This window comes from Corvus cornix, chromosome 2 (genome assembly GCF_000738735.6).
Source record: "Corvus cornix cornix isolate S_Up_H32 chromosome 2, ASM73873v5, whole genome shotgun sequence".
Taxonomy (NCBI): Eukaryota; Metazoa; Chordata; class Aves; order Passeriformes; family Corvidae; genus Corvus; species Corvus cornix.
This window is the reverse complement of record NC_046333.1, coordinates 68,928,731-68,981,605: the sequence shown is the minus strand read 5'-3', so window position 1 is coordinate 68,981,605 and position 52,875 is coordinate 68,928,731. Positions and strand designations below refer to the sequence as shown.

The 52,875-nt window shown below is 42.8% G+C and overlaps 1 protein-coding gene across 2 annotated transcripts; it reads right to left on the bottom strand.

Annotated features, from left to right (window-relative positions):
• Positions 1-6,767: 6,767 nt before the first annotated feature.
• Positions 6,768-50,263, bottom strand: DUSP22 (dual specificity phosphatase 22). 2 transcript variants are annotated; one of them, XM_039549074.1, is made up of 7 exons: positions 49,966-50,263; positions 43,980-44,013; positions 36,242-36,324; positions 20,541-20,590; positions 15,149-15,223; positions 13,452-13,623; positions 6,768-10,585 (listed from the first exon to the last, which is right to left on the bottom strand). In XM_039549074.1, the coding sequence occupies exons 1-7, from the start codon at positions 49,984-49,986 to the stop codon at positions 10,400-10,402; spliced, it is 621 nt and encodes a 206-aa protein (XP_039405008.1). In that variant the 5' UTR covers positions 49,987-50,263; the 3' UTR covers positions 6,768-10,399. The 2 variants fall into 2 exon arrangements, with proteins under 2 accessions (XP_039405008.1, XP_010409570.3); XM_010411268.4 differs by lacking the exon at positions 49,966-50,263 and adding an exon at positions 49,236-49,633.
• Between the last annotated feature and the right edge of the window lie 2,612 nt (positions 50,264-52,875).

The following is a 52,875-nucleotide window of genomic DNA, read 5'->3' as shown; positions in this document are numbered from 1 at the left end:
TTTTCTCTTAGCTTCACTGAGCTAGAGCACTACAAACCCCCTTAAGATCAGCTTATCTGGTATGACTGTTCACCTCCAGGGGTTTAACAAGTGTGCACCACGGCTGCCCAACACACCAACAGTGACAGAAACTGAGAGTCACTGATGCAAAGCTCTAGAAGACCGTAGGAAAAAGAGAAATTTGATGACAACCCAAAGTCATACAATGACTACAAGCTTTCCTCTTCTATTAAATGTTATGTGTTACTCTTAAAGATGATCGCAGCAGATACCTGCATAATTCAAACTACTCTCATGTTTATTGTTCCCACTATCAGATGCCAGGATACACCACCTTTTTTGGAAGATATTTTGAAACAATAACTTTGGGCTACACTCCATCAGTAACCTTGTTTAAATAAATAAATAAATAAGGCAATCTTCATAAACTCTTCCCACATCTTGTTATTACTGACAGGTGGAAGGCAAGATATGTCATAACAGAGGTCTTCCTATTTGTGACTGCTATGACTCCGCTCCAGGAATGACTGCGGACCTGCAGGGCCTGGCAAAAGTCATCCCTGAAATGTGAAGCTGCTGTTCCATAAAGCTGCAACAAACAACATGTGACAGACCAAGAATATTGATCACCCTCCTTTGAAAGATGGCCAAAAAGCAAAACTGCCAAAAGCACAATTGACTTCTGAAAATGTGCATTAAAGGCTTATCTTAGGGTTGCACTCAATGTTTAAAGCTTCCCCTTCAGGTGGTCATGCTAATCCTCTCCCAAACTGAACCAGCTCAGTGTCACCAATGCACAGTCCGCTCCCAGTTGCCTGGGGCACAGCTCATGCAGTTTGCCAGCAAACCACAGCGTGGGCCTGTCCCACCCATCAGCCCTCTGGGAAGCCAGGGCATGCCTTGTCGCAGCACAGAGCCAGCTGGGATGCACAGCTGGCAACTCTCATTGCTGCGCAGGTTTCACTCTAGGTGATGGAGACACGGCCCTATTTATTACCTTCTCCCAGGAGAACATGGCCATTTCACACAACTCCATTGTCGAGTTTCCTTCAGGCATCATCTCGGCGTCCTCTATTGAAATGGGGTTTCTAGTGTGTCACTCCATCCCTTCTCAGAGAAAGTACTCAGCTGCAGCCTAGCACTACTTACAGAAGGCTCCTTCTTGCTTTAATTGCAACCTCTTGTTTAAAATACCCACTGCCCATCTGCCCTCCCTCTCCCCCAACAAGCACACAGGCGGAAATTCTCTTGCACAGAGGTTCACAGTACTTCATGAAATACTAAATTAGAATATGGCTGGTTTAAAACAGCTACTAATGCCTTTCTTCTACAGCCCACAAAGCATTCTTGTAACCAAAGCCACAAAAAAGGAGGTATTTTTAAATGAGCTTTGCAGATTGATTCACCGATTACTGTCTCTTCCTCCCCTTTATTGTTTCCCATCAGAGCTGGCAAATCACTCTCAGAGCACTCACCAAACCATGCTCTCCCTACTTTTAGCTCTGCTATTTCCACAGCTGGGTCCCCACATGAGTTATTTTCAGCTAGGTAAATCATCTATTAGTTTCTAACCACCCTAATATACATGCTTCAGATTAAAAATGGATTAAACTGTTCGGCTTTTTTGAACAAGTAATCAGCACAGAGTCCAGCAACCGCCTCCATTCAGTCTTGAAGGGAGGGAGGAAAGCCTGGAGGGACTAAAAGAATCCTAATTACCCAGCTTAGTGCTGGAGGCAACCATGGAGAGGACAAGGAGGTTTTGGCCATTGGTAGAAAGACAGAGGCTTCTCCAACACACAGTTTGCATCTACTGTGGCTGGAAATTGAAGGTTTTCTTTTTTAACTGAGATGCCCACAGCAGGCACTGCAAATTCCCCAACCCTTCATGAAGTTCAAGGGGTTTCAAGGCACTGACGCTCCCTGATCACTCAATCTGAGTCCCCACACACTGACCTTCCCTCAGAAATGACCTGAGAGGTGGCACTGATGGCATTTCACACAAGAGCAATGAATTCAGAGAAAAACAGCTAAATCAAGGGGGAGTCCCTTCCTCTGCTGCCTGGAGTTTCCAAGCTGTCTTTGGAAATGAATCAAATTCACGTCTTCCATGAAGCAGTCCAAAAGTAGCAGCAGCAGCTTGGCCAAGGAGACACTAATTTTGTTCTTCCTCCAGCTCTCATCTGCCAGAACAGCTTTTATTAGATGTATTCACCATATGCACTTTCTTTCCAGAACAAGAAAATCAGGACAACACTTTTTTTCTATCACCATAGCCATATATCCAAAGTACTGTGGAGAATCCCTTTTTTTTTAGCCTGCAGACTTTTTCCTGGAGTACATGGAACATACCAGCACATGCATCAGCAGCTCAAACCATGTTACTGTTAGCTATTCCAATGCTTTAATTTTTTGCCATATGCTATTCCTCCTCTGCCTGCTGCCCGCCGCTGCCCCCATCATTCTTCAAATCACAAGCACATTACATATCCCAACCATTTAATTTTTACCTGAGATTTTATGTTCAACTGATACACCAGAGGGATGAATTTCATCAAGGGCAGTCACAACCAGAATTGCTCTGGGCCTCTTTCTCTTCACTCAATTTTTTTTCCATATAGAAATTATGACATCTGCACTTTATAATTCATGTTGAATACAGCAAACGGTTCCTGAGGCAGTAAGATCTTGAATTTACTCCCATCTTCATCCGACCACCACCTGTGGAGTGCTTCATATGCAGGTGGGATGAAGGTGTTGACACCCCCACAGCCTCTTGCCCTGCCTCAGGATCTCTGTGTTACGAACATATTTTAACACCCCTGAGATGGAGGGCAGATACCTCATCTGACAACACACAACCAACACTGAGGCAGTGCTTTTCACTGGGGGCATCTCAAAGCTGTACCAGGGAAAGTCGTAACTGCTTCCCCATTTTACTGGGGAAATGAAGCAAACGAGACTGAAACAACTTGCATAGTCACACAGCAGATTGTAGGAGATTTGGTAACAATCCCAAATGCTTCTCAGTCCAGCATTTCATGGATTGGACAAAGGTGACTGACTCAGTATGCCTTCTTGGTAAGTCAAAACCACAAGTCCTTTGTTTCAAAAAGGACAATGGAAATTCCTAGCCCGTCTTACTGCAACACTGGTGCTCTTGCAACCCTTTCTATGCCATTTATGCAAGTCATGCATTATCAGGAAGGTATAATTCTAATGGAGAGAAAGCCAGCTAGAAATATGTGAGATCTCCCAAGGGAAACATTGATGTAAGGTGACTAACCCAGGGGAATGAAGGTCAACTCTAAAAGAAAAGAAAATATTGTAAAGTATTTAAGATTCTTTCAGTGACAGCAGAGTCTAGAGTGCATTTCCAATGAATTACTGTATTACATTAATATCCACTGGTGGTTATACCTTTTCCCATTCACCCTCCAAACTTATTACTGATGGTTAACTTCATACAGCCTTACCCAGCTGAGAAATGAGAGAGGTACACTTGCATGGCCTCCAACATGTGCAAAAATATTAATTTCTTGTTTGTTTTTCTCCTTTCTTTCCTTCTTTTGAGACATTGAGGGATTTAATAAGCTGTTTTGCTGGGAAAGTCACATGCTGCAGACTTAACTTGCAAAGGCTTCCAAAATGCAATCCTTGGAAAAATACACAGTGAGCATGCATGTACACAGCCGTAACTCTGACACCTTCAACATATACTTCCTCTCAACACAGGACAGTTTTTCCCTGCTTGGAAACTTTCAACAAAGTTGCATCTTGCCTTAAAACAGAAGGGAGAGAATCAAATAAAATGTTTGCCATCAGTAACCTGCACAGGATGCTGGTCCACCAATGAACATTGCTTTTTGGCATACAAATCAGAAATAAAATATCCCTTTTCAATTTTTTAAATGCTAGGCTCAACACTGTCATGGATCAGTGTTACTTATCCAAAGCACCCAGTACTGTACAAGAGCCAGAAGGCCACAGAAGATGACAACATCCAACAGAAGGCACATCAGGCTTGGGAAAAAAACACCCAACCATAACAGGACAGATACACAGACAGCCAAAGTGTACTTGTTAATACAATTAATTAAATCAGCAACCTTATAACATGAGCATTTTTTAATATAAATACATACTTACAGGAAACAAATATGTTTGCAAGCCACACACTGGCACTCACCCTGACTCAAGGGACAAAACTAGTTATTTAAAAAAAAACAAACCAACCAACCAACCAAAAAAACCAAACAAACCCACACACAGAAAAGAAAGGTTAAAAAATGGGAGGAGGGGAAGAAATGCAATAAATTGTATCAAAAATCCCATTTGCTGTATTATCTGCTGACAAATTAAATAAAAACTCACTTGCTTTCAGAGAAAGAAGGGAAGGAGGAGAATCAGAACTCACTTTCAAAGGGTCCATTTGTAAATGCCTCCTCCCAGGTCTAACACTGCTTTGCCAATGCCTGTATGAATAATGACCAATTGAGCAAACAACCGAAAAACACACTTCAAGTAGCTTTGACATCTTGGTTCCGATCTCTCTACTCATAATTCAGTAAATAATGGAGGGTACAAACCTGCACATTCGTAATTGTCTCAACTAAAATGGAAACTGGGCTCAGGTCTGGCTGAAAATCCCACTTTTTGAGGCTGCTTGCAAGTGAGTTTTAGTCCCAGTTTACTGCAGATGCGTCTGGCTCACACGAGCAGAACCAAGTCTCCTCCAAGGACTGAGCTATGCAGCTACTCAATGGCAAAAGGACACCTCTTGCTCACACTTCATTAATGCCCACTCCTAATATTTACACTACATGGAAACTACAGGAAGTCACCTTGCTACTCACAAGCTACTCAGTTTTGGTAAACTGGAGTTGGCATAATTCACTAGAGCAAAGCACACATTCAAACATATAAAGAAGAATTTGTTCCTTGGCTGAGGGCAGAATAATAATATTGGACAGAGTAGCTAAATGTAGCAATGAAATAGTTAAGCACAGGAGCTGGGCCGCATGGAAAACAAAACCCACATTTAAAGCTCTGCTGGGAACAAAGTGTGAAATTAGCTGTTTCTGTCACATGCCTTGTGTCTCCAGGGGTATCTACAGAAACACTGCACAGTGCAACATCATCTTCCTCATGCTGTCTAATATTTTCTACAGACCATCATCATTTTCCCTCTGCCAATGCAATCTTCTTGAGGAGGTGGAAGGACTCTCATTATTTGCTGGCAAAGCCAAAACTCCTTACCAGGTTATGAGCACATCTAAGGACATGCAGGTTTGCCCTCTAGTTCCTTCAGCTGACTGCACGATGGGACAGGACTCCAGGAATCAGATCGAAACTGCCACTTTCCAGAACTCACAACAGTTACATGTAACACCAGAGGGAACGAGATACACAGTCAGGAACAGCAATAGGGCACCACGGCTCCAGCACGATTTTTGCATGCAATTTGGATAAAAATTACCCTTGAAAAGTACTAAGTGGTCAAAAGGAAGACAAAGCAGTCGAGCATTTTTCATTTGGAAACTGCTGCTTTCCTTTAGGCATAGGAGAAGCCTCCTCTAAAACTTATGAGGTTTTCCTAGATCAGGAGGGATTATACTTTAAGCATGTTTTCTCTCTCATCAGTGCTGTAGCACATATACCTAAGACATTGCTATGGATAACAGATGGGAGAGAGAAGGTAATCACACTACTAATTCAAGTGTCACATAGCAGGTTGTACTGAATTCAAAGTCTCTTCACAAAGAGGACTGAAACACACATTAATAAAATCTGAGCCATCCCATTTACACTGAAGATGAATAATGTATTGTGTATTATGAAATGTATTATGAACAAGGTGCATCTATCACTTCCAGAGCTATCTACAGACACAACTGCTTTATTCTAGTGGAGGATATTACTGATTAGTTAAATGCTCAAGATTCCTTAGGAATCACCATCCACACATTCCCAGTAATATATAAAATAACAAGTACTAGGAGAGGAAGGAGAGGGAAAAAAGAAGACTCAAAACTCACTGTGCCTGAGCATGTAATTCTGCCTTCATGATAAGGGAGTCCCACTGCAAAAACAGTTCAGCTTTCAGCAATGACTGAAGTCACCATAAGATCTGGCTATAATCTGACTGATTACACTTTCAGGTTGGTGGGCTTTTTGGTGTGGGTTTGGTGCTTTTTTTCCAATTGCCCAAATGTCAGAAATACCCTCTTAGCAGAGGTAGTGTCAAACCAGAAATTCAGAGTGTTATCTGTGGGAATTTGAATGGGGCAGTTCCTCCCTTACACTAAGTTTTTTAATGTTTTCCCCTGAGAATTATCTGCCACTTACATCAGCTTCCTCTGACAGACCACTACTGAGAGCCTTGAGCACTGGCAGCCTGAAAACCAAGTAAGTTTTACAGCTGATTAAGCCCTAAATCAGTGTGCTATGGAAAAGAAGGTATTTCAATATAATAAAAACATTGGATTCACCACACACCCTGTTGCAATGATGGGCCAGCAACAATAAATAAGACAGCAACATGCAAGATCCTCTTGGGAGACTATCAAGATATGCTTGTGCTGAAGGTTCTTGAACTGACCTGGAAGAACTCAGTGAAGAGAGGGGAAGTTTCAAGAAGTCTGTGTGCAGTAATCTAAATACCAAAATGACTTAGTCTTGTACTCTTACTGTACCTGCAGGGATACAAACAGCGAGTAGAAGCCTTCTGGACACTATTACTGATTTTCAAGAAATACAAAAGCAGATCAGGTGTTAACATTTAATTTTATTTATAAAAAAATTGTAGAACGTATTAAATACAAACATTTGGAAAAAGCAATCAAGGCTTCGCTAAGATGCCCAGGAAGAGGAAGACAGAGAATCAAGAAGCTTACCAGATTTAGAGTGTTTAAACTTGTGGAAGTAATTGATATAATTTTTCACTGACATCTTTATAGGTGGTGGCCATTATAGCAAACAAAGTTATTATTCTTTTTAAAAAACAGATATGATTTGCCGTATCTTCCCACTCAACCACAAAATGTAAGGAAGCAACTTTTTCCAGGTTAAAAAACAGAGTAATAAATACTATTAATACATTTACCCATTACCTATATTCTATAACACTAGACATTTGCTTATAATCACACATGGATATCAAGTGTAGCCCAAAAAAAAATCGATTATACATTTCAAATCTGGATATCCAATAAGGTGTTATAAACTTTATACATTTTCCAGTGAACATCAAAATGAGGACGGTGTTTTGAAGTACAGAAACAAAACAACTGAATGTATCATCTACACTACAAAGGCCAACTACTAAGAGATGAATTGGGTCTAGTCATGTTCCAGATAGCTGGAAAGTCCTACAAATTGCCACTGAAAGGCTGGTTGGAAGACAAATCATGTCACATTCTCAGTCTGCATTAGCTCCTCTTGCTCTCTAAAAGGCAAAAGGTGAGAACTGTAGCTGTCTCTCCTGCACCCATGGTAATTAGGGAGTCAACCACCATTCTGCCCTCTACATGGACAAACCCGATTCAAGTTTTCTTAGACAGCTGTTGCTCTTATACTGCTCTTACCTGCAGTATACAGGACACACAGACCACTACACAAGGAGGAGAGACTACAGAAGATACCTCTTCTGCCTTTCAAAAAGAGAGAAGCACTTCCACTCACTGACAATATGGCACTCCCTCCGTCTTCCCAGCTTACCCTGTATCTGCTTCCGAGCTGCAGCATAACGCACACTGTTGTGGCTATATGGCCCTAAAGCCAAATTCAGGTCAAAAAAATCCTGCTTGTGGGACTGACTCTTTGGAGATAACCAAACTATTTTAAAAAAGCAGTGCAGATTAATCTTGGACACATGAACGTTAACAGGTATCTCCCATTCTGCCTTGCACGTGTCAGAACAGTAAAAAGAACTGCCAACTTACCAGCACTCACAGGGTTACTACTGCAAGGACAAGAGTGCCAGGAGTGTTACAGGATACACAGTGTCGGCAGCCAGCTACAGGACAGTCTGGCTGGATACCTGCAAGACCATAGGCAGAATACTCCTGACAAAGCTGCCCTCTGGGGATGGGCTGACGCTGCCCTACGTATCCTGTTGTGAGTAGAGGGTTGAACAAATGGACCCGCATCCTGAACGTGTGTCAGACCCTGTTACCGAGGAAAACATTTTCCAATTATCACATCTACCCTCAAAGCACAGAAGGGACTGCCAATGTGGACACTGCTGGGCTGGAATTGTTAAGCAGACAATTATTTGCAGATCAACATCTTCAGGAACAGCTAAATACCTCTCTTACCAGGCAATCACAGAGCAGCTGCTGGATATACCAAATAGGCAGTGATTCATTTAGCTGCAAGCTAGAAAACAAGGTCAATTCCAGCACTTCTCCCAAATCACAACATCCCTTACTGCAACAAAGATATGATTATCCCGCTCTCATCGTGCTCAGTACACTTAAAGCACTTAGTGCAATGAGAACTCTGATGCAGGCTTGACCTCAGATGAAATGACAGGTCAGTTCCACCCCATTCCCTTTTTTTCCTTTTAAGCAATTATTGATATGCATGACCCATATTTCACGAGCCATAGCATATTTTCTTTTAAATACTTAACAACAGATATTTAACAGCCAGAGTTTACTTGACCCAAAAGCCTTGCTCCCATCCAGAGAATTCACTGCCACCTGCAAGCAGGAAATCACATGTAGAGGAATCTTGTGAAGGAATATGGGAGGCCAGAGTACCGAAGAAATTGAAAGAGACACAATAGTCTATTTAGTATGCTGATTGCTTCTCACTCAGTGCTCAGCTTTTAGCATGATATACACCACATTTGAACAAATGAAAGGTTTGGTTTTAGTTTTCTATCTTGGCTGTTTGGGTGATATTTTTTAGTTTCTAGAATCTTCAAGAAAAGTGGGCCTTCCAAGTCAAAGACAAAAAATCATGATCTTGGCATCAGTGCCACCCCACATTACACCATCAGCAATCAATACAGTGCCCAGCACCCCTACTGACATGTTTGAAGTTACACTCTTACGAGCCACTTGAGTCCAGCAATGGCTCCATTCCAGAAACACACAACGTTACCAAGAGCAGAGTGTGGCCCCTAGTTTCAACCTAGTTTAAAATATATTGTACAAATGCATTCCTACAAATCTGATCACAGCAAAATATATAGTGGTGTTTACACAGCAGGAAAGTTGAATTCCAGCAACTCAGTCTTTAAACCAGTGAGAAATATGGGCAATTTTAAAAGAAGACAATAAACTTTTCAAATACAGACATCTGTGAAATATACATGCACACGCACACTCTCGCACACACTCGCACCCACTTACTTCACTCAGATTAAGATTACACAAGGCAATTTTCAAGGTTGCATTTACAACCACAATGACAAGAACAGCATTTTTGAGGTAGCTGAAGTCAAAGAGCAAACCACAGCACAAGCAAAGAAACAGGTGCTCGCACTCACACCGAGCCCACTCTTTGGAGACGCGTTATCATGTGCGCAGGGGCGTGTGCTGAAGAGGCACGTGTTCCATGGGGAATGAAGTTCAGCGGCACTGGAGACCTGATAAACTGTTCTCCAGAAAAGCTTACGTTGGGAGACCAGATGCACAGTCAAGGGACCACGGCTTAAATCACTGCACATCAGCTGAGCTGTGGTAACAGCCTGGCTGCTCTTGGTCTGTGGCAGCTCTGCCGGCAGCTCTGCCGACAGCTCTGTCTCACGGGCACTGAAGCAAAGACAGCTGTGGCGGTTGAAGGTGTTATTACTCAGAGCTGTCTGTCCCACTTCTCTCCTAAATGCTACTGCTGGGGGAAAGGTACTTGTGCCCCTGTCTCACCTGCTCCAGCTTTCAGCCTAGAGTTCAAGTTCACACCCACCTCCACACTATTACTTGCCAAAGGACTGTGAACAGGAGCAGCAGAGACACAGACTTGAGTTTCCTTCTTCAGGTGCAGTAACACCTTTGCCACACTAATAGTGCAGAGATGCCAAACTGCCACAGCTTGAATCACCAGACTTCATCTCTCCAAGCCCTTTGCTAGCCTACAACAAGAGGAGTTGAGCTAACCTCACAGCAAATGCCAGGCAATGTGGGCAGAAGGGGATATAGCTGTGGCTGACAGACAAACTGCCTCAGCCACAGTAACTGGATCCTGTCTCTGGGCATAAACAGAGCTTGATCCTGCCCAAATTACAAAACTGTGTGAAACACATTCATACACACACACACATCATGTCATCAAGAAGCTTTCTATAAATCAACAGTTTGCATGGTTAACTGCTGAAAGTCTTGAAGATGGGATGGAAAACATGGCAAGATGTTTTGCAAAAGTAGAAAGAAAAAAAGTCGACCTCTTGCGATTAGGTCTCTGTTGTGTAGTTGCTGTATGAGAGAGATGGCACAGATGAGAAGTTGTTATTCCACTGCCTTCCTCCAGTAGTCTGATGCAACTCTGCCTGCTCTTTGTATTTGCTCAGAAGATTTTTGGCTTCTTGCAGATCCTGAGAAGAGTTTTCCCCATATTCTTCTTTCAGCCACTGCCTAAACTGCAGAAATTGAAAATACATGTACAAAATGATGAAACTGTAACATGAAATTGATGGAGAAGTAATTCTTCTTCCCATCCTACAAAATTTCAACAGCCTTTAGGATCATACACAGTTTAAGAAAAGCACTCCAAATATTGCATGTCCTTCAATATCAGCACAGAATGCACAGCACAGGAACACATATTTGAGATCACTGAGACCCCTAACATCTCCTGAAATGACACTTCTGTGGAACAGCTTGACTGACTGGAGTAATACAGAGTAAGGAACACCTGCTGGGAAAGGACATCCTGGACTTAAAATCTCCCTGTTCCTGCTGCATACACAAACAGCAAGAGGAATTAGCATGGAAGCCAGTATGACCAGCCAACTTGCCCAAGTCACAACAGGCTGCAAGAAGATTGAAGATCAGAAAGTGAACCACTCTTTCAGGTTTTTTATCTTGAGCCCACAAACACCAGTAGTAAAAAATGTAGTGTGGATACCCTAATAGGTGTCTTCTAGGAAGAAGTAGTCCCGGAGTTTAATACAAGCTATAGAATAGGACCCCATATGTTACTGATGTGAATGACTGAATAAAAGTACATGGTAACAGATGTACCAGGCCCAGCTGATGGTCAGCCCAGTTCTGTATCCTGCTTTAAGAGTAACCAGATGTAAATGACGAGGAAAGAATCAAGCAATGGCAGGGCAATAATGGTGAGACCTTTTCCCTGGCCATTTCTTCAGCTTGCAGCAATTTTCAGCTCAGGTGCTTTCAGAGGCTGAGGCAATATCTTTGTGTTTGATAACACAAAGTAATTCTTTTGTCATGAGATCACATTTTAAACCCACAACTTCTGACCACAAAATATCTGTATGCCAACAAGCTCCATAAGTACATATTGTATAAACCCCCCACTCCTTTTCCTTGATTTAGACCTGCCAACAGCTATCACTGTCTCACAGGAAAGAGTGGCAATTCCACATGTTCACTTTTCCTATCCACTCAAATCCATCACTTCTTTGCCAGTTGGAGAATTTGAGTCCAGCTGAGGACAATTCCAGCTGAGGAACTGTCCGATTCCTCAATTTTGTAGAGCTTATCTGCAGAAGCAGCTAGTAAACACAGACTGTTGTGTTCCAGTGGGGATAATATTAATTGTCCAAACCTTAACCTTCATAGCTTTGTTCTGTTTGGGGCTCATGAACAGCTTGATCCACAAGGATCATTAACTAGGACACTGGGAGGAGGCAGGACCTCAACATGATACTTCCTCCCATTCCTTAAAGAGGTCCTGAGACAAATCTGAAGCCTCAGACTACCATGTGGAAGTTTGGAACAGGTGCAAATTATGTTGTGACCTTAGTGACTAAACCTCATCCTACAAGACCAAGATCTAAAGGACAACATTCCAGAGAGCCCACAGGATACCACCACCCTTTAGTGGCACAGCAAAACACCCAATGCTGCTGAAATCTGAAAAAGTTCACGCCCTTGGCAGATGGCACCATTCCACTGAAATCAGGTGTGTAAACAGACACCTGCTAAGGATGTGGTTGCTCTTAAGAGACAGTAAAAAACTACAGCCCAGCCAGTGAATACAGGTGGATACTTCTTTTTGCAACCTACTACCTCCCCCTCAGTGAATAAAGACAGAATGCGCAGTCCATGGTGGATGAAAAAAGAGAGACGTTACTGTCTTTATCAGGCTATTTGCATATAGCCTTAATTGTCATTGCTGTTAGACCAAATCAATTAGAGTAGAAATGACTGTAAGGGAGGAAGGAGACAAGTCTGGAAAGTCCCTCTCTGACGTTTGTCTCTTAAAAATCAGTTATTTTACCATTTACACCAGTTCCAAACGATCCAGGAAACATTCAGTTAAATATTAAAAAAACGCAATTATTTACAGTTGCTAACTGCATCATGCAAAACAAATGGTAATTTCTAAACTCTGAGCTTTTTGCAGCAGAATGACAGGGATGGAATAAAAAAACCCAACATCCTTTGCCTCATGTATTTTGCTTTCTGATTTTGGTTTGCCTCTGTTGTTGTTATTTTTAATAAGCACAATAGGCACACAAGCCCACACAACAACAACACGCTGAGCAATGGAAAATGGAGGGGACAGCCACAGCAGGTTGGTAACATAAGTGGAAGTCACCAATCACCCACAAGGAGCAGGTCTTTTGTGTGGGATGGGGTTTTTTTGGAGTAAGAAATTAATTTTTGTTTTATGAAACCCCCTTGGCAGTCCTACTCTTCCACTGATTCTCCTAGTCCTACAAAACCTTCAAAGGCCAGCAAGAAAAAAAAGGGGTAGATTTGAGGCTGCCCTACACATCAGAAAATTTATTACGTCTTAGCCACAGAAGATGGTGGGGGGGCAGGAATCACAACACACAAGTCATAATGAGGACTCAGTTTAACTCCTGGACAGGAAAGATCTGTGATGATAATTTCTTTCCTGCTTACTATTCCAAATGAATGTGTTGGGGGGAAACCCACTACTTTTACGCAACTGGTAGTTATAGGTTGGCCTTTTTGCTATGCTCTGAGCAACTCACCCTTTACCTTTTACCCCTCTAAAGGTGTCAGTCTTGAACTGTGTCTTAGCTTGCATGAAGCAACCACTAGACTGACAGCACATTTGGACAGGAGCTCTTTAGATGCTGTGCTTCATCCCTTCTCCCGTCCAGCATTCCCTGATACCTTCAGATCTATCTGTAGCTCTTTAGTGGAGCAGGCTGGGCTAAGAAGCCATTTCCTCAAAGCAAAAATGGGGAGTCAGATAAACCACATGGACCACAAAATAATGAGAACTAGCCCATGAACTGACTTGGAGTTGTGTTTCACAGCTCTTTTTTGTAGTTCATTTACCTGATCAACATCATGTTTTTCAAATTCCTGTAGCTGTCTCTGGAAGCCCATGTTTGGATTGGCACAGGATCTCGCTGCACGGACAACAGACAGTGCATCTTCCCAGCCAAAGTCTGTGATGGTCATGATGTAGGCAACCACCAATGTGACACTTCTGGAGACACCTGCAAGGCTGCACGGAAAAGGAGGTGCAGTACACTGAAGAAGTGCTGTACTTCACCTGTCACAGTTAAAAGCATCACTTCTCAACATCACAGCACACTGCCATGTTGTTTGCCATGAGGAAGAAATATTACAATATTTGAGTTATATGGTTTTGGTGCTGCTTTTTCAAATGCAGCAGAAAAAAATTACATGATCAAGAAAGCGGCTTCTGAGTGGTAATTCATATGAGACTGGAAAGGAAGAAATAAGCATGAAGTCTTCACAAAAGGAGGGGACAGTGCACACACTCTAAGTTAGATCTGGGTTTTAAAAAGGCAGAAATAAGTCACCCACATTCTTTCTTCTGCTTATATAGATCAGAGCAATGAAATAAGACTGTTCCCTCTCCACCATGAATAAAGGCTGCGATTTCATGGGACCAAAATGAACTTTAACTGAACCATTAAAAGGTACATATGTCTGGTTGCTTGAGTTCCTCTTTCTGCTATCCACTGCACTGTGCAGCTTCAACTCTCAGGACTCCAGTTTCTCCAGATGAAAAGCTGGGATAGAATAAGAATCATTCATTATGCCTCATTGGACAACACTGGACAAACTCAGAACTATTACTATTGCAAGTATAAAGGATGTGTTAGATTTATATTTACCACAGCAAAAAGAAAGTCTTCAGACTCTTTCACCATTTTGTGTTTCTGAAATACTTCAAAAATTTAAATATAAGTTTTTAAAACTCTATCAGAATTCAGACTACCTATTCCTGTTTTCCATACACCAAGACTGACCAAATGGCTCACGCACAGCCCTGTCATGAGTCAATACCAAAGTGAGGATTTATGCTCAGGGCCTGTGTACAAGTCCAGTGTTCAAATCACAAGATGACTGTCATTCCAGATATAGACTCAGATATGTCCCTTGGACATACAGCACAAAGACCACAACCAATAGCAGAGAGCAAGAAAAAAACCCAGGGTGAGATTTCCTTTTCTATTCTCTACAGTCCCAGGAGCATCTCTCCAATCAGGGACTTGCTATTATTAACAAATGCAACATTTGAATGCTTCAGCAGCTTAAAGAAGAGGGGAAAAAAATCAATTTCTGTTCAGATAATTTTTTTTAACAACTCCGAAGTCACCAAAACAGCTGTTAGAGAAACTAATCAAATTATTAGGATTATGGAACTCACATTTAGAAATACAGTGATTAAAATGATGGGAAATAAATAATACATCTCCAGCCAACACATCCCTCGTCAAATCAATCCCGAAGAAATGTTTGATAAGAGAAGGTGAAGAAGAATTTCTTGGGCTTCTTTCATCTCCAGGAAGCTGCCCACCCCAGAGACTCAGAAGTCCTAGCATAAGGCTTCAATAGCATTTGCAAATCTTCTAGGACTTTTTGAATAAAGGGGGCAATTCAGTCCAAGAAGATTTTGCTACAGAGTGGAGATGAACGCTAATTTATTAAAATTATGAACATCGAAATTAAGGTAGAGAAACCCTTAGAAACTTTTTTTTAGCAAGCAGTATACATACCAGTGAACTAAGCAGCCTTCACCTGTGAGCCGGCACTCATGGATAAATTTGATGCTCTCTCTGAAATGCCTTGCTCTGAAAACAAAAGCAGAAGGGGGATAAAGAAAGTGCTGTATTTAGTAAAATCACTACCTAGAAAGAAAGAAATATATCCGAAAGCTCACTTCACGCTGTTTCTAGAATTTAGAACTGAATACAGGTTTTACAAAGTAAAAGTTATTGTCTGCCAATGAAACACAAAACTCACTGGCATAAGTTATTCACCACTCTATCTGAATAAGAAACTGGTACTTTGGGCACTACAGTGTGATAAACATTAACAAGCACTTTATACTGATGACTGTCAAGTCTGTATTTCAGTTTGTGTTTTATTCTTCTTTAAAGCAGTGACTTGACCTCACATGTCCTCGTGTGTGCTCAGATTTCAGATGGAACTCAGTACAACTACACGAGCAGTTCTCCAGACAAATCGTCTCTCAGAAAGAGACACCACCTGCTACCCAAACTTATGCTTAACTTTGACTCTACCTCCTCCTTCAAGCCACGTGCTAGGGGATATCTAAACATTAGGACTTTCTTCTTGGCAATGTGAAATATCTCCCTTTTGTCCCTGCTATGAAAAATTTCTCAATTCAAGCCCTGGCTTCTTCAGTTCCTTCCAGTCTTCTGCCTTCAGACAGTAGTACCCCTTCTGCCCGTATTCAGGGTGTCAGCCTACAGCCCGTCTGTTTTAAAGCAGCAGAGGAGAAAACGTAGAGAAGACTCAGTTTGCAAACTTTAGGGTTTATAATCTCATTATCCTTTAGCCATGCCCCTTTCATTTTAAGTGGGGCATAGTGAAGGATAGCAACTGGGCAGCTGTCATCATCTGAGTGAATATGCAGCACTGCCTCTTTGCATCCCAGTTCCAAGTTCTTCACCCTGCCTTTCCGACTGTGAAGCCTTTGGCGCTGCCTGCAGTTTATCAGAGTGTCAAGCAGCACCTCTTAGCTCAACAGAGCTGGAGTTCGCTGTGGCCTTTGAGTGCTCTTGCAATTCAAGCTCACAAGCAGTAGCAATGTGGGCAATATGGGCAGAGGAAAGAGGTTCTTAGGGGGCAGTCATTACCAGGCCTGTTGGCAAGGGTGAACCTGAAAGCACATTGCGCTCAACACCCATGAAACACAACGTCCTGTATTCAAGATGTTTCCCCTCTCTGGGTGAATATTATACCACAAGGGTAAAAGAAAAAAACCTCAGCCCAGCACCAGCAGCCACACAAAAATCAGGAATACCCACATAAAAGGAAGGAAGCTTCCCTTCTGGCCTAACAGTGCAGCTGCTGATACTGTAAACACTCACGATCTGGAGGACAACACTGATGCAACAGTGTCACTGCCTGCAGAACTTGCAAAGGCAATGATATCTAACTGGAATAAACAAAAAGAACATCCCAAAGCCCAGGACTCCCTCTCCAAGGCAGTTCCTGCATCACTAGATACAACATGGAAAACACAGCTAGAGAAGACCCGAGCAACTTATTTGGAAAATCTCAAGGCACAATGCAATCCCAAGCTTTAGGACAGCAGGTCAGTTCAGCTCAGGGTTTTACGTTTCTCAAGGAACTGATGAAGTATGTGGCATAAGTGAAGACAAAGCCTTACAAACGCATTTGTACTCAGACTGTCATGCCAAAACACTGTCACTGGCTGAGTTCTAACAAATCATTGTGCTCCAGTCTGCCAGGGGAGTACAAGAGGTTTCACATAAACAAACTTAAGAGGACAAATGAGATGTCTGGCTATGTGTGCAAGAGGCTTTGCTATTGCACAACGAAGAAGAGCTTAGCTGAGATTGAAAAAATTCACTCAGATGCAGCTTGGTCTGTATTGACAACATCCTGACGTTCTCATCTTTTCTCATTCTCTCTAGAAAATCTGGCCAGGAGGGCAGCTTCATGCACCAGTGAATTCGTTTCAATGGCCTCACACAAGTTTTGGTTAGACACTTCAATGCTCTGGTTTGAAAAATATCTGTGACTGAGCATACTACCTTTGCAAGGTACTATACATCATGAACTCCATTCACCAAGTTTTCTTCACCCTTCCTTACTGCTGATGCTCAGTCTGCTGAAGCACTTTCGAGTGTGTTTACAGGCATTCATGAAAATGAGACGAGAAATAGTCACATCTAGAATTAGTGCTGCTCTGTAGAACCCTGGCCCCTCCTCACCTTGAGTAAGGGAATAGGAGATATGTACTCCTCCACAACCCTATGGCATCAGAGTCTCTTCTGGAGCCAGCAGACACAGTTGCCTAAACTCATTTTCAAAGTTACGGTAAAATCATGTTTAGATGAAAACTAAGACTGAGGACCAGTCAGCTGTGCGGCAAGTGCCAGACACAAGGAAGAATGGCAAGTCTTACATTAACCACAAAACAGTTGATTATCATCTCTAACAGGAAAGCACTTGACAAATGTGTTGATTTGCAGCCCATTTGTTGGATTTCAGGACAATTTATTACATGATATCTGGATTTTACATCTCCCAGCTGAAAGCTGGGTCCTGAACTGCATCATCTTCACAGTGGGAAAACACCACAGGAAGAACCACCAGTACAACGCCCCAACCCGGACGTTGTAAAAGTTATCTAAACTTACGCATTAGCCCGCTGCATAATTCAAAACTAGACCAAGAGCAGAGTTATGATACCAGAGCTATATTTTCGTTCACTGCTAGTTGGACTACTACAAATATTTATAAAGGTTAAAAAGACAGCATCCAAATCAGATAGGATGAGTATCTCGATGTTTCTTTCCTTTGGTGATGTAAAAGAAAAAAAATCTACCAAAATTTTCTCCTCTTAATAGGTCACCTGGCTTCTGTATTATCACCACTAACCACCTGACTGTTGGAGATTAATTCCTTAGAAACACACAGCCAAGGACAATTAACTGGAACAGGTCAGAAAGGGAAGATTCTATTTCTATAGAACTAACTTTTTAGTGACAAGTTCTATAGGAGATGACATTTTTGGAGCAGTTACTGACCCAAGGTAAAATTCTCACAGACCAGGGAAAACATTGATTTAACATCTAGGAAGCACCTTGAGTCTGAAAAGCAATTGCTTTCTTCCTATGCTTGCTAGGGGCAGAATAGGGGAGTAAAATAAAGTTTTAGAGACACTTTAGTGAACATCCACATGCTAACAGGGGAATCCCTGCTGTATTTCCCTGGCAACTCAACCCTCTGAGGAAGAGAACTCCACTAAACAAGTTTTCTAGGAGTAAATGTGCATTATACAAGAAACCAGAGGCTTCCTTCAGAAAAACTGAGCTGAAGTGCATTAAGAGCTCAGTCGCAAAATTCAGTGGCTAAAGACTTCCACTTGGTCCTTGCTGCTGGGAAACAGACAAGAGAGCAGTGTGCACCTGGTCAGTTGTGCCTGTCAACCATTGCCAAGAGAACACAAGGACCTGCAACACAGGATGCTGCTTGGTTGGTTGTTTTTTCCTCCCTGACACCAGCAGAATCCCCCTTTCAGAAGAAGAGGGTAGACACACAGAAGTGTTGCGGAGGAACCAATTCCCTTTCCTGCGCCCCAGCTATCCCTCCCTCCACAGTGGGCACAGGCAGTATGGTTAACCACTCCTAGATAAAACTGCAGTCCTCACAGGCTGAACAAAGACAACTTCCTCTTGCTTTCAGAAGACTGCATGTGCAGAGCAAGCAATGGTGCTATTTGCGAGCATCATGATTTGATTTTACTTGAAGGCCTGGTCTGTATAAAGCAAAAGAAGCAAAATCAGTTACTCATCAAGTTTTATTTTAAGTGATAGAATGTATCAGTATTAGAAGTAATGACGTTTCCTTGCAACCACCTGATACCAAAGCGAGTATTTTAGATGCCTGCAGCGTAACAGAAACAATACTCATGCAAATATTTTATCTTCTTACTGAAGCCTTAAGAGCCTTGGTACTGCGCCAGGCAGCTCAAGCACAAGAGCTGGTTTTTCAATAGAACTCCTTGATATTTAACAGTGAGGGAATTGTACATTGATTAATGTTCATCATAAATGCCATCCTTTCTCTTCCCATTCCCAACTGATCTACATCTCTATTAACAAAGGAAGCAGATTTAGAAGACGTTGTCAGAAACGCTACAGACCTCAAATTGCCAATGAACAATTAATGACATGTGAATGTTTTCCTCTAATCTCATATCTGCTTTCCTTCCCAAAAGGATATTTATTTAAATTTATTTATTTTTATTCATTTTAAATATTAAGACCATGGAGTTGTCCATGACAAAGGCAGTTAGCTATCTGCCTTCTCATTACAGACTTGAAATTTAGGGGATGAGGGTGTTTTTTATTACAAGTGGGGTGTGGTGCTTTTTTTTTTCCCCTTCCCCTAAAATCATGACAGAAATGCAGAACGAAAAGGCAAATCATCACACATCAAGTGCCACACTGGAATCTTTCTAGAGTATGAGAAACACATGCTCTAAAAATATCCCCTGAAAGCATGAGCCAGAATACTGCTGTGATAGAAGAGAAAAGCAGTGCTGCATTTCCTTCCATACCTACCAGGCCTCTTTCCACTACTTGTTTCTCTACAAAACTTGGTAGCAGGATGTGGCTGAAACCCCCCTCACCTCTCCCCAACATAAACAGTGAGCTCTAGAAGAAAGAGCTGGTCACCATCCACGTTCTTTTGTTTTGATTTCTCTTTGGAAACAAGACTTACTGTGCTCAGTTAAAACCAGGGGTCAGTCAATTAGCATTACATGAATTTTAGCAGAGATGATGAAGAGCAAGGCTTGGACACCCTAGTTGTAGTACCTATATCCTCAAGGTAAGAGTCACTGCAGGACAGAAAAGTCCCCGCCATGCCAGCTTATACTAAGAGCAGCAGGGACTTCTGAGGCAGGTTCAAGAAGACCAGAGCAGATAGTTGCAGGGGTAGACTGCACACAGAGATTTTGTTTTGAAGGCCCACTGTGAAGAATTTATTTCAACCCTTGAGGCACCAGGATTCAAACCTCTTTCCAATATTTTATTTTATTAATGGCTGGAGATGGCACTAAAAAAAAAGAGGAGCCAAACACAAAGATTTACAGAAACAGTGGCTAGAATAAACTGGGACTGAATTAGGACCAGACTCACTAAGGAGTTTCTGAAGTTTAAGGCCACAAATGAAGAGTGTATGCATACTGAGCCTCCTGTGAACACTTACACACAAAAAGCAGACTGAAGTAAAGTGTTACTGTATTTTCTTAACAGGTTAAACCTCACATTTGAGTAGTACTCATAAGAGATCAGAATCAGAGCTTTCAGCAAATTTTAAAATAGGCATCATGGTACCATGGGATTTCTGGGGTTTTGTGATTTATTTTTAAAGAATACTTACAAGTTCTGCGAGGGTGAGTCAGCAGCAGGAATGCACAGATACTTCATTCCCTGTGTAAAGAAGCAAAAAGGCACAAGAAGAACAGATTCAAGTTAAACACATTTATCTAGCACCGCACAAGTCCTGCTCTAAACTGGTGGAATATTAATAATTTTGAGGAAGCAACACCATCATTCAGACAAGCAGAGATCATCTCTACACAGTCAGATTTTAAAACACTTGCTCTCACATCTTCTTTGTTGCTAAGACACCAGCACATAGCTTAGTCGTGCTTCTCCCAAGGCTCAATAGTGAGCTTTTAAAAAAAGGAGCATATTTACTAAAAAGATCTAAACTTCTTTCCGAAAACATAATGGATATTCTATTTTCTCTAGAAATATTCTATAATCTGTTTCTCTAGAAATATCCAATATTTCCAGGAAAATGAAGTTGCAGCTTCTCCTGCCCTTCCCTTTCTTTGAACAGATGTGACGACCTGAAATTGTGATATGCAGTTTATTTTGATCTCATACAATCGTTTTTCTTTACCCAGTTGATAAAACAAACAAAATGTATTTCAAAGAACTGTATTTGTGGTACGGATTTTGGGTTTTTGTTTTTGGAAACCTTCAAGAAGGGCAACCATAAAAATCGTACTTTTCTTCCACAAAGTTAGCCTCTCTTTCTTAGTCAGCTATCATAATAAGTTACAAGATTGATTAGGGAAATTAGATAACCACTTCTGATGCATTAAAAATGTTACTGGATATATTTAAAACAACATATTTATAATCATACGCTACTGCTTTGCATTGTCAACGCACATTTCAACTGTCATTTTATTTTCAAAGACTGCTCTGCTCCTATGACTGTTAAGAAACAGAACACTTCTGAAAGCACATTTAGCTGACTTCTCAAATAGGACTTCCAAGAATACAACTTGCAGCTCAGACACACAGAAACTAAATAATTCACTGGAACTTTTCTGAATTATCTCAGATGCCAAGTTATGAATTCTTCAGATGCACTTGTAAAGATAAGAATTCAAGCAAAAGGGTCACTATGAAATGCACCTTATTTTATCTTTTTGACAATGCACACCCCTGAAATAATCCTGCATGTTCAATACCACACATGGAAAGTCACACATTTACGTACAAGAGATCCTTTGCCAATAAGGTGGAACACAATCTGCACCTACCAGGCATTTTATTTGCCAGCTTGGGGAAGGAGAGGAGTTTTCACTGCTCAAGTGCGAGGCTACCTGAGGCAGCATCATCTATAACCCCTTTGCTGGCTCAGAAGCCCCTCTTTATCTCCCCTACACACACTTTGTTTCTTCACTTGCCATCTCACACCAAAGAGCAAGCCCTTTTATAAGAGATCCTGACCCCAGCACCATGACACACCTCTGCAAGGTGTACAAACTTCACCACTATGTCAGAAAGATTGTGGGAAACAAGGAGGGCTCCACAGCCAAACGCTGATCCAAAACAGCTTGTGCAGACACAGTCATTTAGAAAGACAGTGTAGCAGTAATACTGATATTGCTGAGCCAAGGATAATTAATTATATTGCCAGATTAATTATGATAATAAGCACTTGTATGACACATCTGAGAGGTTTATCTTGGACACTAGTATCATTTCAAGTGAGTCACTCCAGTAAAATGAGGGCCTGTGACCCGAAAGTAAATTTACATGCTATTCTTTCCCCATCACCTCTAGCAACTCCATACCATTGAAAAATTGAAAATTGAGGGCAGGAGATGGGTTAGCTCTGGAGTGCCGTACATGCCAGAAGGTTCGCTCCTCCAGCACGCACTGACGCAAGTTGTTCCACAGATTTCAGAAGCTATGGCACATGCTGAGTGCTTTTCACAGGCTGAGTGCAGAGGGGCTTTCAGATCGTGTTCACTCTAAAAGCAGAAGTAGCACCAGCACAAATTTAAGACCTGCAATGTTCTTTTTTTTGTCATGGCTGGTTAGTTCCAACTACTGCAAGCAAGCATGAAACCGGCCTATGAGAGACCACACATGGTCCTGAATGGCTCATCCAAAGCCTGATCCTGGACACCTTCAGCACAGAACTTCCAGTGAAGCCCACAGCACACTTTTCACTACTGCACTTGTAAATCAGCCTGTTAGCTTAATATATTAATAAATCTTCTCAGAAAGGAGATGGTCAAAGTTACTGGAATTTGGTATTTTGACTGATGCATATCACCTGTGTTTTTGGAAGGCTGTGGTGATGGACTCCTCCCTGTGAGGAAATAATCACACACTCAACTCAGAAATAGTTAGAGGTGGGATTTCAAAAGTACTGTGCAGTGACCTAACCCATCTCCCACAAAAATCAACAGTGAAACTCTCAGCAACTTCGAACCAAACACAGTTTGGCCAGAGTTGGTAACTCCTGAGGATCCCACCCTACCATCTAGTTTTGCTTCTCTTGGTTGAAACAATAATTATAATAATAGGATCAAATATAATTCATCGTAATTGGATACCTGAAATACAACACCACCACCACAAAATTGTATGAGGCAGGTATTCACACAGGAGACTCAGGAAGATACTTAATTGCTGAACCCCGCTGTTTGTGACTCTTTTTGAAAAAAAAACTACCCAGGATCACAATATTTGTATATCTGTGCCCCAAGACACTACTGTCTTTCCTGTGCACATACCCTGCAGGTACCATCGAAGAACTGTCCCAAAGGGACCTTTCAAAGCAGAACAGTTTATGCCAAGCAAACAAATAGCTACCTACAACATTTAATATAGGGTACTAGCATGCAAGAAAGACAGAAACATTACTATTTTCTTATCTAGCAGTTTGTTCGCCATTCTCAAACTGCAAAGCATAAAATGTTAGGTGGCAACAATCATTGGGACAGTGACTAAAACAGAGTAAGCTAAATCAAAAGACTATTATAGCCAGCCTCTTGTGAAAATTTCAACAGGCTCCAAATTGGTCCCTAGTCAGCACTTTCATTAAATAAACCTGAATCCAGTTGCAGATGCAATATCCCAGATTGAACCAAAATTGCATATTAATAAAGATGGAAAGACAAATGTAAATTTTATGTCAACCATATGGAACTCTTTATTTAATTCTTTTTAAATTAACGATACTTTGTTCCCTAAGAATGACAATTCTGTAAAATTATTCAGTGAAGGAAGGACAGAACAACTCAAAACAGGTACTGTACCACTTCACCTACACACACTAAATTACGTGCTACAGAGCAGCTACTCATTTCAAAACATGGTATTTATTCAAAACAAAGGGAAAAGCTTGCAAAGCATAAAAACTGATGGAAAGAGAAACACTATTTAAAATCCTATATGAAGTAATACATCCCCTTTATTTATTGAATATTCTTCCATATATATTGTTATTCAAACATTTCTTCAGCTGACAGCTATGTCAGTCATGCTTTATCTCTCCAAACACGTTTTTCCTCAGAGTACCCAATTAAAAAATAATTGATCCAGCCTTTTTATTTACACATTATGTATATTATTAGGCAATAAAACATCCCAAACATATGGCATGTGTATAGACCCGAGATCCTAGGGCAATGACATGCTGAACACAGCATTTTTCTGCTCATCTCAATTCACTACTACTTTCCACTTGTTACTTTGAAATCACTGCTCACTTTCCTTTCTCCATCAATCACCTTTACCACCAAACACCCCTACCTTCCACCATACACACCCACCCACCCCCCAAACTTTTTGCTTTTTAATTACATGCTGACCCTAACTGATGCCCACATCAAATAAAAGTGGTGCTTCCATTTCTTTTGGTGTATTTAACCTGTTAACATTGACCCAAAAAAATAAGTAAAATAAAATATAATTTACTTTTTTGTTCTCTGTTTCAGCAGAGTAACCACCAAAACTAGATTTCTGTCTCTCTTAAGCCCTGAAACTGAGTGCTGCAGTTAAACCGATACAGTGAGAGCTAACAAAACTAGAGCAAGTATTCAGATTTCAAGATTGTCAAAGTTGAAACAAGGGAGAGTTAAGTAAAATTTCTAAAATTCACTGTTATTTGTGAAACAACAACAACAACAACAACACTTGTGCAATTTAATCACAGATTCTGGAATTAATAAGTCAGTTCTGCTGCAGTGAATGTCAAGGCATTAAACCAGATTTGGGTGCATATATATATATATATCTATATATATGTAGAAGCTTTACACTACAGTCAATAAAGTATTCATGGAATTGCTGTCAATATTCAAATTTCTAACTATTTTAGAGGTTGAGCTACTAAGGTTGGAACAGTTATGTCACATTTGGAAAAGTCAGTACAGAATAAGACTTTCCCAATATCACTAGCTTGTAAAAAAGATAATCAAGTCTTTGTTACTAAATCCATTCAGTGCTCAGGAACATAACAGTCCAGTATAAGGAAATCTCTGTTTCTATTCTACTTCAATAGAATCTTATTTTAAAAACTCCGACTTCATTTTAACTAAACTTGTAAAAACTGGCATTTGGGGGTTTTTGGTAGAACTTGTAGAATTTTGCAGTAGCAAAATGACATATCTCTAAGTGCCAAATGTCAGCTAATGGGTCAATGACTGAAAACAGGACCTTTGCAGAGCACACACAAATTCAATTGTACAATACCAAGAATTATTTTGGCTCCGAGCAGGATAAGGTGCAAAAAGTACTGTGAGACAAATGCAGTGCCTACATGGGTGGCTGCTCCTCCGCAAAGATCAAAGATACTCTGAAGTCATTGAGAATGATAATCAGTTTGATTACACCCTAAATGATATTAACATATGTTTTATATGTGAAAGGAAACCATCCAGTGACTTTTACATAAAGTGAGCACTCACAAAACAGCATGCATGAGAATAAGAAGGACTAAAAATGCTACCCATTACTTCATGTTTAGCGGGTTTTCCAAGTAATGTTTTTACAGATATTTTTCAGAACATTGTCTCCGCCACTGCTGTACGTACATTTCCGAGGTTCTAGTTAGCACTGGAAGCCTGAATCTAGAGTATCAGATGTTAAAAGGTGAGGAGAGGGGGAAAGAACCTCAAATTACAAAATTTCTGCTCTCCAAGGGCAGGGAGTGGCGGGAAGGGTCCATAAAAAAAATTTTAAAAGAGCAGTATTGTATTTCTGGCATTAAACTTCTCTATTTAAATTTATGTAAAGATACCATCAACGATTTCCAAGAAATTTTTTTTTAACATAGAACCCTAAACTTATATTTCTGAACCAAGATGCAAATAGAAAAACCTCCAGCACCTGGCAACTTCTTTCAGGTTAGTCAAAAACCATGTGTTAATTTGAGTCGTCACATCAACAGATGAGGACAGGAGGACTTATTTTTGTTTAGGGGCATTTCAGCAAAAAAGCTAAAGTGGGAAACAGCCGGCACAAAGCTTCCTCAAGCCAAACCAACGAGAGTTTATAAAGGGTTTTGTCCAGTAATGCATCGAACTGAACCTGCTAAACTGAAAACCGTTCAACCGTTTGTTTGTCCTTTCAGTTACTTTCTGTAGCAATCACCATTAGTGCTGATTTTATTAATGACTCATAGAAAATGCATTTGTGTTTCAGCCAAGGACAACCACTAATTTACCTTAGCAAACAACACAGGGTTTGGCTTTGAAAAGTATTATAAATGAAATTGCAATTACATTAACAATATGAACAGCAGCAAGTGGGATGCTCCTGCAATAGAATTCTTACATTTGATTTGTGCTATCAGGAATAATACAACGTCAGAGTTTTTTACAACGCTGGCTCGTAGTTTTCTTAGGAACTAGTCTCAGTGACACTTCTGAAAAGCTCCTTAAGGCTGGAATGTGCCAGTCACAAATATAAAGTGTCCTGTTAAAACCCTCCTTCCCCATCTCAATTAAAGAAGCAAATGTTGAAAAGTTAAGGATTTTATTTTAATTGCATAGACCTGCAGTTATTATTTCTAATTCTAACCCTGAATTCTAACTCTAACCTGTCTCGTATGAAGGAATGCAGAGTGGGAGAAAACACTAATGAGTTTGTATTAAATTGTGGTTTATCTCCTTTAGGACACACCAAGAATATTTACAGGACTTCAGCTGAGAGGAAGCACTTTGTTAGTCTGCCTTGACTACATGACTTATTCAAGCTCCCAGGCACGTCAGGGCATATCTGAGCACTACCAATCAACACTTGATCCCTGAACCCTTAAGGGAGTCTCTGAGTACTAAAATAAAACTATATATCCCAACCACCTCTTTCTTTAAGGGAATGCTGGAACATGACAACTACACCTCTGGAATACACTCACGCTACTTTTTACAAGAGCACATAGTGACAGGACAAAGAGCAATGGCTTCAATCTGAAAGAGGGCAACTTTAGATTCGATATTAGAAATAAATTCTTTACTGTGAGCATGATGAGACACTGCAACAGGATACCCAGAGAAGTTGTGGATTCGCCATCCCTGGAAATGTTTACAGCCAGGTTGGATGGTCTAGTAGAAAGTGTTCCTGCCCATCCATGGCAGGGGAGTCAGAACTAGATGATTTTTAAGGTTCCTTTCAACCTAAAACATTCTATGATTCCGTGATTAGAAGCATGGGTTAACACACTCCACATCATCTCCTCTGCAGAGGCAGGTCAGAGCACTTGTCCTGTTCTGGTTAACACCGTAACCAAGCAATTAGAAACACCAGACATCTACCGGTCTAAACATCTCTCATGCGAACAGCTCACCACTGAAAGCTCCAAACAGTCCTCATCCTCTCTTCCCTGCCACCTGTCACGACAGGAACGTGCTTCCCTTGACACAGCTCGCATGTGATGGGCAAGTCAAACTGTGAACTAATTTAGTGCATTACCACAGCAGTCCTGCAAGGGGTACCCCGTCATGAAGGCCTGGCCTGACACACTTTAAAAGCTGCTTTGTCAAAGTCTGTTGGTGGCTTCTTAGTGGGCTACCAGGGTAATATTTGAAAAATTAGTCAGAGCTCCCAACTTCACAAGCAGAATCAATGCCAGACACGGCATTACTTCAAACTAGAATCGTCTGGTGCTGCTACACCTGAAAGAAAAATGGTAGCTGTTTTGCTCAGCATTTTCTTCTGAAACGTCTCATGCGGGGAAACTCTTACCATGAAAAGACAGTGAAACATCACTGAGGAAATTTAAGGTTTTTTGTTACAAGTGCTCGTACACTTTCTCTTGAAGTTAGCACAATGGCTGAAAACCAACAGCTTCTAACACTGGCGATACACAAGTTTACTGCTATGGATAGAAATGCAACAGTCCAACATGACTAAATTATTAATTTGTAGAGCTGGTCTTTGTACAACAGCCACAACCTTGCTATGTGATATTAGAAACTCTGATTTTGAAGGCTATCTTGCCTTCTCCCTCTTTAACAGTTCCTGTAAGCGTTTGGGTTGGGTATCAATGACAACAGAGCCTGTGCAGAGAACATGTTGCCCAGCCATGCCCAGCAGGGACTTCACTTGTCGTGTCACCAAGATGCAATTTTCATATATGAAAGGCCTCCTACAGTTCAAGACTTCTGCATGCTATCCAGTATTGCAATACAGTTTCAACAGATTAGCTGTTTTCACTTCTGAGCAGCATCCATCCAGAATAAACATATGTTGTTGTTTCATGTTTTGTTTAAAAAAAAAAATTACAGCTGATTGGTTTCCCAGTATTTCCCTTTTTAGTTATTTCATGTTAAGCTGTGATATGCTTTTGAGTCCAGAGAAACGGTTTCTGGACTACTATCTGTGTGAGGATAGTCCTCAGATAGTGAGGGATGAACAGATCAAGGGCAGCCCTGCTGAGAAGGACTTGGGGGTGCTGGTGGATGAGAAGCTCAGCATGGCCCAGTGACATTTGCTTGCAGCCCAGAAAGTCAACAGCATCCTGGGCTGCATCCAAAGCAGCGTGGGCAGCAGGGAGAAGAAGAGGATTCTGGCCCTCTGCTCTGCTCTGGTGAGACCCCACCTGCAGTGCTGCATCCAGCTCTGGGGCCCCAGCACAGGAAGGATGTGGACCTGCTGGAGTGAGTCCAGAGGAGGGCTAAGATGTTTAATGGGATGGAGCACCTCTCCTAGAATAAAAGGCTAAGAGAATTGGGACGTTCAGCCTGGTGAAGAGAAGGCTTTGGGGTATCCTAATGGTGGCCTTCCAGTCCATGAAGGGAGCCTACAAGAAAAATGGAAAGGGACTTTTTACAAGAGCATGTAGTGATAGGACAAGGGAAAATTACTTCAAACTGAAAGAGAGCAGGTTTAGATTAGATATTAGGAAGAACTTCTTTACTGTGAGGGTGAGACGCTGGAACAGGTTGCCCAGAGAAGCTGCGTATGCCCCATCCCTGGAAGTGTTCATGGCCAGGCTGGATGGGGCCCTGAGCAACCTGCTGTAGTGGAAGGTGTCCCTATCCACAGCAGGGGGTTGGAATGATATGGTCTCTAAAGTCCCTTTTAACCCAAGCCATTCTTGGAATCTATGACTGCAGAACAAAGTACTAAAGCAGCTTTCAGCACTTCCAAAGTTATCAGCTGGGGAAATTGGGGGCACAACACAGGATTTTTTTCTTTTATTTTTAGCACAGGGTAATTCCTGTATTACACACACAAAAAATATTAAGTCAATCCAGAAAGTGCAGCCATGGGAGAAAGAAGTTTCCCCAAACTTGTGATAGAAGAAAGAATTAGAAAACTTAAAGGAGGTAAGATTGTAAACCTCATCACATTAAGTGCTAACAGCAGATATTGTAGGTTTCTATAATCAAAACCTAAATAGCTGCAAAAATACTATCCACAAACTGTGCTAACCAGATTACTTGCATTGTGCCAGAGCTGCCAGTTCATTTCTTCTAAAATAGCTGAATTTGCTTTCCTTTTCTAAAAAAAGTACACGTGTATAGTCTAAAGATCATGGGTAAACACGGAAGATTATCAAGCTCAGCTAAACACCACATTAAGATTTACATTCAGCCAGGCTTGAAAAATATGAAGCAAGATTCCAGATCTTATTGCAAGCTGGTATGAATCCATTATCTATACCAGGTCTTCAGGCTATGACCATTTGATCTTATAAACATTTCAGTTTTTGATAGATGTTCAGTCATCTAGCTCTTCACTTTCTTCCAAAGGTCTGGATTTACCAGCCAGTTGTACACTTTGTTTTTAATTCATAATCTTGATTCAGCACTTCCTCTTGTGATTTCCCCAGCTGCAAGCTTCTCATCCTTAATACCTTATAAAACAGGTAAATCACAGCATTCAGCAGTGATAAATCTGGTGCAGAGAAGTTATACATCTTCCCCATAGCACCCGTATTTTTCTACAACTTCTATTCCTCCCACTCACACTTACTGGTTCTGTTCCAGTTACAGCACCTCTTCATTGCCTGTATTCTACTAATCCATTTGACTGTTTACTCTGGGAGTACGAAAGATTGTTCTAAAAGATCATCATACAGCTTTTTAACTCTGTTGCTCCCTTTTAGTTCAGCTTCTTAGATACTGAGTCTTTGAAACCCTATTTCTACTTGGGTAAAAAAAATTAGAATTTGAAAGGAAAAAAAAAAATCTAAAATTCCTTATAAGACAACCTGGCTGAGAAGTTCTTTATTTCCAAAGACACAGTACATTTATGTTGTACTGGCTGCATAAGCAAACAGACTGGACAAAAAAGATCATAGAATCATAAAATGTGCCAAGTTGGAAAGGACCCATCAGGATCATCCAGGCCAACTCCCAGACCTGCACAGGACATCCCAAGGGTCACACAATGTACCTGAGAGCATTGTCCAAATGGTTCTTGAACTCTGTCAGGCTTGGTGCTGTGACCACTTCCCTGGAGATCCTGTTCCAGTGCCCCAACCACTCTCCAGGTGAAAAATTTTTTCATGGTAACCAACCTAAACCTCCCTTGAGTCAGTTCCATGCTGTTTCCTCAAGTCCTGTCACTGGTCATGAGAGTGAAGAGATCAGTACTTGCACCTCCACTTCCCCTTGTGAGGATGTTGAAGATCACAATGAGGTCTCCCCTCAGTCTCCTCTTCAGGCTGAACAGACCAAGCGACCTCAGTCGCTCCTCATACGGCTTTGCCTTCAGTCCCCTCACCACCCTCATGGCCCTCCTTTGGACACTCTCCAATAGCTCAATGTCTTTTTTATACTGTGGTGCTCAAAACTGCAGACAGTAGTTCAGTCAGCAATCAGCTTTTCTCTGTCCCCCCAACCCTCCACCCACCTACCATATCAACACTTATTTAGGTAGTCAAATTCAAGAAAAGAGAGGGGAAAACCACTGCTGTGGAGACAGCATGTACCAGATTAAGATGATATTGTTAATGGCATCAGAATACAAAGAAAAATGATAACTGTCCTCTTAGGGTGCTCTGGTTAACTCTACCGAATGAGGGGGGAAAAAATCAACATCTTGAAAATAAAAACCAAACAAATATTCTGTAGCCACAGAAAACAAAGAAAGAAAACTGATGTATACAGACACAGAACACATGCAAAAAGCTACTCTTAATGCAGTTTCTCATTAACAGAGTGAACAACAGAAAGCTGCTGTGGCAGGGACAGTACAGGCATACCCACATAAACTCTTGCTGATTTAAGATCTACATTACTGTGATCGTTATGATGTCTACCACATGAGTGTGGCATACAAAGCTTCCTGTGACACAGCAGGAGTCAGTCTGACAATGATAATGCTTTAAATAAATTAATGCCAAAGGACTCCACAACTACAGGTGACTGGTAATTGGATTCATACATTTCCTAGATCAAACCTCTGGTGCAGGTCAAGAGCAGCAGTGAAATTACTGGTAACTGACAAATGTGTGGTGGACTGAGAAAGAAGCTGCTGGTTTCGGTCCATTTCCTGACTGATGGACAGGTGTCTGCAATGCTCACAACAGTCACCACAACTGGCACCTCCAAGTGTCTCAGACAGACTGAGGACAGTGAAACACACCGGCTCTAAAATGCAAAGCTCAAAGACCGCTATAACCCAGCCTTACCTGAATGAACTTCCACACAAAAATGAAGCAGATGAGAAAACCCATCTTTACCTCTGGAACTATATTCCAGCAATTACTAAGCCTCACAGCCAAAGTCTTGCTTACTTCCAGTCTGAATCTGTTACACATCATTTGCCAGCCACAATGACGTGCAGTCCTGATGTGGACTTTCCACATGGGGACCCACAGAATGCCTATCCATCCCTGCCCCTCTTTGGGGATGACACCTCTGGGACAGGGTCTGAGCACCTGTTTGACAAGAAGAACTCCCTCCCCCAGGACTCATGCTGTTCTCTCTCCTGCATTGCAAACAACAACCCCTGCCCAAGGCAGCATAGGAAGCATTCTTCTTTTTACCAGTATTTAAGTCTGTGATTGTGGGGAGGAATGATGAGAAGACTAAGGATGCTTGTGAGTTCAACTGCTTAGACACGACTGTCCACCACAGCCTACACTTTCCAGAATGGGATGCAGCTGTTTTCAAGCTGCTGCACAATTCACATCAACAATCTATCTGGTTTGGGTCCACATTCATCTCCATATAACCACACCCAGAACAGGGTTAAACACCTGGAAAATCCAGAGACCCCAATGGACCTGCAACTAGATTCTTCTGGCAAGATTAATAAGATTTACCTTTACATACTTTGAGAAACCAGAACAAAAACTGTTGCCATCTGCAAATGTGCCGAGGGTGTACTCGATCCCTCTGTGTCATTGATGAAGATATTAAACAGCACTGCTTCCGATACAGAGCCCTGAGGGGCACCACTCATGACTGGTTTCCATCTGGACATTGAGCCATTGACCCTCTGGATGTGACCATAAAACCAATTCCTCATCCACCAGACAGTCCAGCCATGACATTCATCTCTCCATTTTAGAGGAGGATGTTGGGGGGGTACCATGTCAAAGGCCTTACGGGAGTCCAGATAGATGACAACCTGTCGGATGGATCCTACAGGTCACTGCCAGACACACTATTATCTAAAGCACACTTGGAGATACATTTTCTCATCTACCTTTCAGTGTCTCATATCCTAAATAGAGATTTTAAAACCTAAACTAATTGAGAAACAGAATAGAAAAAGCAGGTGGCAAGAAACCTAATTATTCTCCTCTGTTTATGGCTTTTGTGTGGACTTATAAAACATCTGTGAGTGCCCCATGGGCAGCCATCCAAAGTGCTCTGGAGGAGCCAACTTGATTCACCAAGGCTACTGCCCCTGTGCATCTGTGGAAGCACACATGGTGCTGCTGGACACTGCTCTTACTCATTACATCTGAAATAACAAACCTGGTTCCATACGGCATGCACACCTTTCTCTTGCACATGCTACCTGCTACCCAGAGGGTTTTCTGTGAGATAGATATTTGTATCACAGGAGCTATAAACATGCATCTTTAAACTATAAAATTCTCACCACAGTGGTTAAGATCCTGTTTAACAACGCTCTTAAGGCAACAGCCTTAGAATGCTCTCTAAATATATTTCAAAAATGGTTTTATTAGAGGAAAAATTTCCTTGAAACAGTTTATACAAAAAGAACTAAAGGGCAACATGGCAAGATAGTTCAGGCCAGATTTTGGCAAATTTCTTCCAGTGTAAATCACTTGAAGTGTTACAAACAATTCTGTGTCTTGCACTTATGCAAGCTGGCCATGTCTAAAGGCATAAGAAGTCTCAGAATCCAACTGATTTTATACCTGCTTTTTCCTGTTATTCCAGCTTGAAAGTACTCATGACTTCCTAAGGCCAAACTTTGATAATGAGCCACCCATAAATCAGACATCCACAAGAGTTTGTAAATGATGATAGAGATAATGTCTAAAACCAAATTTCTATAAGAAAACTTTTTTGTAAGTATAGGCACATGTAACCTAAACCGATATAATACTTCATTGTGAAACTCTTCAATCATTTTCTAATAGCTTACCAACTTATGAGGAACTGAAGCAACCTATACTCAAAACCTGCAGTATGTAAGTCACACAGCAAAGCACACTTTTAAAAAGGTACTGTGACCATTTCAAACAACCACGTAAAAACAGTCTGTAACATCACAGAGAGGGGCAATGCCTTGAGCTATTACAGTACAAAATAGTTTTACAATCCGTAGCAAGTTAGTGTTCACTGCATAGACTGATATTTGTTTCTATTTTTTCAGTATTGCATTCTTGACTATGAATGACCAAGTCAGATTGGGCAGTTTCATTCTCTAACCCACCAGCACTGGGTACACAATCGGTACTTCTGATGCACCACTTTAAGGGCTGTATTCAGAAGTATTACTGCATCAAAACAGTCATTACTGAAACTTCAAAATCGGACAAGCAAGATGTGGGTAATTTGTGACCTCTGAGAGCTAAAGTACACATCCATGTTCTTTGTTCCATGGACAGCCAGAAAAGGCCAAACTCTCTTTGATAACATGCTACTAAAAGACTACCGGCTTTTCAATGTCTAAAAAAACTTACCTTCCTTAGTGTGCACAGAAAGCTTTGTCTAATTAATTATTTGTAGCATTTCCTACAGGTTCCTACATCTCCTACAGGACTAGGGAATACTGGAGATAAAATACTGCTAGCAAAAGACAAAGGCAACTACTGCAGAAGCAAAGGCAGCTTTTTACAGGTAATCAGCATACACATGAAACAGGGAATCTCAGGGAAAAACATTCCCTTATCACTGCAATTGCATGTTTAGCAGTCTGAATAACATTAGATGAATTTCTGAACACAAAAGTTATCCCTTTCCACGAGTGAAATCTGGGCAGAAAGGTGATGAGGGATACACACAGGGAAAGCATTCCTATTTGATTTCAGTGGACATGAGAACAATCCCCAAGCACAATGTAGACGTACAAGCTGTAGACAAACCCACCTACAACATGGCATAGACATAAATAACAAAGGAAGTAACAAAACCTAACAGAAGTTTTCTAGGCTCTCGTTCCGAAACAGAAGCATTCAGTTGCAAACAATCACCACAGTAAGACCATGACTGATAAAGTAATCAAAATTAGCTCAGCTCCAAACAAATGGAATTTGAAATCCTTACACTACTTTAGGAACTGGGGGGAAGTTTTAAAGGAACTATACTGCATGCACAGAAAATTGAAGGCACAGTTGGAAGCAGGGGTGATTAAAGCAAGTCCATCCTCAACCAGCCACTGCTTGTTCCCGTGCCACTGTAACTTTTGAGACACTGCTGTGAACCAGACTGGGAACAGATCTGGGTAAACATAATCCTTCATGTCTTTCGTGGTAGTAACTAGAGGAAGAAATGGTGACCTGGTTATATTTAAACCACAAAAGCTCCCAGTTCTATTTACCATGCAGCCTCACAAACAGATGCACCGCCACAAGCAAGGAGGTGGTGTGTGGGCTGCCAAAACTACCCCACCACCACCACCAGATGCACTGGCCTGAGGCTGCAGCTGATCTGTACCATAATCAGTCTTCCTAATTTTCTAATCATGATAAAACAAGACAAAATTCCATTCATTTTAAAGACCAGCACCCTAGAAGCAACATGACATCTCCTTTACTCAGCACAAATGTTTATCTCTTCAACTAAGAGCACTCTTGAAATTCAGTCTGTTTCAGACTTAGCAAGCATCAGGCACAACACAAGTCAAAGGGACAGCATAACAAAGTCAACAGCTAAAGCTCTGCTTCAGTACATTTATAAATTTAAGGTCAACCTGGAGTTCACCATTACCTTGATACTGGGGTTGATTGTGACTACTGGGGACACCTCTTGTTTGGCTTACCTATTGACTTGCCTGGGAGAAGTGGAAATTCTGTAGTTTAAAGACTGAAATCACTGGAGACACTTTGCATGAAGAAAAAGAAAAACAGAGATTCCCAGCAGCATATGAGGGCTAACATCAACAACTGCCTTACCCCCAGTTTTGCCATATTTCATGAGAAGAGGAATGCAGGGAAGGAACAAACAAATTTTACAGGACAATAGTTCCTGACATAAATCAAATAGCAGGATTTTAAGATGTAGCAAAGCCCAGACAGACTCCCCTCCAAGGTAAGCTGGTGTAAAGAAGAAAGCATAGCATTCCAACAAAGGAGACCTGTATCCTGTTCCCAGCTCTTTCCCTGCTCAAGATAACAGCAAATACAAGTCTTCAGATTAGTTTCCCTTCAGTAAAATGGGGAATAATACTTTATATTGAAGTGTTGGAGACTACAGATGCCCTGCTATATTAGATGTATTATATGAGGATCACCGGTTCCTCCCACATTCCAAGCCTAAATAAGGCTATTTCACATGGAAAAGGACTTATGGGCAAACCTATCTGCCATAAAGACTCAAGGAAGGGGCCCAAGTACAAAGAAGGGCTAGTACTGGGGAAGGAATGTTGTTTTTGTGATGCTTAAACTCCACACAGAAGGAAACTTACCTTTACTATTAAATTAATAACATAATCCCATTATTGTGTTACACAGATTGACACTGTAGTTCTCTTCCTTTGTCAGTTAGATTTCTTGTTGTTATAACAGCAGCACCAACAAAACCTGTGGCTGGATCCCAAAACTACAGCTTTCAAGAAAATCAGTCTCAGAATGCCCATCACACAGAACAAGAAATTAACCCCAAGATGACTGTAACAGTCAACTGCAAAGTAAGGATTTACTGTGGAGTCCTCCACAACTCTTACCTCAAGCATAGGGCGGGCACTGTCATGGATGGAAAGAATGTGCGTAATGTTATTCTTACTCAATTGCTCTACATCTCGGGCATCTGTGATAGAGGGAAAAAAGGAAGACAATTTTTTTTAATTTCTTGAAATAGCATTTCCATTGTTCACATTGAAAAGTCGCTTATCATTGACACATTTCTTTTTGAAGCTCATAAAGTCAGGCAAAACCCCAGATGCAGCTGTTCTAGAACACCGTCATCAGAGCGGGTAACGGGAAGACACACTTCTAACTCCAAAACAAATTATATACTATATAAAGACCAAGCTTAAGTGACTCAGGAATGTGTTCTCAAGTCAGAAGTTTCATGTATTTGCATCTGAAATAGAAGTCTGTGCATGCCTGTGTGCAGGTGATGGCCAAATGAACATGCACTCAGAGCTGTACAAGAAATATCTGACCTCTCTACCCACAAATCCCCCTTCAGGGGATACATTTTCACTTGGGAAACAGATTTGTGATTTCCAGGTCTGAGAAGGGAAGCCAACCATATAACTTGAATGAGCTCTCAACAGACAAGCCAAGACAACAACAAGATTCTTACATTCTGTGAACCAGTAGAGGAAAAGGTGCATTTAGCCAATACGTATAAAAATTTTAAGTCTAAAGAGAGACAGGTTATAAAGATATCAAATGTAGGAAAAAGCAAAATGCTACAGCAAGGAAGCGCAGTTGTGAAAAGGTAGTTCCTAGACCTGTAACCAAGGGGTTTCAGACATTCAAAACTGGAAAGATAACTGGGGCGACTGAAAATCTCATGCTAGATATGGCAAAACCATAGGCTTGATTCTATGAGGAAAAAAAGGTAAAATAGATCATCTGTCTTCAGTGAGCAACTTTCCCCATACTAAAATATCAGCGTGTCAGAAAATGACCTGAAAGAACCACCAATACAGGTAAAAGTTAGTTTGTGTCCATTTACTTTTGACCTTTTTGCTTGAGAATGGCACAGCACACCATGGTAGAGAATGGTACAGCAGTGGTTTTGTGATGTGAACACCTGCCTTTGAAATCTGCCCATACAATCTGTTCACATTAGCCTGGTTGCACACAGAAAAAAGAGCACTGACCACAAAGGTTTCAAACCGGCTCTCTCTAGGTACAAAAATAACAATAGCATCACCTGTACGTTCTTTATGTACGTGCACGAGTTCAATTAGCATCTCTTGTGTCGTCTTATCCACCTACTATAAAGTTTCAATGCCTTTTCTGCATCACAAAGAGAAGCTGGACATTTAATTATACTGCCCCATAGACAAGATACAAGTGAGCACAGTAACAAGGAATAAAATTTGAACCTAATCCAATTATGAAAGCTTCTCTACAGCTAATAAAATGAAGAAAAGAGTCAAATCTGCAAGGATTTTACTCACTACTGCTCAAGCCTGCATGATCAACACAGATGCCTAATCCTTCAGGAGAGAACTAACACAAATTCTGCCTGAAACAGAATTAAAGCCTAGCTTCACAGAACAAATAAAATTTCCTAAAAATCTCAGAGCAAACATTTCAAAGAAGAAATGCTAATGCTTGCCAGGCGAAGTCTTCTAATCCACCTGACCCTCAGATTTTTTTCACAGTTTGTAGGACAGTCTCAATTCCTTAGGGAATACCTAAGCAGACAAGGATTTGGAAGCCCAGAAACCAGTCTAAGTGTCCCTAAAAATCACTGGTTTCTATCTTACAAAGATTAAGGGCAGACTTCAGAGCCTGCTGGCTGGAACTCATGGTGTCAATGTACAGCTAGCACAATGAGACCTCAATCTCTAATTATCAGTATGACCTACATGGGAAGAAATGCCTTGCCACACAAGGCGAACTGCTTTAAAAGAAGATATGATCCAAATTAAATGCTGACTGCTTTGAACCAGTATGAAAGGCCTAATGGACACAGTACAACTCAAAAAGACTGAAGTACCTTAGTTCTTCTTAGCCTACTGAGACTTAGGCTAAAGGAATTTCAGCAAATCAAAACTATAATTTCAGATATTCCTAGAAACAAGCTGGAAATGGCCATCCCAGACCTATGTCACAGGGTAACCAGCAAGTCCTTAATATATTTGAGAAATAACCATTCAAATCAATAAAGCAGAGGAGAAAAAGCTTCCCAGCTACTATCTGGATGTAAACTTCTAACAGTTTACAAACGGGAAATTCCCCTGGTTCCCCAGCACCTGCCTTAAGTCTCTACAGATACTACAGATAAAGCTATTTAAACACCAGTACAAATAAGATATCCTGTCATTCACAGTCTCATACCATAAATAACAAAAAAAAAAATTAGAGGTTATGTAAAGAACCACCAAAAACCAAAAGAACCACCATCACCACAGCAATTCTAACTTCTTTGCCGAAGCACAGGGCTGTATAAGCACATGCAGGCTCACGTTTTGAAATCACAGCATGAAACACCTCATTTTCAAATGTTAAGATTAAACCTACCTATCAGAGCCCCTCCTGTGCATCCGCTAAAGAGTGTCTCAAATGTGGTATTATTCTTCACAACAGGTTACCTAACATTCTGTTTCATACAGAAAAATGCTTCTCAGTTGATGCAGATGCAGACTTTTGAGTAAAGCCTTTGGGAAACTCCTCACACAAAATGACACAACTCACACGGGGGAAGTCTTCCTCTCTCCCTCCTACATTTAGCCTATTTTCCCTCAGTTTCATACTATGACTCCAAGCTTAACCTCTACTCATGCAGAGAGCTGCAAACACTTAACTGCAAAAGCAATGCCAAAGTCACCAAAACCAGGGACCGGGGCCTGTCAGAATTTGTTTCCCTGAAGCACTGGGAAGCCTTACTTCGTGGTTGGGGAGCAAATCACCTAGTGCAGCGTGCTTTCATCCCCCATCAGCAAAAGGGAGACAACACAGCTCCAACCACTCCAGTTAAGACACATCAGTGACTGAACGACTCCAATTCTACAGTGGTCAAGTCTCAAATGTACCTACAACCATTCTCTCTTACTTCAGTATTTTAGTGCCTCCATAGAAATGCAAGGTGAGGGATAACGACTTCCTCTCAGACAAGGCAAGTCAGCCCAGTATGTACAATAGTACTACGTCTCAATTTGCAGATGTATAGAGACCACAATTTCATCATCACCAGATCTTTATTTTTTTATTATATAAAGCAAAATTTTGTCTACAGTTTATTTTCTACTTTGGAGAGAGCTAGACAGAGAGACAGCCACCTAAAGAAGAACCTCCTCTGCAGTGGTTCAGAGCACTAAGAGCTACTACTGAGAATGCCTTCCCATCAGGAGAGTTTTGTTCCTAAATCCAGTTATGTGCAATTACAGAGACACACATACAAACTGCGCACATGAACAAAAACTCCACATCTCCCATCTCCACTTCATATACATATTTTGTCCCATCTTCTAAAAAGGACCTTTTTGGGGAACAAGAAAAAGGGGGAAAAGAGGTCAGTACTCTGTTTAATGGAGTACCAATAAATTGTCTTCCTTCAAAAGGTGAACCTGGAAAAGGGAATGGTATCTCCATCCTCTCCTGTTTTCAGTACCTGATATAAAGCCTTAGGAAATGGAACTTAAAAAAAATACTAAGCAGATGAGAACAGGAATTAGCTGACTCTAGAAACACAGCAGAACTACTTGGCGGGCATTGCCTTTTTATACACTTAGTAATGGGAAGGGCAGAAACTTTCCCAAGACTATCCAGATCATCCACAGCAACACTGGACTCTTTGGGGGAAATTAAACCTCATATTGTGGCTTTGCCCTTCAGATTAAAAAGCCCCCAAATATTCCATGGGAAAAACCTTGAATGATTACACACAAGGAAGAACACAAACTCTTGAACATTCAAGGTACTAACATGTTTGAGTCTAGTTTTTGCTACTGCCACACCTCTTGGTTTGGAAGCAAACTGAGCACCCATTAAGAATCTCTTATCAGAAGAAACAGATTTTTTTTTTTTCAGATGTGCGAGAAACAGGCTGTCCTGTCAATCCCTTAAGGAACAAAGCAACCATTTTTGTTGTGAGCACAGGTGACTTTCAAGGGACATCAAGTTTCCAAAGCAGAAGACAAGTGGACACGCAGTCCCACAATAAATACTTCGTCTTTTGAGAGGACGGCATTTCATCTGCAAGGTAAAAATGAAACAAACCAAATTTTCTCCAAAACCAAAGGCAGGAAGAAGAGTTAACTTCCTCTTTCTTTTCCCTCACTTTTCTCTCTTAGCCCCCTACTCTCCCAATTGCAAAGAAGTAACTCCTCCTTCACTTTCACAGAATTCCAAGAGCTCTGTTTCCTTCTGGGCTTTCAGATCAGACCCAGTCTTGGTATTTTATATGGACATCCATGGTTCTTCTTGAATTTTTCTGCCCTCTAGCTGTGCAATCTCAAATACACCCTCTCAGGAGCATACCACAATTTTCATGTGCTATTGGTGAGCTGAATTATGCTTATAGAGCCTGTAAGATAAAAAGCACTAGAACACATGCCAAGATCTGTGCTTATTCAGGAAAGTTTTTCAGAGACATACTCAAGCCCTGTGGACTTAGGGGGATTTCAGGAGATACTTCAGTGCTTTCCATAATCAGCACTACATATAACTTTCTACCCTAAAGACCCTTAAGGTGGTTACTAAAGCCCCTCTCAGTCTATGTGCTTAGAGGTTTGCGCAGCACCAAATGAAACAGAAGCAGCAAGCTCAGCTCCCATTTCTGCCACAGGTTCATTTCAGAAGCTGTTCCTGGGCCTCAGTTTATCTCCCAGTCAAATGCAGAATTTGCACTGCTCTGCCATAGACTGTTTTTAAGTTTATTAGGCCTAAAAGTAGAAATATAGCTGAATGGTGAATAATAATTCCCCAATCAGAACAACTGCTGAATGCCTTCTCCAGACAATGGCCCTCCAGAATTAGTGTTTAACATCTCAAACATCCCACTTTCACTCAGCAGAAAGGCACCCATCTGGAAGAATTGTGCCTTTTCCCAGTCTGCCAGTGTTCCCAGAGGTCTCCCATGCAGTAATGAGACAGAAGCGTGAATAGGATGGTACTTTGATATAGCTCTGGAAACTGTGCATGCCCAGAGGCTCCCTGAGGAGCCACTGGGGAAAGGCTATCCTCCAGAGGGCAGATCAGAGCGATTTACAGCCATTCCCCTGACTCAGCTTCAGGAGAAGCTCGCTCCTCTCCACCCCTGCTCAGGGGCTCTGACAGTGCCACGAATTCAGCCCTGTGTCCAGGCACGATGCACAACACCTGGGATTCAGTGTTTCCTCCTCTTACAGACAAGATGCAACTTTATTCAACTCAAGCTATTGGTCTTAAACTGAAGAAAAATGCATTACAGGAAATAATTGTGTAAACCCCTCTCTTTACAAGTAGCTAGTCATTTCAGCTGCCCAAATCAGGATACTCTGACCAATCCCAACTGCACATGCTGCCATGTATTTCTCAGTCAGTGATCCCCTTCGTGGCAGCCTCAACGCTCATTAGTCACTTTTTTAAAAAGTGCCACAAACCAGAACACGCCCCAAGAACACGGGGATCAAACTCCTCCAGAAAAATACATTGGTAATTAACCAACAACCTGTTCCTAAATGGGGTGACTTCACTGCACAGAGAGCTTGTTGCAACTGCTCCTAAGCAGTGAGGCAAGGGGGTGTTGAGGGACAAGGGATGCAGAAAAGGCTAAGAATTTTAAAAATATGCTCTTGTATTAGTGAAGTACTGCAACACCTATCTTTTCTCTTCCTCTCCAGGTATGGTAGCTTATCTGAGATTATAACAGGTACTCATGATGGTAGAACACAGTCATTAAACGCAATATGAGCAAAGGTCATAGCAGTAAATAAACGGACATTTTGTTTGTGGTTTTAATTAATTTTAAAAACAGACTCCAGAACACAAACACTGGGGTTAAAGTCAACTCGTCTTTACTCTCTTTTATGGAGGTAGGCAGAAGCATTACACCCTCTGCTTTTTTTTCAGCGAGGTTCCCAGAAACACTGCCCACTCACAGCACCTCCACCTCCACGCCTCTGCTCTCCGTGCAGGCGTGACCTGCCTTGCCATTCCCGAGCCACTCCCAAGGCACGCGGAAAGCACTCAGGGCAGCACAAGTGAGAGGGCCACAGGCCTGCATGGGCAGAGATGCTGACTCACTCCACAACTTTGGCCAACTCCCTTCCACTGAAAACAGAACTGCACCAGCAAACAGATGCTCCGGCTGAGTTTCGCTCCCCTGGGCGGACTGGCAAGGGCTTACCAGCGGGATGGCCACGGTGAGAGGGACAGACTGGGAGCCATGTTACCAGCACCCATTCTGCCCACCTTGCCAGACTACCTGAAACCAAAAGGACCCCACTATCCAACATCCTCCCAATTCCACCCCTCGCCTCAATTATTTTGGGAACAGAAAAGAAAAAGAGGAAGCAACATGGCAGTGACCAAGTCAGTTAATTTTGTCATCAGACCATGCAGTGGTCCACCCAAAGGGCTTTCAAAACTACCCTCTTGGCCTTATTTTCCTTTTTTCCTACTTTTTTCATTTTTCTCCTTCCATTATCAGCATGAAATCATCTCCATCCTCTCATTTTCCTTACTATGGCATGATTAACTCCCTGACACAGTAGCCATTGTGCTTGTGTTTGTGATGTGGCAAAAGGCAGCTTCTAACTTCACATGTACCTCCGGGCTGCATTCCAAAGTGATCAGCTCCACATCCCAAGGGCCAGCAAGCACTGGATCCACAGTACGGGTCATCAGATCCAGAGGCAGGTAAATCAGGCAAAAAACACTGAACTTGTGGGTTTTGGGATGGGGAGGCAAGGAAGGAAGGGTGGGCATGAGGCAGAGAGAAGGTACAGCACCATCTAAATCCAATGTAGATGTTGCCAGTCTTAACAGACTGGATGTGGTATCAGACAGCCCAGGAAGGACAGGATATCTCAGGAGCCTCTGTGAGCCCTGCTTTGCTGTTTAACCCAAGCATAGGAAACATAGGGTCTACATCCATCAAAACAACTGTACATGCACAACTGGTTTACTTCTGAGTAGGGAGAGTCAGCCAGAACTGCAGCTAACAGAGTGCTTTGAGAACAGGCCATTTATTTGGATGTCTACGCAAAGTTTCCTGTGTTTTCTAAATGTGTCTGTTTTTCTGTACGCAAAAAATAAACCCCATGCATAAAGGAAAAAAATCCATAGAAACTTACATCTGCAGCAGAGACGGTGTGAGTATCAGTGGTCAGGCTGCAACCAGCAGACCTATCAGTCTCACAAGCACTGATAACAGAACTCTTCAGAAGTTGTTATAAATAACCAAAATAATGAAAGCAATGAGCGGGAAGCATAGTAAGCCTTTACTTATAAGGAGGGCTTGCAATAAGCCTTATGAAGAATCTGCCTGGCTCACAGGGTTGCCTGCCAAGCACGGGAATTGTTTAAGGCAGGCCAACGTTTAAGAATTCCAGCTGAAGCATGCTCCAAGGAGATGGTATTCATTTCACTTTTCTCAAAGTACTTGCAGCGCAGCACAGCACGCAGACGAGAGAGAAAACAAGTTCTTCTTTAAGTGCTACCAGGTGAATCCAAACATGAAGCAAGATGGGGTTAAAAAGCTACAGAGATGCCAGAGAATTCTGAGTGCCTGCAAAACCACACCTTAAGATCCCGGCTAAGCAATCCTAGAGATAATGATAAAACTAATCTTACCTTTAAAGTTGCCAATGAACAAGCCAGGCAGAATCTGTGAGAAAGAAATATAGTATCAAATATAGATATCTTGTGGTAAGACAATTTGACAAAGTTCAATTTGCATACAGGATGGAACATACTACTTTAGCGGACTATTGTCAAATGCAATCTAAAACATGCTGACAGCATTTCATGCCTCTTTGCAACCTTCTCAAACCAGACAGCTCTAGGCATGCTGAGCTTTGACAGTATTCCTTGGCAGACGGCAGTTGTTAATCGTGGGGACTCTAACTTAATGGAAGCTCTCCAAGGACAGCAAATATGGGTTACAAATTATGAAGCGGGCCTTGCAACACAGCCCTCCCCTGCCCCCCGCAGCAGGGTAAGAGTTACCCTCATGGAACTCATGATGAAACTTCACACAGCTAAGGTGATTTGCCTAACGTTGCTGAGGAAGATGGACAAAGCACTGCAAAATTACATCCTTCGAGGCTTTTGAAGTGCAAAGCCATGCAAGTCAGGGCTGCAGCACTGTGGGGCTCTTAGAGGAAATCACTGCAAACAGCCACTTGTGTGTTCACGTAGAAAGGAACTGCTGAAAGTCCGTGAATGCATGTTTCTCTCCCAGATCTACCCACTCACCCCACACTCCCAGATGCCCGCAACGGGTCTCAGTTACAGGACATGCTTTAATTGGGGAGTTTCAAGGTCTGCCCAAGGCCAGCACGTGCATGCACAGACACAGAGGCAGGTGACACTGTAGTGCTACCCCTCCCACCCTCTCATAACCCTCCCAACTTGGGAACAGCAGTAAGGACATTAAAAAAAACCCAGGCACACCAAACACACATTTTCTGGCCAAGATTTTTGTTCTCTGCCACCTGAAGTCTCTGGCCCACAGCCTTTGAGGAGATCAGAACTGTGGTGGTGAAACCATACGATCCATTTTTCTTCAGTCCATGCTAAGCATACCACCAATACAGATATGTCAGCACTGACTTCCTGTAGCCTTAGCAACACCCCAGTGTCACCACAACAGCAGCAACAGCCTCTCAGGCACAGCTATTTAAAGGGAAAACTCCACCCATTTAGCTCAATCGGGCAGCCGCGAAGTTCCGAAAGTCATGAAGGACTTTGCATCAGGGATTATTGCCACAGCCTGCGTTTCATTGCAGCCCTCCTGCTGATAGGCGACCCAGCTCACCATGCACAGGTTATCAGGGCCAGCAGAAGAGACTGTAAAATAGCTTCTGACCTGCCCTAACTTCAGGGCTTTCCTCCGATAAAAGCGTCCTGTTTGCTGTGATTTATGAGCCTTGCAGGAAACAGAAAGGCTGCAGCACCGCTTGCACTCCTTACAGCTTTGGTTTGTGCAAACATTCCTCCCTTTAGGCTTTGCTGGGCAATCACTCTCTGCCTGCTGTGTCACACCGGCTCTAAACACAGGGCTCAACTCTTCCCCCCCAGTATTGAAAGATGCCTTCTCCAGGACCCTTGCTGTATCTTGCTGCTTGTAGACCCCTGCTTGCAAATTAAGGGCTGATTACAGCACTGGCTCATCAAGAAAACAGTTCTTTAGTCTTGTACAAACAGGCACCTGTACATTTTGCAAAGATAAACTCGGACAGCTTTCACCCTTTTCCTTTTCCTTTCCTCTTCATCTGTACAAATTCAACATTCTTACAAAGACAGCAAAATCCCCAGGACAGTTTTCAATGCCAGGGTATCATGTAGGAAAAAGAACCTTTACAACATCCTGCTGTCCCCTTACATGTGTACAAGACTCATGGTTTCAAGTGACAATTCAATATTTCAAGCATTCTTGATGACACTGCTAGAAGTGCAGCTCTAATGCTGCATCCCAGGCTAGGAAAAAGCAGCCTGTAGCTGTTATAGAGAAGGACAGTACTCAAGAGTCATTGACAAAGAAGCCAAATTCTGCAAACAAAATCATGTTCTAAAGCAAAAGGGACTCAAGTTATGAATGAATTTTGCCAATGAGATCACCCCAGTGAGCTCCTTCAACTTAAGAGTAGAAAATAAAAAAAAAAAAAAAAAAAAGAAAAAAGTCTTTCTGATGTTTTAAAATAGCTGTCTGGTATTTCCTATCTGCAGCACAAATCTTCTATCACACCACCACTGCTGCAGACTATAGCATTTTAGACTCCAGGACATTATTTCTGCATCAGATGTGCGTTCTCAAGAGAGAATAAAAGCTTAATTTCCAGTCACAGTCATTAAGCTTTGACATTAGAAACTAAAGATACTGAGAAACACGGGGGGGTTGCAGAAATGAGGTTTTTTATTGGCAAAGGAGGAAAAATCCAGAAGTCTGCATTTGTGCATCATGATGCAATGCTGTATGCTCGATAGGTAATTAGGACACTGTGCAACCAAGGACAGATGTTACCCTTGTTGTACTAGTCATTCTAGAAGCAAGAAACATTACTATGGGTGAAAGCTACCTGGAAAGAAGTGAATCTTCATGTCATGCTGACTAATACTTCAGCACTCGACTATGGCTGGGAACTTTCAGCTGTGTCATCTCACACTGCCTTCAGCAACTGCAACTCCAGGCCGTGCAAAATGAAGGCTGATGGCTGCTAGGGGCGTGTGAGAGAGAAGGGGTGGGAGTCAGAAGAGTAGAAAAATAAGGTGGTTGTTTTTGTGAACTTCTCAACCACCACTTTATGAATAAAAACAGTAGCCTCTTTTTACGATCCGAAACATTGAGAAAATGACCACAGAGTAAGTAACCGATGTAGAAGAATGCACGACCATGGAAAAAGGACACCAACGCCTGTCTTCGTTTGTACCTCACATGAGAGCAGCTCATGTTCTCCATCCTGCACAAAGACAGAGCCTTGGAACAGACAATAGTTGCTAATGCTTCTGTCAGTCCTCTCTGACAAAACACCTCTCTGGAAAATGGCTTAAAGGGCTACTTTGCTGCTGTTTCCTATATAGACAAATGCTTATAATAAAGCATCTAACTCCTTGCCCAACACTGCTTCTAGATGTGTTAGTACTGATGGGCACTCTGGAGAAGTTCATGGGGCTTTCTCAGAGATGGCCAGGCACTCTAAAAGGAGAAGACAAGCCTACCTTTGTCCAGTAGTACAGGAGAGGGGCCCACATCAGGGAGGGGGATTTGCTGCTGACATGAACTGGCACAGCTTCTCTGACTTCCATAAAATTGGCTACTTCAGCTGTAACTAGCCACAGTGGTTTAAATTTCTTATGAGTCCACTCCTACAACAAACAGGGCTTATCTGCCCTTCTTGTAGAGATAACTCAAACCTTCTGAAGAGTTTACATGAATAACTGTCAGTTAACTTTAACAGCACTGAACAACAACTAAACCCCAGACAGAGCTCTTCACCGAGATCCTGTTCACAGATAGTCAGATCTTGTCACCATCTCAGCCACTAGACTTCAGCTCTTGGAAAACATCTTTGTGCATTTCAACCACAGACTTCAACCTGAACTTTGAATACAAGCCAGAGTTAGACATTAAGCATGAAGACAAATCAGACCACCCAAACAATTTCCTAAGTCAGATCCCATTACTCTGTAAAATATACATCTTAAAAATATAAGGAAAAAAGGTAAAGTACTGAAAATTAATACTAGCCAGGTCAATGCACATTCACAAGCCGATTCTCCCTCTCTGAACAGAATAAGAAAGGTATATATGAATAAATGCTTTCAGTTTAATTTGGGAAATATCAGAAGGCTTGGACGGGATTTAGGAAAAAAACTAGACTGGGCTAATTTTACAGAGAAAAATAGCAATAAAAGACAAACCCCACCTAAAAAGAACGCCAGGCCTCCAGCCCTTATCACTCTAATGGCCACATAAAGTCATGTGCAATTGCTATTTGCTATGAAATACATCAGTATCATGGGACAGAAAAATAAGGAGGGAACCGTGCCTTTGAGAAAGGATCAGCATCCAGAGGCTGTAGCAGTCCCTAGAGCTCTTTCTTACCACACCCATTACAGGTCATCATTAATCCTCTTCCCTTGGCGTCAGTACAAAGGGATTCCTTAAACAAAGTAATCCACCATCAAATAAGCTGATTATTTTCTCCTACCATCTATATACAGCTCTACCACAAAAAACACACTTCAGCTGGAAACTAAGGAAATTTGTATTCACTGACTACACTAAGACAAGCAAATACCCCCTACATCTGCACTGAGGGCTCCATGCTTCCCCTTGCCCCTCCAGCTTTACCGACTCAAGATCAGAAGGAAGAGATGATCCAGGGGCACATTCTCAAGGTGGCAAGTACCAGACCAACATGTGGGACCCCTACAAAAATAAACCCTGATGGCCAATACCCAGCATGGTTGTAACCTCCTTAAAAGATCCAGCCCTTCCCAAAATGCTGAACTTCTCAACCTCTTGGATACAGCCATAAGAAAGGGGAGAAAAATCCAAGTAGTTTTATGCTTGTCCTGAAAGCTCCAGTTGGTACATGTCAGGGCAACATTTAACAGAATTAAAATGACCAAATTGACCAATCACAGATTGCCAGTTCCTACCCACATACTATCACAGTAAAATGTAATGCAGCTTCAAAGGGCTGCGAGTTGTCCTGTTGGTTTTATTTTTTTCTCTCCCCACATTGCAACTTAAGCATCTGATATTGTGTCCCTCTAAATGTTCTGATAATTTCAAAAATTCCAAGAAAAATACTACAAATATACCAGAAGCCTAAAAGGAGTCTTTCTTAGCTGTATTTCTTCCTAACTGGCCATTTCTAGAAGGCTAATATCAATGGGTGGCGAATATCACAGCAATATCCCCAGACTTTGAAAGCAGAAACTGAGAAAAGGACCAAGGGAGGTTCTACTTCCTATGCACTAACTCAATTCCTCAGCAGCCAGATCTTTTCCCTGCCGAAGGTTTCTATTTCAGTGTCTCTACCTATAGGATGAAAAGGCTTCCCCTTCCAGGTGGCACACTAAGCACTCTGGATGTTCATCAATCTGAATCCCAGGGCCAGGATGTCAGACTGGGACAACATGTGAGCAGCTATTTCTAGCTCTTCTCCTCCGCTTTGTCAGAGGCCACGCACACAGCAAAGCTATTCCCAAAGCACTCAAAGCAGGATGTAAGACAGAGGAGATGACTCAACTTCTGTTCCTCATAGTAAGCTATATATAAAAGGCTAGTTACCACCACACTTTCAAACCTGGGTTTTAAACAGGGGTGAAGATACTGAGAAAAATCACAGTTGTCCCTTGATAACCACCATGACATACCAGGGGAATCGGTGCGTACAATAAGCCCCCTACTGCCAAAAGGCCAACACCCTTTGCAAAATAGATCCATCTTCCTTCCTCACTGCGATCTCCACTGGGGCCGAGCGCTTTCCTGTCCCACCGGCACCGGGCCCAGCCCTCCAGCGACAGCCCGCGTCCAGAGGCTGCTCCGTGCCCTGGGAGCGGAGCGGACTTTGGCCAAGTGACACGATTCAATGCCGCGCTCGCTGACAGCCCCATGCCCCGGGTCCTGCCGCAGATCCGGGGATGCCGGCTCTCTCCCACGGCAGCCCCCAGGGCTGGGGGACAGAGCGAGCACTGAAGCCGGGGGCCGGGGGCACGGCGGTCCTCGCCGCCCGTCGGGAACTCGCTTTGCCCGGGAAGGGGAAGCCCGGACGCGCATCACCGAAACCAGGGACCCCCTCTCGCCCGCCCGCCCGCGCTGCGGCTGGGGAGGAGGAGGCGACGCGTCCCAGGGGAGCGGCGCGGCCGCGGTCTCCGTCCCTCCGCCCTCGCCCCGAGGTGGGGGACCCCCAAAACCGAAGGGGAAAGCCCTCTTGCCCTGGCCTTTGTTCCTGGAGCGGGTGCCCACGGCGCAGGGGCGAGACAAAGGCGGGGGCGCCGCGGCATCCCGCCCGCCCCGAGGCGGGGAGGGACCGCCACCCCCGGCTCCGCCGCGCTGGCCCGCGCACATGCACTCGCGCACGGCGACAACAACGAGCGGCGTTACCTTGTTCATCCCATTCCCCATGGCTTAAGCGACCCGCACGCCAGCACCGCGGGAGAAGCCGTCGGCCGCTGCTGCCTGCGGCGGGTCGGCGTACATGGGATAGTGCTTGCCGAGGGGGAACTGGGGACGGGCTAATTGCTAATTAAGGGCGGCCGCTGCTCGCCGCTGTCGGACAGGGCGAGGCGCATCCCTCTCGCCCTGGCCGGGGCCGTCTCCCTCCTGGATGCCGGGCGGCTGGGGGCGGGTTTCCGCTCGGCCGCCCTCGGGAGCGGCGAGAGCCGCGGGGCCGCGCTGCCAGGAACCACCTCCCGCCGCCGCCCACGCGCGGTGCGGCCCCGCCGGCCGCCCTGGGGCTTGTAGTCCGCGCCGCCGCGCCGCGCCGCCGCCGCGCGCCCCAGAGAACTACGCGTCCCAGCGGACCCCCGCGCCGCAGACCTGCCCCACCTGCCGCGGCGCCGGCGCCCGGCGGGCGTTCCGGCGAGGATGAATAAGCGCCGGCCGCGGTGGCGGCGGAGGGGTGGCGGGAGCGGCTCTGGTTTGTGTGTGTCGCTCCCCGGCACGGGCCGCACGCCGCCGGTGTGCCCAGGGAGCGCAGGGCTGCGGGCGTGCGGTGCGGGAGCGGGCAGGTGCTGCCCACCCGCCTCTGCCATCCCGAACCCGTTTGGTTTCGGCCTCGAAAGGACTCTGGCAGGAGGCACCAGGCCTTGGGCGCCGGGGCTGCTGCCACAGCCTCCCGCTCCCAGCCCGTGCCGCTCCGGTGTGGCGGTGGCCACGCGTGAAGCTGGGGCTGCGCGCCGAGCAGAGCCTCGCCCAGCCGCCTGTGCCCTCTTACGGCACCTGCGGTGGTTCCTGCTCCGTCATCCCAACCGCGCTGCGGGCAAGCTGCGATCACAGGTAGACAAAGGACATTCATGTCCTTAACTCAAACAGACAGGCACACAGGAGAGAGCAAATAGTTTGAAGCAAACATCGCAAGATCGTAGTTATTGAGATGGGAAGACCCCTCTGGAGGCTGTCTGGTCCAACCATCTTCCTCAGGCAGGGAAAGATGCTTATTGCTGAGCCTTAGCAGGCGTGGCTTCAAAACCATGCTCACTACTTCCACCCTCATGCTTTGCTACCTAATCCACAGTTAAGCATGACATGATAGAGCTGCATTCCTCTAACCATGGGGATGTTTTTTTCGAGGTGTGGTGGTGTGGATCTGGTGGTTAGTGAGGGAAATTCTCTCCCAAGAGTTAATTTGATAGGGGATAGACACAGTTCGAATATGCAGGGACAGGATACTACTGCATAAGGTCTCCCATTAACCAGTGGAGTACCACTGCCTAAAAAACCTGAAATCTTTAGTGGCTCAAATGCAAAACAAAGGATGCTGCTGTGTGGCCACCATCAGATTCCCTGTGTGTTTATACATGCATCAGTGTAAAAAGTGAAGATGTCATTTTTTGGGCACACTTTGTGGAACTAGGCAGGTCAGGGGCATCTGCAGTCCAGCACAGGCAGTGAAAGGGTGAAAGATGGAGAGCATGGTAAAGCCAACAGGCAGCAAGGCCAGGTATGAAATAATAGATTGATGAACTCTGGAAACCTAGATTAGTGATGGGGGACTCTTACCTAGTGGCAGTGGTTGCCAGTAAAAGCAAACTCCAAGGGAACAATTTCACAACCTCCAGTTGCAGTCAGTTTGGCAAACAGTGTTGCCAAAGAGGCAGTCACTCGTCCTCATATTACCCTTGACAGCACCTCTGTTCCCCTTTCCTTAGGCAACCCTTGACACCTGTCTGACCCAAGACCGAACTAATTCAGAGAACAAACCCTGTAGAAAGCTGGGGAGTCACAAACCCACTCCCGTGGGGTCAGATCAGTGCACACAGAGACAGGGATCAGGACCAGCCTGATCAAGATCTGGTGCTGTTCCCACAGAAGCCAGTGACACGCCTGAAAGCCAACAGAAGTTAAGCCATCAGTTTAACTACGTAAAAAGATGGAAAACCATTCTTGAACCTCTCCCTCCCTGAGGCTCAACAGAATTTGGGGGTGTATCATATCATCATCAGCCTCAAAAACATCAGAGCAGTCTCTCTGTAAGGCCAGGAAGAAGAGCCACCAGATTTAATGTACTGCCCTTCTCCCTGCCTACTGCTGAAAAGCATAGCAGTGAGCTTTATCTCAGATACTGGCTTTAATATTTCATTAGCAATGCTCTCCAGAATGTAATTTACTTTATTCTCATTCCACGCAAAATGAATGAGGTCCAAACAGTATGAATCACAGCTTGCCATAATAACTACTAAACACATATCCCCAAAGTGAAAGTTGTCAGAAACTCTGGCAAGAAGGATAAAAAGTAAATAACATCCATAATAACTGCAGGGATCTGTGTTGTGCTCAGAGGTCCAGTACAACTGGAAGGCCTTGTGGTCAATTTGCTGGAAGCCTGAGCTCATCAATTTACTTCCTCATAACTCAGTTCCTTTATCTGAAAAACATAAATAACAATATTTCTTTTTTCAAAGAGCCTTGGAAAAGTACTGTGCATGGGCAGTTCATGTGAAATTATTACATTAAGCAAGACAGATGGAATACAAGTATATCTAACTTAGTATCTATTTTTCTGAATAGGAAGTGTTAAACATCCTCATTCTTCTGAATTGGAAGTGTGATCCTCTGTTTTAATTTCAAGTTTTGTGGCTCTCTTCAGGATGCCTACTTCAGCCTGCAGTGTCTTCTGATATTAAACTTTTATTGCATTCATACAACATTTTACAGTGAAAGAGCAAAAACTGGAGTGGAAGAAGATAACATACGAAGATTAAAAAGCAGTGAGAGGAAATCCACTTCTCTCTTAAACATTTACCCTTGTGTATGATATACCCTTTGCCTCTCCACAGATCTACAAGGGGAATT

Bases quoted from the DNA above. Each gene is read 5' to 3' on its own strand.
- DUSP22 (XM_010411268.4), bottom strand. From the start codon at position 49,475: ATGGGGCTGTCAGCGAGCGCGGCATTGAATCGTGTCACTTGGCCAAAG. The intron at 36,325-43,979 runs GTAAGATTAGTT...CCTCTATCACAG, and splicing joins GTTCATTGGCAACTTTAAAG to ATGCCCGAGATGTAGAGCAA. The intron at 13,624-15,148 runs GTATGTATACTG...TTTTCCGTGCAG, and splicing joins GAAGGCTGCTTAGTTCACTG to CCTTGCAGGTGTCTCCAGAA.